This window comes from Aquarana catesbeiana, linkage group LG06 (genome assembly GCF_042186555.1).
Source record: "Aquarana catesbeiana isolate 2022-GZ linkage group LG06, ASM4218655v1, whole genome shotgun sequence".
Classification (NCBI taxonomy): Eukaryota; Metazoa; Chordata; class Amphibia; order Anura; family Ranidae; genus Aquarana; species Aquarana catesbeiana.
Window position 1 is genome coordinate 354136807 of NC_133329.1, and position 72089 is coordinate 354208895.

The 72089-nt window shown below is 42.2% G+C and overlaps 1 protein-coding gene across 2 annotated transcripts; it reads left to right on the forward strand.

Moving 5' to 3' along the window:
• The first annotated feature begins 5633 nt into the window (after positions 1-5633).
• Positions 5634-21277, forward strand: GCG (glucagon). 2 transcript variants are annotated; one of them, XM_073634042.1, is made up of 7 exons: positions 5634-5784; positions 6776-6874; positions 9984-10145; positions 11798-11932; positions 13888-14001; positions 16440-16577; positions 20729-21274. In XM_073634042.1, exons 2-7 carry the CDS (start codon positions 6783-6785, stop codon positions 20748-20750), a joined length of 663 nt encoding a protein of 220 aa, XP_073490143.1. In that variant the 5' UTR covers positions 5634-5784; positions 6776-6782; the 3' UTR covers positions 20751-21274. The 2 variants fall into 2 exon arrangements, with proteins under 2 accessions (XP_073490143.1, XP_073490144.1); XM_073634043.1 differs by lacking the exon at positions 9984-10145 and having other exon boundaries at positions 20729-21277.
• The last annotated feature ends 50812 nt before the right edge of the window (positions 21278-72089 follow it).

Consider the following 72089-nt stretch of genomic DNA (forward strand, 5'->3'; position numbering starts at 1 on the left):
TAACACTAATGCCCTGTAAACACGATAGGATTTTAAGATGGAAAATGTGTAATAGGACCTTGTTGTCGGAAATTCCGACCGTGTGCAGGCTCCATCACACAATTTCCATAGGAATTTCTGACACACAAAGTTTGAGAGCTTGCTATAAAATTTTTCGACAACAAAATCCGTTGTTGGAAATTCCGATCGTGTGTACACAAATCAGACGCACAAAGTGCCACGCATGCTCATAATAAATTAAGAAACGAAAGCTATTGGCTACTGCCCCATTTATAGTCCCGACGTACATGTTTTACGTCACCGCGTTCAGAACGATCGGATTTTCCGACAACTTTGTGTGACAGTGTGTATGCAAGATAAGTTTGAGCCAACATCCGTCGGAAAAAATCCATGGATTTTGTTGTCGGAATGTCCGATCAATGTCCGACCGTGTGTACGGGGCATAAGACTGGATACATACAAAGCAACTTTGCTGCAATGGCAACCACTTTCAAACTATTCAAACTATCGCAAAAAACTATTTTTATCAAAACTGAAAATGATCTATAGAGGTGGTGGCAAGTTGCTGTGGTCTGTTCCGCTGTTTTTGTGTTTGAAAAATGAAAATTGTGTAAAATATTACAATGGGATTGATTTACTAAAACTGGAGGGCAAAATCTGGTACAGCTGTGCATGGTAGTCAATCAGCTTCTAACTTCAACTTATTCACTTATGTGCCGGTTCACACTACAACGACTTAGGATCCGACTTGTCAGACCTCAAGTTGCCCCAAGTTGCTGGATATAAGAAATTCCATTGAAGCAAATGAGAGCCGTCTTAATGTATACTACTGAAGTTGCTCTGACCTCAGAAAAGGTTCCTGTACTACTTCAATGCGACTTCTAGTCAACTTGTACCCATAGATTTCAATGGAAGTTGCCTCCAAGTCAGATCTCCATCTATATTGAAGCAACTTTACAGGAAAAAGAAAATAATTTACACAGGTACTTCCCACATTTACCCAGGCAACCCCCACCCTCCCACAAAGCTGATTATTCTGTGATTGGTCACAGCCAAAGTCGCCTGCCTGGAGGCAACTTTAAGTCGCGTTGTAAGTTGTGTAAAGTCACGCTGAAGTCACCTCCAAATCGCCTTGCAAAGTCGCGCTGTAAGTCGGGTTGCCCCTGTGTGAACTGAGCCTAAGCTTTGACAAAAACCCAGGAAGCTGATTGGTTTCTATGCACAGCTGCACCAGATTTTGCACTCTCCAGTTTTAGCAAATCAATCCCTATGTGTCTGTAGAATAAGAGTCACTATTTGAATAGGGAAGGAGGGAAGCAGCACAAGACATTTTCAGGAGGACAGTACAACTAACCTTGTAGCTCCATGTTAAGCACTTAAATAGAAGAACAAGATCAATTTTATATGCTCCCAGTGCATACAAAGATGCAAATATTTGTCTTAGATGTCCTGGTCTAAAGCACATATATGAATGTTTATATTACAGTGGCAAAATTCCATACAAATAGTTTTTCTGCCAAAAACGCCTAAGATGAGGAAAGCAGTTATTTCAGCAAATGTTACAAATAGGGCATTTTACAACTGTGTTTATTAGAACAAGCCAGAGACATTTCTCCTGATCTTTTCACACAGAAGGCTGTATATAGATAATACTTTGTCAAATTAAACCTATGACGTTGCAGCATGGCAGTTTGCACAAAGCAACAGATTTCATTTTAACAATGCTCCTAATGTAGTCAAATAATTACAATAAAAAAGCAAAGAATTAAGAAAACTAAATATTTAGTTTATTGAACATAACGGCGGCACACTGCTGTTTCATTTCATTAAAACTGTAATATAATATGTATGCAAACCTAGACTGGATTTTTGGCATAGGGCAAAATAGGCCTTTGCCTACACATTGCTATCAATGATTTACATAGGTAGACTAGGTCTGTCCATGGCAACATAATGGCCTTTATAGGAAATGACTAAGGCTGATATAACACTTGATTTTGACAATTCGCCAGCAACAGGATCGCTATTCAGTCAGTGAACAGTGAAAAGCTATCTTTAAATTGAGGAGTAAACACAACCCTATGTGAAGCTTTAATCTGTTAAACTCATGGAAGACTGAGTGTCAGGCACCTAGAGGTGTCCACATAAGCATCCACAGCTTGCAGAGCCCCCTAATAGTCTTACAAATTGTTATCCAATAGCGACTTCAGATACAGAAACCTAATTTTCACCTCCCTGCTCGACACAGGTTCATAACGGTTATTGCTGACATCAATAGTTAATGGGCAAAAAACACGTGAGGCCAAAGCAGATGCTATCTGCATATTCGTGTGCCCTGGGCTTTGGGGCTCCTGAGAGTAATCTGCAAATTAAATGTATATACAGGGACCTCTAGGTAGCTACCACTCCTGGTAGTTTATTAGCTTTAACCCACACATAGGTTTGTTTTTGTTTCCAATATTTTTATTATTTTCAAAGTAAAATAATGGTACACAAAACATAGCATATCGAGTCACGCATACATCCTGTTCTGGATTGGATGCAAGAAAAGGAGGTCCTTCCAGTGATATTGCCTTTAAAATATCTCTATCAAAAGGACATGTAAAAATCTGCAACCAAGATTGATAGAAATTTGGTATATATGAATGAATACATTCAACTCAAAGAGATAAGACATGGGAAAAAGAAAAAAGAAAATATAAGATAGATGCGAGTCCCAACTCTTCATCCATCTAGAGAACCCATCCCACAATGCTATTCATTGTTTCCTGAGATATAACATGACCATGGGTCGCAATTTTTTTCAAATAAAGGCATTTTGTCATGCAAACTGGCTGATCATTTCTCATTTATGATTATCTACGATAGTTTTGCTTGTATTCATGTGAACGGGATAGACTAGGATCGCCATGATCAGGCCATCAAGCAATTGTTACTCTAGAAATATAAAAGATGTCAACTTTTTGGTATGTCCTGGTGCCTCCTCAATTGATCAGCCCAAAAGAGCCTGCCTGGGGGCGTAGGTTTGTTTTGAAGCCCATTTGCAATTTTAAGCCTCAACCACTTGCTTTACTTTTTTTTGTTTTTAGTTGCAAAATCAGCTGAGACTAGAACTTTGACTAATGCCACCCCAATAAGGCAACACAAGAGGCAACATTCTCACCCTGGCTCATGGTAGTGATTTTATAGGTCTGTAAGATTAGTGGCCATCCAATATAATTTCTTCTAGGATTGTATATAATTTGTCCTAAACTCTTTACCAATTACAAACCTAAATTGCATTGAAAATTCAAAACAACATGCTTATCCCAGGCGACTCTGGTAAAATATACAGGCCAGAGCATTAAGATTACCAACATTCCTAATATATATATATATATATATATATATATATATATATATATATATATATATATGTTCAGCCAAACTTGTGAGGTCTAAACATTCAGCTTCAAGATCATGGCAAATAATAATAGATGTGGTCATACCATGGAGGATGCAGTTATCACCTAACTAGATTTTCCATATTACTAATTCTGTATATTAACAGATATTAGCTGGACGCTGATATTGGTATGTGTCCTGTATATTGGCACACAAGTAAATTAGGTTTACAATGACTTCATTGGTCTAATATTTGGTCTATGTACAGGTAACATGATATTTATGTTGTCATAACTCAGAATTCCAGTTTGGATGGACAATGTATGTTAGGATACTTGACCAAAGGTTTGAATGAATCCTAATTATTCTGTTAGACTCTATACAGGGCTCATTGTTATTTTAAAAAAAATATATTTTACAGATAGGCTTTATGTGTTTTTTTTACTGAATAATTTTTATATTCACATTAAAGTCTTGATTTAGTTTATGTTCAAGCTGGGAAGCCAATCTAAAAATAAAGAGATGCAGCACTTGGAAGCATGTGTAAGTTTGAGGGCAGCCCTAAAGAAAATGGAATGCTTTTTTGGCTTGATTTTGGCAAGACTAAAACATTGCTGATGTCACAGATTTACAACACCAGGTCCAATAAATTGTGTGTCGTAGTAATGGATTCTGAATAACCCAAATTCAAGTCATTACTACTACCGTAATAATGTAGCTACAGTAAAAACCCTTACATATTGACATTAAGGGGTTTATTTACTAAAACTGGAGAGTGCAAAATCTAGTGCAACTCTGCACAGAAACCAATCAGCTTCCAGGTTTTTTTTTTCGTAAACGCTTAATTGAACAAGCTTAAGTTAGAAGCTGATTGGCTACCATGCACAGCTGCACCAGATTTTGCTCTCTCCAGTTTTAGTAAATCAACCCCTAAGTTTAGCACTGTGTATCATGAACAATTACCATTGTAAAAGTATTTTTTCATTCTGTTAAATCTTCATGCTGCTCATCTTCTGATGCCTCTTTTCAGCCACTTACTGCCTACATGTACTCCAAAAATGACTGCTTGGTCATTTCTTTGTGTGGTTTTCCTGATGGTGGCAGCAGTGGACCATTCTTGTATAATGCATGTAAAAAAAAATGGCCTTTAAGTCCCCAACTGAGGGCAATATGACAGCGTGACAATCCAGAAGCACATTTGGGAGACAGGGACAGAGTGTTGTCACCCTATAATAAGAAGTGCGCAAAGAGTAACTCCACTTTTGTTGTGAAAAAAATAATCCACTTTGAGTGATCTATGTACATTGCAAGGATTTTAACAAACTTTGTTGCAGATTCCGACCTGATTCTGCTCTAAAGAAAAAGCTGTATGTTTGATTATGTCAATGTGCAGAGTGAATCTAAATGGGCATTTTCATTAGTAATCAGCTGATACATTTGCACTATTCTAATGAGGAAAGTTGCAGGATCTGCATCCCTTTAGAAATAATGAACATTTTGGGAGTATCACACCAAAAATGACATATTCGTTGCAGAGGATGCCTAAAATCTGACTTGTACTTAGTGCAGACTTTTGGAAAAATCAGAGAGAAAATCACACAAGCAGGAATGTACAGAAGGCCTCTAGGCTGCCATATTGCATTGGATTTTACAGAAACTACAGACTGAAAAGGAAAGGAAATGTTTAGTAACATTCAATTACAGTATGGCTTATATAGCAATTTTATATGCTATATATTTTTTTTTTATTTGATATTTTTTTTGCCACGAAAGAGTTACCCTTTGAACAAGAATTTTCAATGCAGGGTAACTGGGTATTTTAATAAAAGCTTCAGATGTACAAATATTGAAGATGAGTCTTGAAATTACATTAACTTCCTAAAGCTTATATGAGATTTTAATAATACTTTACCACCACTGAATGCATGAAATAGTTAGATATAAATTAACACATACATAAAATATTAAGTTATATTATTCTATACATATTCTATGAGAACTTATAACAAAGTCATGATAAACTCCCTTTTGTGCATGAGTTGATTGTGTGAAGAACAATTCACGTTCCCTGCCATCTGACATTGCGTTATACCTGGACTTGCATTACACCTGAAAAGGAAGCACTTGTACATGTGCAATTCTTTCACGATGATTTGCCAGCCGTCTCTAATGTGTAAATTACACAAAGAGAAGTCAGTTGTATCTTAACATTTAAAGCATCAGCAATCACATGATCATCTGTGTCAGAATTAATGGACACAATGCATCCTCACAATGTTCAATGAAGCTGAAAAGAGTATAAAATGCTTTGTGGCAGAAGCAGTTGGAATCATCAGAAAAGACTGAAAAGTATCTTCAGAAGGAGCTTCATTTTGTCCATTTCCAGAAGTCCATTTCACGGTGAGCATTGTCCTATGGAGTGCCATACAGCTAGCAAGTGGCCACTGTCTTGGAAGGTTTTTATGAAAGCTTAATTATTTTTATTTTCTACATTATTTACTGTGTTTTACAGTTTTTCACCCTTCTATTTTAATATTAAGTAATCAAAATAATTATTCCTAACATAATGTTTATATTAATTTATTGAGTTACATTTATGTTTGGTTTATTAAATCTTTGAATATTGAATTGGAATTTCTTTATGTTAAATTTGAATTTAAAATGTTAAATTTAGCTTTCGTAATTTATTTTATTTCATTACAGATTTTTTAAACCAAAATATATTTTCTAGACATGTGCAACTGCATAAACATATTTGCATTTTAAGGAATGATGTATTTCTATAAGTTTATTTTTAAGTTAGCAATTAATATATATTTTAATATAAAACGGTTTTAAGGGTTGAAAAATTTAGTTCTATAAAGTATTTTTTTAAACCTTCAAAAGAAGTTACGGTTACCCAAGCCACCTACTAAATAAGGAATATTATACAATATAAACAATGAAAATACTATATATTGGAAAGCCATATCAGTAATTATTTATTAATAAATGTATGCTTCTCTTTCCCTGTTAGTTGGGATAATTTCTTTCTATAAGATAGATGCAAATAGAGATATGGATATTCAGCTTCTTGGTCCTTGCAGAATATTAGGCATACTCATTTGCATCATAACTTGTTGAAGATTAAAGGTGTCAATCACTTCCTAGTGTTTAGTTTTAATCCTTATATTTCTATAATAGATGCCCTCTAATTTAAATAGCTAAACGTTGTTGCGTGCATAAGATAAAGAAAACAAGTTTTGCTATGTGCATAATCTTTAGCATTCAGTTCATTTAAGCACACAATTTATATGACCAGATTTTTTTTTTGTGGTAATGTTTTACTGCTGTAAGCATAATGGATTATTGGCACATCCGATGGAAACTGTTATTGTTTAATCTGTTGCAGAAAAACCATGAAAAGCATTTATTATATGGTGGGGCTTCTTTTTATGTTACTGCGAGGAAGTTTCCAAAGTCCTATCCAGGAAACAGAGGACAAGTCCAGGTATGTATCCAGCTGACCAAAGTTCTTTTCATTCTTTTTGGTATTTTTATTATTATATTGGATATTTGATAAATTAGTGGCCTCTAAGCTGTTGAATAACCACAGATCCCAGCATATAATGTCCTTTGTTTGCTAGTAAATCACGCTGAAATTATTTCTTAAACCAAGTGGACTGAAGGTTTTCTCTGACTGTTGCAAGGTGCTAATGTTTTATGCAATTTAGTCTATGGACAAAGATGTACTGAAATGTCAAAAACCTAAAGGGTTAATCCTCCTAAAATTCATATTTTGTTTATTTGTGAACTGTGGAGTGCTGAATCGCTTCATGGCTTCTTATATCCACTGTAAATTCTAGCAGTGGGATCTCTCACAAGAGAAGTCTCTGCATTCGTGTTGCATTCTCCAAAGCATCACATTTTACTCACCAATGAGAGTGAGCCCCTTTCCCCAGATGATGGATGTTAGGGGAGTATGGTGGGAAATTCAGATGCATAGATCTCACAGATTTTACGTTGGCCTTACCATTACCATAGAATTGAGTGATCAACAGCAATAGCCCATCTATGGGTTCAATAGTTCCCAGCTTTAGGCAATCAATCAAATTTGTAATGGAAACTGATGAAAACTAACATATTATCAATCAAAAGGCATCAATTTCCATAGCAATGTTGATTGGTCACTGGGAATGACTGAAATTGCAGGTGGCAGATTACTGGGGTTATATGCAAAACTTTTTATAGTTTTTTTATGTAATTAAAAGCTGTTAGAAAAGCCATTTTTGGTTGGGCGATTTTTTAGCTAGTTTTTGAATTACAAGTCTATTTTCCTTTATAATTAAATGTAGAACAATAATAAAAGATATAAATTATGTTACTATTTATTCAAAGAAAGTTTGCTACTCCTATTGTTACTTAATTAATTTCACTCATTTTTCATCCAATATTTTGTGTCTTTATAACAGAAGGTGCAGGCAACATTAACTATTCCATTGTTTAAAAAAAACTTTACAATATGTATAAAGGCTTGTTTTAGGTTTTTAGTTTTTTCCAGAGGCAAAAACCATCTCACATAAAGACATGCTTTACTGTATTTACAGTTTTCTTTTTCCTAAGAAGTAATTGTATCTCTTATAACCCACTTTTAACTTGAGAAAATATGTTCTAACTTAAAAAGTCCATTTAAGGATTGCAAGGGGGGATATGTTGTGGTATGTTATTTTAAGTGCCTGTAACATTGAAGGTTATATAAACCACATGTTCTTTGCTTCCACACAGTGTTTTTGAGAATTACAATATGTGACTTGTATGTGAAGAAGATGGTATCACTTCAATATGCCCAAAATAAATTAATAATTTAACAAAAGAAAAAAAAGCTCCCTATGTCTTCAAAGTGCATCAGTCAAAGTCTTTCCTTGTTGGCTAATTCCTTACTGGAAGGTGTTTGCACATTCCTGCACCCGTGGAAAAAGAATGCTGTTTATTAAGACTCTACTAAGCTCATGTAGCTCAACAGTAGAGATACATGTTATACAGTCCTCAGTGTGGCTGATTCACTATAGAAGTTGAGAATTGTCACTTAAATTGAGTGAAATTTCACTTAAATTATCTAACCATGTGCAAAGCAAATGCCTATTCACTATGAATATTCGGTTGTGTGTAGGTTAAAACAGGAACAAAAGCAATTTGCTTTTCACATCGTTGGCTAATTGTACTGTAGTGGACGTTTGCTCCATATTTTGAGCAATTCTCAACTCCTTTAGAAAATCAGCCTTAGGGTGTCATAACACCCACTGAACCTTATCATAAATCATTGAAATCTAAGCCTTTAATGTAAGAGTCCTAAGTACTTGTATTAGGGTCAGGAGCTAGTAACCTGTTTAATATACCATAGTTTGGTTTGTTTCTGTGTTGTTTAATAAAGAACAAGAATAGTATGTGTATTTGAAATATTTAGTAGACATAAGATTTCATAAAAAGTTCATTTTTTTAACAAGCGGAGACAGATTATTCAGATTAAGTTCACCAGTCTGAAACTGTTCCTTACTTATTTTATCTTAATAGTTAATTTTTTAATTCATATTTATTTATGAATCATTGAATTATCATAAATTCATGAATTATTCTTAAACTTGCTAAAGCCATTACTTATTTTTAGATTTGAATAGAATCGGGAAGGGTTGACACCTTTTTTTTTTCTTTTTGCTGTTTGCATTCTATTTGGCAGACTTCTGACTTCCTGTTTTAGAGGCACAACAGGAAGTAAGTGGATATCTCTCCAAAATGAGGGAAAATCCCACATTTGGACATATGGGTGTCCCTTTCAGAAGATTTGCTCTCTATTCCTCTTCTAGTGACAACTGTCAAATTTTGGATTTCCCATTATTTACTGTCCTGGTGACCATTTTTTATGACAAAGTATACATTTTGTCAGTCAGGACATAGAGATCGGTTTACTAAAGGCAAATAGGAAACATTTCTCTGAAAAGTGAAGAGCTTAAGCTTAGTGATTGCTGTGAAAATTCACTTTGCATGACCAAGGAAAAAAGCAAAAATAGTACTTTTGCTTGCACATGATTGGATGATGGAAGTCAGCACAGTTTTGCCTCATTCACTAAGCTAACAGAAGCTTTCCTTGCAAAGTGAGCAGCCTATTTACTTTAATAAATCAACTCTGTAGACAACAAAAAACACACAAAAATCAACAGCACAAAGGGTTTAACAATTCCGTTAAAACTAAGAAAAAAAAGTTTTGGTTTTAAATATATATATTTTTTTAATTTATCAGGAAGAAGTTATTAATATATATGCAATTTAGTAGTCACGTCTATATTGTCCTCTGTAGGGAAAAAAATAGCAATCAATGAGGATATTAGAAATCAGTTTTTTTCTCATGTATCAGGACACATGATTCTAAAAGAGATCAAGAGGATTAAAAAAAATAAGTCTTCTAAGCAATGATACATGGTTGACCAAAGAGAATTTTATTGTAGGACTCAGTTTTGCAACCACCCTGTGTTTCATCATGTAGGCTAGCTATAGAAGTGTAGAGTTCAGAATAATACCCCCCAGGCTCTTGATTGATATCATCAATTAAAAAATTGTATACGCAGATCAGTCAAAGCTGCAAGGACTGAAGCACTAGATGATTCAGATCAGCACAATGAAGTTAAACGTCATTCACAAGGCACATTTACTAGTGATTACAGCAAGTACCTAGACTCCAGGCGGGCTCAAGACTTTGTCCAGTGGTTAATGAACTCAAAAAGAAGCGGGTAAGAAATATGGAGCCAACAGAGTTTAACGTTCTGTTTTAGATGGTAACATATAGGTCCCCTCCAATTCTGTGTCCCAAGTCAAACCTTTCTGTTATTATGATCCTATGTCAGTGCTTTACATGTGTCCATTGAACCTTACCATTACTGTTTAGCACGAACCTTGGTTGTGTGGTTTGATCAATTTACCTTTTTCCCCTTTTAAACACAAATTTATATTGTGTGAGCAACGTGTCTACCGGCAAATAGTTATTAAAGGATGATAAGCTAATTTTCAGCATTCCAGACCTAAACAAACGTGCATAGAAGTAGGCAAAGTCCTTTGGACCCAAAGCAGCACATGTAATCAGGCTCACAATATTTACTCACCATTCATAATTTTACCTTTTTTGCACAAAGAACTTGCAAAAATGTGAGCATGAAAACCTCTTTTAGTCAATGAACACACCATCTGTGCTGTAGGAAAAGAAACATGCCTGCTTGATACAGGATCAGAGCTTTGTCCATTTGCCCAAAACTACATATCTATAAGCTATGCAGCTGCATTTATACATTTTATTTTTGGATAGAGTAGGCAATGATTAAGACCCCGTTTTTTTTTTTTTGTTGTTTTTTTTGTCTTTGTCCCATCAGAAAGATTGCTCTTCACATCCTATACCAGAGACACAGCAGGAAGTGAGTGGAGGTCTTTCCAAGTGAAGGGATATCCAGAACAATTTTCCCCAGTCAATGATTTTTACTCCTCTTCTGTTGCATGTGACAATTCAAAATCTATGGATTTCCCATCACTTTTTCTATGGGTGACAATGGTTACTGAGACCAAAAATAAGATTCACCCTCTCTCTTGACCACTGTCACTGAGACAGTAAGTGAGAGGAATTTCACTATTAGATAGTAGAGTTGTCCCTTTCCCTCCTATTGCACCTTCCGGACAAGAAAGAAGGAAAATCTCCCCAATTGGACACAGGCAGCAAATAATATACTGACAGGGGTTTTAACTACTCTATTTTATACAAAATAAAAAAAGGTAAATCTCCTCTCCCCATAAACATCATATTAAACATCATATTAATGGATAAATAAAGGTGTAAGAATTAAGCAGAAAGAAGACGTGGTAGAGGCCAAATTCAACACGTTAACAAGTTATACAGTACCTGTTGAAATGTTGCACCCTTGTTTTTGTCTGCAATAGCTATACAGCCTGCCAATAGCAGTGGCCTATGTCTTGTGATCATTAAATATGCTAGACCAGTGTTTTTCAAAACCTTGGTCAGTTGTGTACCACCATCACAACATTTGCAGTGTCAACATACTACCTATGTTGCAAAAAAATTAAAATAAATCTGAATTCACTCTTTATACAAAATGCATTACATTCATTTATGTTTAAATCTGGTCAATTCATTTCCCTTGGAGAGACCCAGTATCCTATCAAAATCCAAAGAAGCGTAAACACTTCACATCTATGGCTAACAAATATTGGCAGCTATTGCTGCTGTCAACATACGCCCTTTCACATGTCTGCCGTGTTGGGTACCACTTGCACGTTGATTACATATCACGAGTGGTACATGACCCACACTTTGGGAAACACTGTTTTAGATGAAAAGCCCATAAATAATTGCATTTAATTGTTAAATTTGTCTTTCTAGAGGAATATCAAAGCGCAATGTTCAATTTGAGAGGCATGCAGAAGGCACATATACCAATGATGTAACCCAGTTCTTGGAAGAAAAAGCAGCCAAAGAATTTATTGACTGGTTGATAAAAGGAAAACCAAAAAAACAGTAAGAACACCACAAAGTTGTCTTTCTAAATTAAACTTTTTCTGCGTATAATGTATTTAATCTATTTCATTATCAGCCTTTTTGGCTACACTACACTTACATCCTTTTATAGAGAATCCTGGTCTTATTAAATGGGAAAGAATCTTGTCAATTTTGCTTCCTTTGCTATGTGTTACATCAGTTTTTGTCTTTAAGCCATATGGCAAATGCAAAACACAAGATACTGAATAAGAAAAGATAAATCATTCACAAACAAAATAATTTAGCACAGATTAGATTAGAATTTACATGTAAATGTTTTAAAGTTTTGCACTTGCTTTTATCTAAGCTGTTTCTTAAAACAGAAAAAGTCCACTTTTGCCAATCATTTCAATGATCACCAGAATTCACCTACTGATATACTTTTCTTCAGCTGTCTATGGTCTATCTCAGATTCTTTTCACTTGAAAAGATAATAAAAAAAAAAATAAACATATAAGTTGAGCAGCACAGTGGTGTAGTGGTTAGCACTTTCCGCCTAGCAGCAAAAGGGTCACTGGTTCAAATCCAAATGATGCCACTACCTGTTTGCATGTTCTGCCTGTGTGGGTTTCCTCTGTGTACTCTGGTTTCATCCCATACTCCAAAGACATGTTGGTGAGTTACTTGGATCCTGTCTAAATTGGCCCTAGTATGTGTATGAATGTGAGTTAGGGACCTTAGATTGTAAGCTCCATGATGTAAAGTGCTGTGTAAATTGATGGTGCTATATAAGTACCTGAAATAAATAAAATATGTGAAACTGTGGTCAAGTGATGTTAAAATGCATAAGCAAAAGTTATATTCACTGAAAAACTACTTTCCAAAGTAAACAGCAGGTCTAAATAGAGGCAGCTGAAGTTGAATGGAAATCTTAACCATTCCAATAAAAGTCACTGCCCATTTCCCTTTCCTATTACTCACTGAAGCCATCCTTCAAATCAAAGTGCTAATAGGGGTTCTCAAAAGGTAGATGACATAGGGTCAAGCTTGAATATAGGTTTGAGTATACCTTTAGCTTCCTATATCTCTTGATCTACTAATCATTTTGACAAAATTTACCGAAGAGTGCTTCTAGTTATGCATTTTCTTTCTCCATATGCTCATGATTGTGACTCATTTACATTATAAGGAAATATATGGCAAATCACAGATGATGCTTGAAATGTTTTGGGAACTTGGCGATTATTCTTAAATGATTTATGAATAAACTCTACAGACTGACCATGAACTTCGACAAAAGATAACAGATCCCAGATCTTCCAAACACACACAATATTCTACCAAAGTGATTCATTTTACAAAATGCCACCTTTTCAAATTTCAAATTCTAAACTGAGTTATGAACTCTGAAAGATGTGACTTTTTTACCAGTTATAAGTTACACAATATTTTTACTGGGGGACTTTTACATATATAAATTTCACCATTCAGCATCCTGCATTACAATTAAAGTTTAATGTATAGCCCAAATGTATTTTATAGTTTTTGATAGAGTAGGAAAGGATTACAACCCTGTCAGTTTATTATTTGCTGTCTCTATCCTACTGGGGAGATTTCTCTTCACTTTCTGTTTTGGAGAACCAACAGAAAATGAGAAAAAATCTCAACAAAGTGAGTGGACTTCTCCCTTTTTCCCAGTGTCTCGGAACATGAGTTCCCTTCAGAACTTGTTTTCCACACCTCTTATTTTGACAAAACTGTAAAATTTGTGATTTTACATCACTTTTATCTCAGTGACAATGGTCACAGTACAATTATCAAGAGGGTGAATCTACCTAGCGGAGACACAGACAGGAATAAAATCATAATATGTGTCATAATACTTCCCTACTTTATTCAAAACTACAAAAAGTAGGTATACACTTTAAGAAATCATGATATTGAGATGAATAATTGAAAGCATCCCAAATTCAAAAGACTTTCTCATTGTCTAGGAGATTATCAAGACACGCAGACGGAACCTTCACTAGTGATATGAGCAGCTATTTGGAGGAAAAAGCAGCCAAAGAATTTGTTGATTGGCTAATTAAAGGAAGACCAAAAAGAAAGTAAGGATTTGCACACGGACACAGATTTTTATGTTTTTTTCCTATTTTGCAATTTGATAATACAGATTACATAGAGAAATAATTAAGTCATAGTCTTTTGGCTCCTAAAATATATACCTATAAGGATTATAACCACATTTTGTTAATTGTTACTTACATAATACATGGAATATCCAAAAAATAGTCCTAGGAAGCCTGTGTTGGTTGGAGGTGATGATAATAATTAACAAGAATAATATGTATCAACCCATATATATTTAAATACAATATAAAACTAAAATACACTTTGATCCCATTGTGTTAAAAAGAATTGTAAAATATATGTAAAGGTTTCCATCAAATGCAGCTGCCAAAATAAAACCTTTAAAGTAGATTTTCTGCTTTTAAAATGTGTAATTTTGAGATTGAGGATAACTTAAATTTGACATTTACTTACATATTAATATAAAGCTATGTGAATAAGGTTGATGGGATGGATACAAAATAGTATTTGAAAAGCTAAAATACTTTTTTTTCCATGAGAAAAGGTTGCCCCCAGGCTTTTTCAGTGCTACCCACATACCAAAATCAGGTCATGTGATCTCTTGAAGGATCCTTTAGCACAAAGGATGTGGCACAAAGACTAAGGCAATTGATCATTTGACTAGGCTGCGAGAAAAGTATTTCAACTGTTCCACTGCCCTTCAATTATTCATTACAACAAATCTATTATCATAATTTTAAGTAGATATTTAAGCCCTTTGAAGTCAGAACTGGAAAATAAAAAACTTAGCAATAAACGATTAAAGTGGCTCTAAAGGCAGAAGTTTTCATTTTTTAACATTAATGTACCCTCTGTATTAAGGTACAAAACAGTTTGTGTTCACCCCCCCCAGCCCCCCCTTCCCAAATACTTTGATCCAGCGATGTGTCCAAGAGCAGCGGCTCTTTCTTCTCTCTCTCTTTCTGCTCACTGGCCATGGAGGCCATTGACTCCTGCTGCTGTCAATCATAGCCTGTAAGGAGACAGTGGGGGTGGGGCTGAGCTGTGCTGTGTGTGTGTGTCAATGGACACACACAGCATGGCTATGGAGCAAGCCCGCAATAGTGCCCCCATAGCAAATGGCTTGCTGTGGGAGCATTAAGAGGGGGAGAAGCAGGGAGCGTGGGCAAGGAACTCCAGAAAAGGAGGATCAGGGCTGCTCTGTGCAAAACTATTGCACAAAGCAGATGAATATACAATGTTTGTTATTTTACAGACAAAATCCCTTTAAATCACTTTAAGGTGTTCAAATATATTGTTAATATATACAGAGAGAGTTTGAAGACTCAAAACATATGAGTTCCCCTTGATTTCCTTGCTCAATAGTAGGTAACTCAGTAACTAGGGTGGTTAGCATGCACACTGACTAATGCCCCGTACACACGATCGGAAATTCCCCCAGCAAAAGTCCAATGTGAGCTTTTGGTCGGAAATTCCAACCGTGTGTATGCTCCATTGGACTTTTGCTGGCGGAATTCCTGCCAGCTAAAGATTGAGAGCAGGTTCTCCATTTTTCGGTCGGAAAAATTTCCGATCGGAAATTCCGATCGTCTGTAGCAATTCCGACAAGCAGAATTCCTACGCATGCTCGGAAACAATTCGACACATGCTCGGAAGCACTGAACTTCGTTTTCTCGGCTCGTCGTAGTGTTGTACATCACCGCATTCTTGATGGTCGAAAGTTCTGAGAACTTTTGTGTGACCGTGTGTATGCAAGCCAAGCTTGAGCGGAATTCCGTTGGAAAAACCATCCAAGTTTTTTCTGACGGAAAATCCGCTTGTGTGTATGGGGCATTAGATCTGTTAAAAATGGCTACCATTTAACTACCATATAATTCTGAAAAAAATTAAATGTATTTTTAAAGAGAGGTAGCATACTGTAAGTACCTGGCCTTGAATTCAGCCTCTTGAACTTGCAGGGCAGCACTGAGTTTAGGAGAGGGAGAGGCAACACTCCATCAGGACTAGTGCTTTTCACAGGGCTGATTATGAACAGGCTTAGAAAATTGGAAATCACTGGACGACATCATCAGTTTGCTGCTGCTCCTTCATTGTCCAACCAGATCCTAGGGTTGGTCCTGGTGCTTACTTTAGTCTATTCCGCAGAAAGGTCTAGGATATGTCTTGGTGGGGTTGCCTGGCTCAGACAATCAGTGGCTCTACAAAATACTTTTGGAATGATTTAGAAGTAGTTCACTGTATATGTGTTGTATGTCCACTGTGTATTTACCTATCAGATATTCAGACGTAATATAGAAAGGCTAATATTCATGTAAAATAAATTTTTAAGGTATTAAAAAATAAAACACACACTAACCAATATTGCCTGAATTGCTTTTTGTTATGTTGCCTTTTCTATAGTAGTTTATTGCTCAGGAATTCAATACATTCATTATATTTTTTTGTCCAAATAAAGTTTCCCAGATCTTTCAGCAGAAGAGATGGACAGACGGCATGCTGATGGCAGTTTTACCAGTGACTTCAACAAAGCCCTCGATATAAAGGCTGCTCAAGAGTTTTTGGACTGGATAATTAACACCCCAGTTAAAGAAAGGTATATCTATTTACAACATTAAATAATAGGATGCAAGGTGCCTACTTATCAATCAGTTTATACTGAATAAAATGGAAATATTAAAAGTAAACTTGTACTAAGGAATATTACACAGAGCTGCCATTGTTGATCTCTCTCTAAGAATAGTTGCCTGGTTGTCTCTGACTTCAGGACTAACTTGGTAGTATGCATAACAAGTAAATCAAGATTATTTACCTTGGCAGTATGCTGGCTTACACTTTTCTTACTCTTTTGAGGTCAGCAGAATCTCTCCTTCCAAATTTCCTTTAATGTGTATCTAAATTGAAGAACAAACGTTAATATAATGTATAATAATTAATATACTGCAGTTTACCAGATGTGTTGGCTGCATTAATTTTTTTTTTGGCTTTTATTCCCTTCTTTTCATCTGATAATCCTATCAGTAACACACTTCCTGTTTTAGGGTGATGACACATACTCACAACACTGTACCTACTAAAGAGCAGCGTTGTCACCCTAAGAAGGAGGTGTGTCCCGGTACAAGGTCATCTAGTGCCCAGGGCGAACATACCAAATTGGGCCCCCCCAAGATGTTTTAGCATTATGGGTCAGCAAAAATCCCCTGAACCCCCAAAAATTGAGTGCTAATCTGCATGCTTAGCTCATATCCTCTCATTCCACATATGCTCCCAACACAATTCCCCCTCCCAAAAAAAGAAATTCTGCCTTTTTGGCACAGATCCTCTACACCTCAAATTTCTCCTCTGAGCACAAATCCCCCCCCCCCCCCCACTCCAATTCCCCTCTACAAGCACAAATTCCCCTTCCCAGTCCCCCATCCTAGCTCAAATCCCCCCCCCCCCAAAAAAAAAGTGTCCTCCTAGCATATATGCCCCCAATCATCCCTACTAGCACAAATCCTCATCCCTGAAAATATTTCCCTCCTAGCACAAATCCCCCCTGCCACAATATTACCTTCTCTTGCACAAATCCCCATCCTAGCACAAATCCTCTTCCCCATCTCTCCTCTCAACACAATTCCCCCCAAATCACTGATTCTAACACACTTCCCCAAGTCCCCCCCCCCGAACAATTCTTACCTTCTGCTGCCCCCTCCCCCCAAATTCCTCCTCCAAACAAAAATCTCCTTGTGGTGCCACAATCCTCACCTAATACCACAGTGCCCAGGGCAACCGTCCCTCCCTCCCACCCCTTGTCCTGGTTAGTACTAAAGAACATCTTTCCCTCTCCTCTCCTCCATAATAGAGGGCAGGCGTCCCAGACAGAGCAGGAACAATGCAGGAAATAATAATGTGCTGACTGTTAGCAGAGGCAGAAAGCAAGGAAATAAGTCATCAACTTACACGAGTTCTGGCAGGATCAACAAGTATTTACTTGCACTTATTAAATTTAACAAAGCACATCCAATGGCTTATTTAACAGACCAAAAGGGAGCAAATAACAGAAGTCCATTGTTAGGGTTAACATACACTTTAGATTGAAAATTAATCATTTGAATCAGTCATTTTTATGAGTCAAACAACATTCCCCCTACTGAGGGGGCAAGGAGGGGTTTTCTTAAACAGGAGGGATTTTCTTGGGAGGTGGAGGATTTGTGCTGGGGCTAGGATTTTTGCTTGGGTAAGAAAGGGGTTGGTTATGTTAGGGGGTAATGTATTAGCGGGGAGATATTTATACTCCTGTACCCTGTACATTACATACTTCTGTCCCCTGCATTCTACAATACATACTCCTAACTCCTGCACTTTGTGCATTATATACTACTGAAACCTACACTGTATCCTTCACATATTGACCCCTTCTCCCTGGGCATTATATACTACTAACTCCTGCACTATGCGTGTTACATATTTTTGTATCATGTGTGTTACATGCCCCTGACCCCTTCATCTGTGCATTACATACCATTGACCACTACAGTTCGTATTATGACCCCTGAATGTTGTACATTACATAATCCTAACCCCCAGACTCTGCATTCTGTACTCCTGATCCCACCCTCTGTACACTGAGTTGTACATCACATACTCCTGAGCTCTGTACTTTATAAGCTGTATCATACATTTAGCTTAGGTTCACAGTGATGCAATGTGGGAAATGAAGAGAATCCTGTTCGTTTCCCACACCGCATTGCAATTGCACAAGGCGCCTATGCAATCTGCTGCAGGTGTCAATGGTAGATTAATGACACCCTGTTCGCAAATGCAGTGCGATTGTCAGAATCGGATCGCATGTGTGTGAACACCCATGCAATGTGATTCAAGTTTGGAGAAAAAAAAAAGGGTCCTGCACCATTTTGGTGTGGATGCGTTGCTATTTGAGCCATACAAAATGTATGGCACAATTAACACCACACAGACATCGCATGTGATGTGCACAGGAATGTGGTACGATTTCTGTGCGAATCACATGTGGTACCCGGCACCACACAATTGTGGTCCAATACTAATACTCCATATTTTGTGGGTACAAAAACTATGAACTTTGTGCAAGTAGACTTATTCTCTGCTTACCCATACCTCTTTAATCCCCTCCCACTATTAGCACAATGTGACCACACCTACCACCTCAACATCAGTGTTTCCTTCAGGGTGCCGAGGGTTGCGCCAGGTCCTTCACAATCCTAGCAGCACCCCTAATTTAACCAAAATTAAAATATTTAACTGGGATTAAAACCCCAAATATAAACAATTCTCAAGATTTTTAATAGAGGAACTGCAATCTGCTCACATAATTTGTAATAAAAACATCTTTGAAAGTTCTGAAGCTTCCCTCCAACTACTTAGCATATTATTATATATATATATATACTGTGATTCTGTACTTGCCAAATATGCTGTAGAAATCTCCCTCCACTGAATCTGGCTGCATCCATTTTAACTGTGGGCAGCTAAAGCTGCTGCCTGTTCACTTCCTGGATTTACACAGACACACAGAGACACACCTTCAGCTCTGCAGCCTTCATTGGCCCTCCAATGACTCATTCCCCCTCCCTTCCTGGCAAACTCTCAGAGTGAGAGAGAGAGCTGTGCATGATGTCATAAGCCTAGGCTTTTTACCAGACAAGAAACAGAAAGTGGGCTGTATAAAGTATTTACTGGCAGAAAAAAAATGTTTTACTATTCAAAGTTAAAACAACAAGGGCAGAAGATTTAACAACTTCCCTACCGGCCCATAGTAATATGACATCCGCAGGAGGGATCTCCCATCCTGGACAGGCATCATATGATGTCCTAGGCTCCCCGCCTGTCTAGGGGGCACACGCGCGCGCTCCCGCCGCATCACTCGGGAGCCTGTGGGCCGGGCACCTGCGATTGCCCGATAACAGAGCAGAACAGGGGATCTGTGTGTGTAAACAAAGACCCACGTCCTGTCAGGGGAGAGAAGACCAATGGTGTGTTCCCAGTACAGAGGAACACCGATCGGTCTCCTCCCCTTGTGAGTCCCCATCCCCTCACAGTTAGAATCACTCCCTAGGTAAGACATTTAACCCCTTGATCGCCCCCTAGTGTTAACCCCTTCTCTGCCAGTGACATTTATACAGTAATCAGTGCATTTTTATAGCACTGATCGCTGTATAAATGTGAATGATCCCAAAATAGTGTCAAAAGTGTCCAATGTGTCCTCAATGTCACAGTCCCGATAAAAATCACAGATCGCTGCCTAGTAAAAAAAAAAAATGCCATAAAACTATCCCCTATTTTGTAGACGCTATAACTTTTGTGCAAACCAATCAATATACGCTTATTGTGATTTTTTTTAACCAAAAATATGTAGAAGAATACATATCGGCCTAAACTGAGGAAAATTTTTATTTTTTTAAAAAATTGGGATATTTATTATAGCAAAAAGTAAAAAATACTTACAAGACTCAAACTTGTCCCTCTTCTTTTGTTTATAGCGCAAAAAATAAAAACCGCAGAGGTGATCAAATACCACCAAAAGAAAGCTCTATTTGTGGGGAAAAAAAGATAAAAATGTCATTTGGGTACAGTGTTGCATGACCGGGCAATTGTCATTCAAAATGCGACAGCACTGAAAACTGAAAATTGGCCTGGGCAGGAAGGGGGTGAAAATGCCGGTATTGAAGTGGTTAATAGATGGAAAGTTGAAAAAATGACTGAATTTCCACTTTAATTTCTTTTCAGGGATTTACTGGAAGAGCAATAGAAATACAGAAGATCTTCAACAAGGATTCACGCGGCTGTCACTTGAAAAATGATGACTTTGTGTTCTGTAAATTCAAGCAGGTGTATCATAAAGCCATACAGTATAGCTTTGCATGCAAAGTAAATGAAATTTCCAGTAGTGTTTTCTTGTTGGGGAATTCCACAAAGAGAAGATTCTGCTTATAAATGTCTCTCTACCGTAACAGGTTTAATGCTTTCCTTCACGTTCGGATTTGCACTGCACTATGAAACAAGCTTTGCCCATCTGCCGTGAATGATGAGGGCTTAAATCCAGAAGTGCCATTCTCACGTCCCGCTTATTTAAAAAAGTTATTTAAAAAAAAAATAGAAAAAATATAACTTGTTTAAATTAAAATAAAATATATACCTTATTTTTCTATGAAAATGAACTGTATATAGAATTTACTCCAATCAGTCGTGTCTTAGAAAAAGGGTAACCCTGTTTGAAATGTTTATTACAAGTGCTAAGCTTTCGGAATATTAACTAGTAGCCTTAAATAAAGTTTTTTAAGCGTCATTTGTGTTGTGTTTTTGTTTGCAAACTTGTTCAATAATACTTTTTTGGGAGGAAAACATTAAAGTTGAACTTCAAACAGCTAAATACACAGACATAATGCAAATTTACCTGCAAATATTTGTGTTTCTTTCTATCTAGTCCCGAGAATTACACAGTGAAAGGAGAAGCAACATAGTAATCAGCTCAGTCCTCTGTCACTCTGCTTTCCCCTCCTATCAGTGTGTCAGTATATGAATTGATTGGTTCTTTATCAGCGGCAAACATAGAATATCTGGCACCTTGGACCAATATTTTTTTTACACCCCCCCCCACCACCACCACAGAAGTATGATCTCTTTCCCAAATACAGACCCCTGAATACAGATATTGCCCCCCCCAGCACAAACCCCTTCATTATAGACAACCCCCCCTACACACCCACCCAGTAGAGACCTCCACAGGGGTGTTTTATGAAATCAGTAGGCCTGTGTGCAAGATTATATGATATGTTAGGGCCCAAAGTGTAGTGTGCATAGTATGCCAACGTGAAAAGTGGGCATTGTTTTCAATGTGCCAGGGGTGTTGCTAGGATTGTAAAAGATTTTGGGCACCTATGGGCACATCAAGTAGAAACGTGCGCAGCAGTGAGCAGCGGGTGTGGCCAAATTGCGTTATCAATGGGAGGGTCTTAATGGGCATAGTTAAATAACACAATTACCCCCAGTATAATCCCCCCAGCTCAGTCTCTCCTGCAGTATAATCCTTGCCCCCCTCCAGGTCAATCTGTTCCCCAGTATAGTTCCCCTTGGTCAGTCTGCCCCCAGTATAATCCTCCCCCCCAAGTCAGACTGTTCCCCAGTATGATCCTTCCCCCTTCGCCCTAGGTCAATCTGTTCCCCGGTATAATCCACCCCCCCAGGTCAGTCTGTACCACAGTATAATCCTTCCTACCTAGGTCAATCTGTTCCCCAGTATAATCCCCCTGGTCAGTCTGCCCCCAGTATAATCCTTCCCCCAAGTCAGTCTGTTCCCTGTATACTCCTTCCCCCTTCATCCCAGGTCAATCTGTTCCCCAGTACAATCCACCTCCCCCCAGGTCAGTCTGTACAACAGTATAATCCTTCCTACCTAGGTCAATCTGTTCCCCAGTATAATCCCCCCTGGTCAGTCTGCCCCCAGTATAATCCTTCCCCCCCAAGTCAGTCTGTTCCCTGTATACTCCTTCCCCCTTCATCCCAGGTCAATCTGTTCCCCAGTACAATTCACCTCCCCCCCAGTTCAGTCTGTACAACAGTATAATCCTTCCTATCTAGGTCAATCTGTTCCCCAGTATAATCCCCCCTGGTCAGTCTGCCCCCAGTATAATCCTTCCCCCAAGTCAGTCTGTTCCCTGTATAATCCTTCCCCCTTCATCCCAGGTCAATCTGTTCCCCAGTACAATCCACCTCCCCCCAGGTCAGTCTGTACAACAGTATAATCCTCTCTACCTAGGTCAATCTGTCCCCCAGTACAATCCCCTCTGGTTAGTCTGCCTCCAGTATAATCCTTCCCCCCAAGTCAGTCTGCTCCCCGTATAATCCTTCCCCCTTCACCCCAGGTCAATCTGTTCCCCAGTATAATTCACCAACCCCCCAGGTCAGTCTGTACCACAGTATAATCCTTCCTACCTAAGTCAATCTGTCCTCCAGTATAATTCCCACCAGTATATCACCCGCCATGGTCTCTCTGTTCTCCAGTATAATCCCCCCAAATTATTTTGTCTCCCAGTACAATCCTCCAAGGTCAATCAGACTGACCCAGGGGGATTGTATTGGGGGGAAATACTGACAGTCCAATCTTATCCCATAGTACATTCCCCCCCACGGTCAATCTATCCCCCAGTATAATCTCTACCCTCAAGCCAGTCTATCCCCCTGACTGACCGAGGGGTATTGTACCGAGGGGTACAGACTAACCCCCAGTACAATCTCCTCAATAAATATTTTCTTAGCCCCCCACAATAATTGCTTACATGTTTAGCAAATCACTGTTTTCACAAAAAATACACTAATTTTTGCAGAGAGCAAAACTGCAATCTTCTTGTGTGAAGAAATATTCTTTTCCAAATGCTACAAGGATGACAGAACACATCCTTGCATGACAGAGGTGCCCCCGAAAGACATTAAAAAATACTTTATGGAATTAAATGATGGGGACCAAAATGAAAGTGCAGGTAGTTTTTCACTCTGGAGTTCCTGTTTCAGAAACTCTCTTTCTGCTGCTTCTGGATCATCACAAAGAGTCTCTTTTCCAGCAGCATCTTCAATTAAGAAAGTTTTGCAAACCACAAAATGACACATGAAAATCAGGAGAACATTGACCAAGTTTTTATAGGAGCAATCTACTGTATGCTTCTGGATCAGCATTGTTAATAACTTAACTGAAAATGCATTTAGGCAGGAAGCTTTTATTATTATTTTATTTATGATTATGACGGGAGGGGGGGGGGGGGGGGAGGTAGGGTGACCTGTTCTCATGTATAGCTAAAATGTTCTTAACATATACAGTTGTTGTTATTCCATTTGTAATACAAAAAAATACAAATTAAAAAAGCAAGTTTAGTTTATTTACTGAATAAGTTGTACTTTTATTTCAAGCATAATACTTTTGCGAGTATAAACACTGCATTTTAAGTTGCCAGTGTAACAAAATGACTCAATTTGTAAAACTACTCCACTCCACATTTTTTTAACATTTTTCCAAAAAATTTCATTTTTTTTCCCAGAAAAAACAGGGAAAAACTTTTTTTATCATGGCTTCAAAATTTCCAGAAATTTTACATCTCTAGACATATGGAATTCGTTTAATTACGAATCAAAATTCAGACAAAATTTTCATTATTCGGAGTTTCAGATATATCACAATAGTAACAAATTTCAACAAATCCAAAATAAATTATAACGAACACAACAAATTCATTTGTATTCATTTGTGTAATTCGTTTCCAACTTCAGATGGTTTTGTAAGCTCAATAATATCTGTCACATTCTGTATGGTTATGATTATCCAAAGCCAAAGTTGCAAGTTGCAATACAAAGTCGTACTGGGGGGTCGCACGACTTTGGGGTCCAAGCAGTGTGAACCGAGCCCTAATGTTTGTAGCATCTGAAATTATATAACAACATTTAATGAATCTGAATCTTCCAAAATAACTTCTGAAAACAGAAATCGATTTGGAACAAAAAAATATATGAAATGAATCTAAATATACGAAACAAATTCCAAAAACCAATCATTCTAACATAACGAATATGACAAAACAAAATGATTGACTTAAAGTGGAGTTCCACCCCTTTGCGGGAGATTGGGCCACGGCGAATTACGTCAGCGGCTCGGCTCCCTCATCCTTCCTCCTTCTCCCGCCGCCGAGCCAGTAGGAGAGCACAGCAGTGCCTCTTGCATGCGCAGTAGGGACTCGACGTGAAGCTGTAATGCTACACTGCTGGGATCCCTTACCCGCAATGACAGCAGCAGTACCTGACAGCTGATGGAAACATCAGCTGCAGTGCCGGCATCGCTGGACTCCAGGACAGGTAAGTGTCCTATTATTAAAAGTTAGCAGCTGCAGTATGTGTAGCTGCTGGCTTTTAATTTTTGCAGGGGTGGGTGGACCTTCTCTCTAACAAATAAATCTGAAACGAAAGAAATGTTTTCGTCGTCCATATCTCTAATCCCATTCATGTCCATTGGGACACAGTAGCTGCACAGACATAGTTGCGGCACCCAGTATGACATCCGTGTGGATGTGGGTTTACAGCCCTGAACGCAATTAGGCACATGCACTTGCACCCACGCAGATGTCAATTCGAGAGCAGCGGCTATGTCCGTGCAGGTAAACACAGCTTCGCAAGTAGTATGCTGACAGGAGGGGTAGGAGGAAGGACCACCAGCAGCACTGCAGGGAAGGGGCACTGGGGATCAGTAGACATGTGCACTGCTGAAAAATTCATTCGTTTTTGTTTCATTAGTTTTTTTTTCCTTTTCGTTTTTTGGGTCATTCGTTATAATCGAAATTTGTAAATTTGTAAATTTGAAAATTTGTACATTTATAAATTCCAAAATTCGTAAATTCATAAATTTGAAAATTTGAAAATTCAAAAATTCGAAAATCCGAAAATTTGTAAATTCGAAAATTCAGAAATTCAAGAATCCGAAAATAAGAAAGAAAATCCAAAAGAACAAAAATCCGAAAATTCAAAATAATAACTATTAAAATATAGGTATTTGAATTGCCTTTCAAATGTGGCTGTTAGCCAACATAACAAATACAAATTTATCCAAAGTTACAAATTTTCCGAAATAACAAATGCCACATCTAAACAAATGGAATGGGGTGAATTAATAATAATAATATTAATAAAAAGTTTTTATTATTATTATTGGTATTTATTATTATTAATTTGTTACGTTCCATTCGTTTAAATGTGGCATTCATTATTTCAGATAATTCGTAACTTCGGATAAATTCGTATTCGTTACGTTCTCTAACAGCCACATTTGAAAGGAAATTCCAATACCTATAATTTAATAGGTAGTGATAGTTAAGTTATTATTAGTTAGTTATAACTTCAGATTTTCGAATTTTTGGGTTTTCTAATTTTCTGATTTTTGTTTTTATTTTTGGATTTTTGTTCTTTTGAATTTTCATTCTTATTTTCGGATATTCGAGTTTTTGCATTTCCGAATTTCCGAAATTTCGGATTTTCGGATTTTAGAATTTAGAATTTCCGAATTTTTGAATATTCAAATTTATGAATATTCAAATTTATGAATATTTGGAAAAATTTGTTAAACGGGTTTTCTTTAATTTAGATATTGCAGAATTAATGAACTTGTCAAAATTTGTTAAAAAACTAAATAAATTGCTCATGTCTAGGGATCAGTAAGGGAGGGCCCAGTATGGCGGTGGGGTTTGAAGCAGCAGGATGGGGAACCTTTTTTGCTAAGTTAAATCCCCACGTGGCTCCACTGCAGCAAAAAGCCAGTAGGAGGGGAGAGAAGGAGATGCTGGCAGCTTCAAAGGAGCCACAGGATATCAGTGAAATGGCTTGGGGGGCACATAAGAGCTGAAGGGGGCATATTAGAGGGCAAATGAAGCGACAGCAGATCCTCCATGGTCGCAGTGTGTGAAGACACAGTGGGCTCCATCTCCCTAAGGGCCCATGTGCACCGCACACATTGCACCCATGGATGATACCCCACTGGACCTAGATCTGCAGTCCAGATGCAGCGACAGTTCAGAAAGAATGAAAGTCCACTGTCTGTCATATGACTGGATATGAGGAGGAGCCTTCCCTTAGCTCTGAACTGCCACTGTCAAGGGAGTAGCGGGTGCCGATCTCTTTGGGGGGTGCCGCAGCTATGCATCATTGTTTTCGTTTTGAGTTGCTTGGCTCCTTGTTGTGCTTTTCACTCTCACATTCTGAGCTCTGCTTTACAGTAGACTGTAAGAGGTTGATACCAAGTTAAATTTAGGTACAGTGGAACCTTGGTTAACGAGTAACGCGGTTAACGAGCGTTTTGAAAGACGAGCAACTATTTTTAAGTCCTGACTCAGTTTGCGGGTGTTGTCTCGCAAAACGAGCAGAATTCAAGCTAATGTGGTGTGCAGTACCACATTTGGCCAGAGGTGCGGGGGCGCCGGTGGCACTCGGAACAGTTTGGAGCCGTTGGGAAATACTCAGAATCACTCGGAAATACGCAGAAACACTCGGCAATACTTTGTTCCCGAGTGTTTCCGAGCCTTTCCAAGGGTTTCCAAGTTCAGCCGAGCTGTCCACGAGTATTTCCGAGGCTCTCCGGCACCCCCACCTCTGGCCACATGCGATATTGCATGCAATAGAAGTCAATGCGGAACGATTTATCTTCGTTTCCATTGACTTCTATGGGGAAATTTGCTTTGATATGCGAGTGTTTTGGATTACAAGCATTCTCCTGGAAAAGTAAAGTACATTTTCAGTGACCCCCCGAAGACAGTTGGGACATCAAAGCCCCGCACTTACCCCATCTAGAAAGCAGGCGGCGGACAGCGTCTCCAGCAGCTTTCTTCCTCCTCCTGTGGTGTGGATCATGGTGGCTTCCGCCGTGCATCTCCCTCCTCCTCCTCCTAGGTGTGAAATAGGATCGCCTGACCTTTCAGCCAATCCCGAAACGAGTATCAGACCCACGCTTCGTGATTGGCAGAGAGGCAATTCAGTGTTAGAAAAGCGAATATTCATTTGCTTTTCTAACACAGCTGGGTGGGCTCCGAGCGCAATGCTCTGCGTCACGAGCCCACCCTATTTTAAAGCCAATTAGAGCCTATGGCTCTAATCAGGTGCTTCAAAAAAACACCCCCACTACTATAATTTATGCGGCCGGCGTCCTGAAAGGGATCAGACGCATGAATAGGGGGTGTTCGCGGCGGCCGCGGATAGATTCATGCTATGCATGAATCTATCTATTAATCATATAGGGGGTGGCCTGGATAGAGGGGGCGGTGCCCGTGTGCCCTTAATGGACGGGCCACCCCTGGTTCCAACATTAACACAGTTTTTGGTCCACAGAATACAAAGCATTCCGTGCATGGCCAAGAGGAGGGGTTTGGCAGTTTTCATATATAAGATTCGTATCTCTCATAGCCGCAGAGGAACAGAAGTATATAATGAGATATACTATCCAGCTGAAGGAAAGTGTAGATTTACAAGACTTGGTATACACATCATTAACGGTAACTTTTTTCAGAATGATATTGACTTAAATCAGTTTGCCTGGAGTTCTGCAATAATGTGACACTAAACAATATCCATATTCACCAAGAATAATTTACATCCACTACTTAATGGCCCTGTAATCCATTTTTCATGAATTTATGTTTTCTGCCACCTTGCCACCTTGTAAAGTAATATGCCAGCTATTGTATCTCTCCTTTTCCCCCTCACTTCCATTTGTTTGGAATGAGCAGTGCACATTAGTTGCGGTCATGTACACTGCTCTATGCAAACTACACATCTCATCAGCCACAGTCCCTGGTCCGTCTCGGGAGCAAGCAAGAGAGGGTTACTACATTCCTACTTACAGTGACCATGGAGAACGAACATAACCATTGCCAGGAAGTCAGATTACTGCACCAATAAAAAAGGAATTTGGAGGCTGAGAGCAACAGAAGGGAATTTTTGGGCTTAAGAATACTGGCTTGAAAAAAAAATGTAAACTGATTTTAGGGTCACTTCAAGCATACCAACTACCGCCTTTTTATTACACACACATTGTTCTGAACCAAGAACCTCTGAGAAAAAAGAAAATATCCCCTAATGTGGACTTTAAAGGCACATAAAAGTATAGTTGAAAAAGTATACAAAGTATTTATAGTACAAAAAATATTTATTAATGATTAAACATGATCACTTAAAAAGTACATATGTAGATATACACCCCTGAAGAAGGAGAAAGATTGTACTCCGAAACGTGTTGGATGCAAAAAGGACTTCATATGTGTTTAACCACTTGACAACTGGGCACTTAAACTCCCCTCGTGACCAGACCAATTTTCAGCTTTCAGTGCTCTCACACTTTGAATGACAATTACTCAGTCATGCAATACTGTACCCAAATGATTTTTTTGTCTTTTTTTTTCATACAAATAGAGATTTCTTTTGGTGGTATCTGATCACCTCTGGGGTTTTTATTTTTTGCGCTATAAATGAAAAAAGACTGAAAATTTTGAAAAAAACCCACATTTTTCTTAGCTTCTGTGACAAAATTGCAAATTATGAATTTTTCTTCATAAATTTTGGCCCCAATTTATACTGCTAAATATCTTTGGTAAAAATAACCCAAATTAGTGGATATTATTTGGTTTGTGTGAAAGTTAGAGAGTCTACAAGTTGTGGTGCAAATCCTAAAAAATTGATCACACCTGATGCACTGGTGCCCAATCTCATTTGTTGTGACCTGAACAAGTCAGGAAAGTACAAATACCCCCCAAATGACCCCTTTTTTGAAAGTAGACATTCCAAGGTATATAGTAAGATGCATGGTGAGGTTTTTGATGTTGTCATTTTTTTCCCACAATTCTTTGCAAAATGAAGATTTTTTTTTCCCCACAAAATTGTCATTGTAATAGGTTATTTCTCTCACATGGCATGTGTATACCACAATGACGCCCCAAAATACATTCTGCTACTCCTCCTGAGTATTACGATACCACATGTGTGGGACTTTTTCACAGCCTGGCCACATAGAGAGGCCCAACATGCAGGGAGCACCGTCAGGTGTTCTAGAAGCATAAATGACACATTTAACTTGTTGACTATCTATTACACTTTTGAAGGCCCTAGAGCACCAGAACAATGGAAACACCCACAAAATGACCCCATTTTGGAAAGCAACCACCCCAACATATAATCTAACGATTAAAAGGCCAGTCCGCAGGTGAGCGAGCGGGCAGGCCAGTCAGCGGTTGAGCGGGCGAACAGGCCAGTCGGCAGGTAAGCGGGCGGGCAGGCCAGTCAGTGGGTCGGTGAGTGAGCGGGCAAGGGAGCAGAGAGATGACATCATCTCTCACCACCCGCCCTGCATCACCGCAGTACCACCCTCACTGTGCAGCCGCAGGCAGCAGAGAGATTACATCATCTCTCTGCTGCCTGCCTTCACTCTGGGACAAAGTAAGTGACAATCTGCACCTTGTAGCAGGCAAGTGAAAGTGACACAGCAACACAGCAAGTGAAAATCCGCACCTTGTAGCAGGCAAGTGACAATCTGCACCTTGTAGCAGGCAAGTGATACAGCAAGTAACAATCAGCACCTTGTAGCTGGCAAGTGACAATCCGCAACGTGTGGCAGGTAACGTGGCAAGTGACAATCCGCAACGTGTGGCAGGTAACGTGGCAAGTGACAATCCACAATGTGTAGCAGGCAACATGGCAAGTGACAATCCACAACTTGTGGCAGGTAACGTGGCAAGTGACAATCCGCAACATGTGGCAGGTGACATAGCAAGTGGCAATCCACAACGTGTGGCAGGTGACATGGCTAGTGACAATCTGCAACTGGTGGAAGGTGACGTGGCAAGTGACAATCCACAACATGTGGCAGGTGACGTGGCAAGTGACAATCCGCAATGTGTGGCAGGCGACATGGCAAGTGACAATCTGCAACGTGTGGCAAGTGGCAATCCGCATCTGGTGGCAGGCAAGGTGGCAAGTGGAAAAACCGCATCTGAAGGCAATTGACAATCCACAACTTGTAATAAGAGAAATAATGCGCTTCAATCATCCTGTCTTCATATCAACCATGGTGCCGTGATTAGTGAAGTGCCAACACCAGCCATTGCCCCGATAGATTGCCCGCAAAAAAAACATATTTTCTGGCAGTGCCCCTTCCATGACTAGACTCTGGATCCGCCCCTGTCTCTAGGTGATCTATGTACATTGCAAGGATTTTGACATGTTGTGTTTCAGATTCCTACCTTTTGAAGTTGACAGCGAGGGACACTCATAGGAGTGTAGACAAATGGGCTGCGCACCCCATAAAGTGCATAAAGAAACTACAACAACCCCCTATCGGGGCTTTAAAGCAGCCAATAAAATTCAGCAAGGGTAGTCAAAAAAGGTTGATTTTATTAATACAAAAATTTGTATAAAAATAGATAAATAGCTTCTGACAATTCAAGTCAGGACATGAACTGAATACAGCATAAAAATTGCAACAAACAATATTCGTGGTTAGAAGCAATACAAGGTACAATGTATTATGAAACAGCCAAGGTTTCTTAAAATATTGAATCCTTATGACATTGCAGAAAAGCAGGGCCTGTGAATGGGAGCAATGTACAGTACAGTATATGGGACAACAAGAATATTATATATTAAAACTGACGCGTTTCGACCCTCACTGGGTCTTCTTCAGAGGATGGGTTGTCCACTGTGGAAATGTAAACATATATCGAACACATCATAAGACTCAATAATAGCAAACCCATGTGCATTTTGAAGTTGTTTGTTTGTCTGTGTCCATGAGTGAATGGCAGTAGTTTTATAATTATCAATCAGCTGCTGCACTTGCAGGGATCTAATGAGGAAAGTGTCAGGGCCTGCATACCTTTAGATGAGATTTCCCTTTGGGAGCATCTTATCAAAAATTATATTTTTGTTGTAGGGGATGCCAAAAATCTGACTGGTAGCTTAGTGCAGACTTCTTGGAAAATCAGTAAGCCAATCACACACGCAGGAAATGTCATACCCGGGGGGGCGTTCTGTATACCACCTGTCTACAGAAAGCCTCCAGATAGCCTTTTATAGAAAATTACAGCAATGTAGATTGAAAAAGAAAGTTATAGTGATTGTAAAGGATTGTTTTTTTTTTTTCAAATAACAAACATGTCATACTTACCTCCACTGTGCAGCTCGTTTTGCACAGAGTGGCCCCAAACATTCCATTCTGGGATCCCCCAGTGGCTCTTGCGGCTCCTCCCCACATCAGATAACACCCTAGGACAGGGGTCTCCAAACCATCTAAACAAAGGGCCGGTGTATTTTCCTTCAGACTTTTTGGGGTCCGGACTGTGGCCAGCAGAAGTGGGAATTTTTTTGGCATAAGTGGGAGTAACCATAGCCACATATGATATTAGGGGGAGAAATAGTGCCCTGTTGTTGGGATCAGTGGGAGAAATAGTGCCCCATTGTTGATATTAGTTGGCAAGATAGTGTCTCATATCACTGGGAGTAATATGCCCCAAGAGCCGGATAAAGGCAAGCAAAGGGGCCACAGTTTGGAGACCACTGCCGTAGGAGAAGCGCTCTCCAGAGGGGGTTACATGCGGGCGTGCTCCTGAGTCCAGCATTTTCCATCCACAGACACGAATGCCGGAATCGGCCCCGCCCCCCCGGCCTCTGCGTCAAGAGCCGGGACTCCGTGGAGAGAGGGACAGCGCGTCCCCACCAAAGAGATGAAGGGGCTCAGGTAAGTAAAACGGCAGCGAAGTTAACCCTATGCCACACTGCAGCTTGCACCTACATTTATATGAACTGGTGATCATCTGCTAGAAGTTGAATGAAGAAAGATTGATTGCACAATTTCAGTTGGTGTATGTATGTGGTAAGATTTGGACTGCATGCCTTCTGGGGTGTTATGGTGATATTTGTTGAATCCTCATTTACCCTAGGTTCACACCTATATGTTTTTTACTGCATTTAGCAGTTTGCAAAAACACATTACACAGTCCATTTATCATGGTTTCCAATGGTACACATTCACATCTATGCGTTTTGCGGCTGTTGCGTTTTTGGAAAGGGGACTTTTTTCTGCCATTTGTGTGTAATAGACTTCAATGGAGCATCAGAAATGCAAAGTGTTGTGTCTGTGATGCGATTTCTGATGGGCTTTGCGGTTTTTATTCTTCTGATAAAACACTGTTTATAGCTGGTTGCTAAGGAGGGGGCTGGGAAACAACCGAAAAGTCATCAGCTGAAAGCTGAATGTAAGAAAAAAAAATTGCGAAAAAAATGGCGTAGGGTCCCCCCCAGGTCCATACCAGGCCCTTCTGGTCTAGTATGGATTTGAAGGGGACCCCCCATTCCAATTTTTTTTTTTTAAATGGCATTGGGTCCCGCCCAAGACCCTTATCCGAGCATGCAGCCTGGCAGGTTAGGAAAAAGAGGTGATCAGCAAGAGACCCCTCCTCCTGAATATTACCAGGCTGCATGCTCTCAACATGGGGGGGGATGGGTGCTTTTGGGGGGCCCCGCCAACCCCCCATAGCACCTTGCCCCATGTTGATGGGGACAAGGGCCTTTTCCCAATAACCATGGGCTGTTGTTGTCTGGGTCTGCGGGCGGGTGGCTTATCAGAATCTGGAAGCCCCCCAGATCCCACCCCCCCCCATGTGAATGGGTATCGGGTACATTGTACCCCCCCTACCCATTCATCCCAAAAAGCAGTGAAATGTTAAAAAAAACAAGAGCCGGTTTTTGACAAGTCCTTTTTAAAAAAAAGAAGCCCGAGCTGTCTTCTTCCTTCCTGCCGGTACCTGCTAAAAACAAAAAAGGCTGCTCTTCTTCTAAGGCTGTCTTCCTCTGTTGTGTTGTTGCCTGCTGTCTGGCATCTCTTATATAGCCATGAGGTGTGGCCATCCAATGACATCACCCAGAGAGCATGCCCCTTGTGATGTCTCGTGTGTCCAATAAGTCACCCGCCGGCAGACCCCGACAACCACAGCCCAGGGTTGTCGGGAAGAGGCCCTTGTCCCCATCTACATGGAGACAGGTTGCTTTGAAGGGGCAGAGCCCCCCAAAGCATCCAACCCCCCCCATGTTCAGGGCATGTGGCCTAGTATGGTTGAGTAGGGGGGTGGCGCTCTCTTGTCCCCTCCCTTTTCGGACCTCCTGGGCGGCATGCTCAGATAAGGGTCTGGTATGGATTTTGGGGGGGACCACATGCCATTTAAAAAAAAAAAATTATACAGTGTGTTTAAAGTGAAAAATAAAAACACGTAAAATGCAAAATGCATGAAAACTGCATGCAAAAATGCATTAAAAAATGCAAAACGCACTAAAAAACGTGGCTGAATAACGCATCAAGCGCAGCCGCATAGATGTGAACCTAGACTGAAGCAGAACAGGTGCTTGTTCTCTTCAATGACATTGCTGGTGAATGATTGCAGTTCAAGAATAATTGCATATTGAGATGAAATGTCTTCCTCATAAATACAATGTTGCAAAAATTGCCAGTTCAAAGGATAACATACAAGATGCATCTATTCAAATAATCTTTTTTGTAATTAAGAAGGGGAACGTATGCCAGATTTTCTATTATAGGTTGTTATATGGATTCATGTGGTTTGTTAAATTGATTAGTATTTTAGTTTTTGATATTTGAGTGCACATGTGTTCTCTCTTTAGTAGTTTTCTGTTTTACAATATGTAGGTGAGTGTGCCCCACTAAAGTTAGTGGTTATTTGGCTTTAAAAATAGGGGATGTGGCAAATGTAATTTTTATTTATTGCTTTGATATTTGTATCATTGCTATCACCTTTTAAATGGCCCTATATCTAAAGCTATAGATTATCTGCAGATTTTCTATGGTTAGATGGAAAAAGTGCAACAGACTTCTCCATGTTCGCTAAACTGTGTGGATGGAGACATCTCCCACTTTTTCCATCTAAGCATAGAAAATCTGCAGATAATCTATAGGTGTATGGCGAGCTTTAGCCTGCAGAAATGCAGACCTTTGTGTTCCGTGGTTCTAGCACCATTCCTTCTCTGATCCTAACGCAGCATTGTGCACACCCGTTGGAGGATAATGTTGCACAGCAGTGGTCATCAACCCTGTCCTCAGGGCCCACTAAGGCTGGATTCACATCTATGCATTTTTTGTGCTTTTTGCATTTTGCAGATTTGCACTACAGATCGTGTTCCATAGGAAACCATGTTAAATACTCTAGTGCAGATCTGCAAAATGCAAAAAGCACTAAAACTGCATAGGTGTGAATCTAGCCTTACAGGCCAGGTTTTAAGTATTACCTTGGGGAGATGCAGACTAGAATACTGCAATCACTGAGCAGCAAATGATATCACCTGTGATGTATTTCAGTTATCTTGCAAACCTGGCCTGTTAGTGGGTCCTGAGGACTGGTTGATGACCACTGTTGCACAGCACAAATGTTTGCAATTCTATTCAGACCCACTGTGAAAGGTTTTGGGAAGCAGGCTCCAACTTTTATAAAACAGGTAAACCGTTTGGGTTTTCTTGAGTTTGCACAATTTTATAATTTCATGAACAGTTAACTGTTCAAAGACTAATTTTACTGGTTGCCTGGAAATGCGCTTTATACTAATATTTTCATATATTTTAGCAGCAGGTTATCAGCACTAAACATTATTTTACAGTACATGTTGTTTTCCTATCTCAGTTTTATCGCTACGTGACATTCACAGCCAACCGCACAGCACATTACACTCAGGGGAGTGATTTTTTAAAAGTTGGCAGTAATGCACACACAACTTTCCAGGTCAAACGCTCGTTCAGTTCATCATCATTTCATTCTGCCCACTAAGGGTTGTGACCAGCTAATTCTAATTGTTTTATATATCACTCAGAACTGAGGAAAGTTTTGTAATTTGTAACTGTTTTTTACTTGCCAAAAAATTACCATACAAAAGGTGAAATTGTAGGAAAATATTTGAAAGAAAACACTTTTCAATCCAGCTTTGTACTAATGAAAAAAAATAATTAGGAGCCAAATCCCATGCTGTAGTATGTGGTGCAGTGATGTATTTTGGTTTTGTGCTGTCCTAGGCAAGACTAAATTTGGGCACCCCCCCCCATCTACATTTATGAATGAATGACTTGTATAGCGCTGCAAATGCGAACTGAATCGCCTCCAAGGTGCTTGGTCCAGCTTCTTAGAAGAGGTTGGTCTTGAGTTTCTTCCCGAAGGCCTGATAGTTTTCTTCCATACGGATGTTGGTTGGTAGAGTGTTCCATAGCCATGGTCCTTGGACTGCGAATCTTCGTTCTCCCTTTGATTTGTAGTGGGATTTGGGAACGTGGAGTAGGTTTTGGTGGGTTGATTGAAGACTGCGATTAGGTACGTAGCGTTTTATTTTCTCGAATAGGTATTGATGCGCGTTTCCATGTAGGCATTTGTGGGTGGGGCAGAGGGTCTTGAATATGATTCGATCCTTTATGGCTCCTCAGGGATGGGGGAAATGGGTTCCCAGGGTTTTTTTCCTGTTATCAGTCTTGCTGCGGTGTTTTGGATGAGTTGTAGGCGTGCAATCTGGTATTTAGGTAGTCATTTATCCCACCCCTTCCTTCTCTGGTGGCTCTGTGAGGTCTCTGGTGGCTCTGTGGGGTCTCTGGTGGCTATAAACCCAAACAATAGCTGCGATTGTATAAAAAAAAATAATGATAGCAGCCAGCACCAATAGGCTGATTACACACTATATACAACATACATAATACAGAGAGGGTGCAGCACTAACTCAATGTTCAAAAGTCACTAATAAATCACACGAAAGTCCACGTATAAAATGATAGCAAGAAAATCCCCCACACTGACTTCTGTGAAAAGGATGTGCACAGTACAAGGGGTGGGTGGGAAGGGTCGCCGGCAGCAGCATGCAGAGGAATCTGGGCAGAGTATATTTAGGTTATGGCTTCACTCAATGCTACAGGCTGCCCAAAAAGTGGGCTGAGGATGCGCCCATACATATTGCTTGCCTCCTCTCTACAGCCGCAACCACATCCTGGCACAGAGGGAGAAGAATTCACTCTCCCGGGCTTCTCATCAGTCTGGCTGGATCGGGCTGTGACACTGAGAGCTCCTCTACAGGTGGGCGGAGCAAGATGATAACACAACAGTGCAGTCCCGATCATTGCTTCCTGCCCCCTGCATACATCACACAGATCTCCCAACATGAAGATCTCACAGGATGGATGTCCTCTGTGTTTTCTTCTATGTGACTCCCCACTGCTCTGCTTTCCAAACCGTACCTGGCTGTGCTGTAAACCTGCCCTGTACTTTGCAGAGCAGGTTTACTAAAAGAGAAGAACAATTCTTAAATACTGTATGTTGGGAATATACTGGGACTTTTCAGTTGTTAATGTTCTCTGCTGATCCATCTAGTACTTGTGTATGGGGAGGGGATCCAGTGCTTAACAAACCCCCCCCCAGCTGTTTCCCATCCTGAACACAGGATATGTCTCACTAACAGCATTGTACTTACTATATTATTTGCCTGATATAAGCTGGGTGCATTGAAAAAAAAATACCTGTCCCTATTAGCCTAATCTCCTGTCAGTCTATTGAGCCCTCCCCTGCTCTGTCAGCCCCACATTCCCAGAAAAGAGCTGGGGTGTTAGCATAGAGCTCTGTACATGTGCAGACTGGGGAAACATTATTTCAGCAAGCTGCAAATGCCATAGACATTGTTAGGAATCAGAGCCCTCCTGTGTGTCAGAGCCCCCCCCCGTGTCCTCCTCATTCTCTTTCCCATGTTGACTTTAGACAGCAGAGCATAAAGTAGAGGAGTCCAGTGTGGAGAATGTGTGATCCTGTTTTCCATAGGCTAGTGAGTTTGGCTTTAACTTGTTAGTGTTGCTAAATCTGCTAGTACATCTAACACTACCCTCCTTCCCATACTGACCATGCTGCTATCGGCTGTGTCTTCTGTGCTCCTTTATCCAGATTGGGGGCAAGCCTGCTCACCGGAACCTATTGACCCTAAAATTATAGAGCGGTCAAAAGCAGCATACAAGGAATCAAGGGCCGGATTAAACAACCATAACCCCTCTATGATCTTCGCATCATCCATCACTGGAGGTCACTAGAGTTTGCGGTTTGTGTAGTCATCTAGTAGGAAAATCCCCACTTCCATGGGTGTGAAGTTGAACAGTGCCAGCGGTATTATGAGTTTTTCTGGCAGAATCTTCAATGCAGAGAGAAGATATGTCTTCATCTACTCCAACTTTGTTTTTTTGCAATACATGTATAGGCCCTAGTATCTTCATATCGCACACTAAAAATATGAAGTTCACTTCCATTGGCTTTCAGCATTCCAGCCCCAGCACACACAGTATTTCAAATTCCCCGTTAAGGGCAAGCTCACCCAGGACACTGTCTGGAAGTCTCCATAGTCTAACTGACATGCTGGGTGAGCCTGCCCCTAACAGGGAATTTGTAACCTCTAGCAACCAGTCAGTATGTGGTAATGATACACTGTAACCTCTGGCAACCAATCGCTACCTGATCTGATTCCGTAAACTGATTTTGAGTCTAGCTGCTATTTATTGTATGTCTCAGAGTGGGTGGAGAGCGAAATTGCATGGGGGGGGGGGGGCAAGAAAATGTTTTCCCAGGGTCCAATCAATATTAAAGACGTCCCTGCACATATGCACTATGTCCTGTGATTAGACACTGATGTGTCACACATTTCACAGAGTCTGCCTTCTGAACTACAGAGGTGCTGAGAAGAGGAGATTCAGGAGGCGGAGTCAGTCAAAGATGGCCAGCAGACAAGCAGCACTCACAATATGAAAGGTTGCAAAAGCTTCTGCAAGTAGGATTATAATAACTATTGTTTGTATTGTTATTACAATGAGGATATTATAAAATGAAAATGTATGTTGTAACACCACAAAAACGCACTCCAGATTAGTTTTGGATGCATGTTTTGTGGCGCGTTTTGATTTGCAATGCATTCCAGATGTTTTTTGTTTTTTTTTTTTCTCTCTCTACTGTACTGGGGTCCGGTGCCTTTTTGATGCGTTATTCTGTGTTCCAGTACAGTCCATTGCAGTTAAAATGCAGCATGTTTTCTAGAAATGGAAAGCCCTGGAACTGACTGCACTCGTGTGAACTATGCAGTTGGAAACCATTTATCCTACTTTCCATGTGTTTTTGATGCAGAAAAAAATGCACTTGACTGCATATGGTGTGAACTGGCCCTTAATGTTAAAACGTGACACAATGGCCATTAATGCAATGCGAAGTATGAATACAGCTGGCATAAATACTCTGAAGCTTTTTTATAGAGGATTACAAGAGACTATGAGGCTGGAAGAGGGAAGAGCCAATCAAAATCTAAAAGTGGTACAGCCTCTGTGATCACTAGGGAAAGAGACTGAGGAATCTGGATGAGGTTGTTGATTTTGGTGCAAAATTACAGATTTTCTGTCAGTAACATTTCATCAAAGTACTTTTGCTCACTGAGCTATTAGGCATCATTCTCACAAGGCGGATCTGCTGCCTCGGAGTCTGCCTCTGTCCGCCAGCTCAGCGGGAGATCTCTCGGTTGATCTCCACTGACCCGGTGGATGACAGGTCCCTCTCTGCTCACTGAGCGGGGAGGGGCTTGTCGAGCGCTGCTAGTTACTATGGAGAGATCCGATGAAAACGGACAGCATGTCCGTTTTTTATCCGATCCGCCAGGGACAGATTCGAACATAGGGCCATCCGTCTGATTTTAGCGGGTCGGATGTCAGCGGACAGGTCACCGCTGACATCCGTCGCTCCATAGACTAGCATGGAGCGCCCGTTCAGGTCTGCTGACAAAACTGACAGGCGGTCCTGAATGGTCTGACAGTGTGAAATTGGCTAAAAGCAAAAGTTATTTTTTTATTTTTGGAGGGTGTATTTACAGTATAGTTTATTTAATTGTGTGTGTGTGTGTGTGTGTGTTTTTGTTTTTGTTTTTTACCTTTTTATCCTTATTTTTTGGCTTAAGAACAGGTCCAGGAAGGTTAAAAAAGACCATTTGTTAGGCTCCTTTCACACGGGCTTTCCAATCAGGTCCTCCTGTCAGTTTTTCAGGCAGACCTGATCGGAGCCTCCATTCACTCCTATGGAGTGGCGGATGTCAGCGGTGACATGTTATCCGATCCTGTCTGTGAAATCCAGACGGATGGGGACCCTATTTTCCATCTGTCTGGTGGATCGGATGAAAACAGACAGGCTGTCCATTTTTAACCGATCTCCCCATAGAGGAGAACGGGACTCTGACAGGTTCATCTCGGCACAGTGAGCGGAGACGGATCTGTCATCCGCCTGCTCAGCGGGAGATCAGCGGATCGATTACCTGCTGGGCAAAGTGGAGCCTGCTGGGCGGATCGCCCGTGTGAGAGGACCCTTACCCTCAGAAGCCATTTATATCACAATTTTTTTTTTTTTTTTTTACCTTTTTTGTTGAACTATTGGCAGAAGGAACACAATGCAAAACATTAAATATTTATATGCATATAAAGTATGAGTGAGGAGTTGAATATACCCAATAACAAATTAAACAGTCCAGAAATCAAAAGTAGTATTGTATCAATACTTATTGTAGTAGTCTGAAGTACGAATGACGGCTACAGCGCAGCTACACTTTGCCAGGAGGCCATCATATGACATCCTCCTGTGTTCGCGCTGCCTGCAGTGCACATCGGCAGTGATCTGCGATCAGTGCATCCTTCAGAAGCAGCTGATCACAGATTGGGGTAAAGAGCCAAGCACGGCGGCTCTTTACCACATGATCAGCTGTGTCCAATCACAACTGATCACAATGTAAACAGAATTTGCCAGTTATCGGCAATCCTCCCTCACACTGACTGGGCATGAGGAGAGCAGAAAACCAGCAAATCTACACAGGGGACATTGCACTGACAATTAAGGCACTGATCATCAGTGCAGCCCCAACAGTGCCTGTCAGTGCCGCCAATCAGTGATGCCCATCAGTGAAAGAGAACAATTATTTATTTACAAAATATATAACAGAAACTAAGAAAATAGAACTTTTTTTTTCTAAATTTTTGGCTTTTTTTTTTTTTTGTTTAGTAAAAAATAAAAAACCCAGTGGTGATTAAATACCACCAAAAGAAAACTGTCTTATAATATTTAGTTTGGGTACAGGGTAGCATGACCGCACAATTGTCATTCAAAGTGTGACAGCGCTGAAAATTGGCCTGGTCAGGAAGAGGGTGAAAGACGAAGTGCCCAGTAGGCAAGCAGTTAAGGTCTATTGTATACTTATAAACATTATCTTTCTCATTGACTTCAGAGCATTTAGCTAAAATGACATAATTTTGACCTCCTGATTTTCAACTAAATTGGGTGGGAAATAAAATTCTATATGGTTACTATTCTATATTAGTTTTGCTGTATCCTGTGATATGTCATACATTTTAAGTCCACACTTTGACTGCATAGGATTACTTGAAGCAGGGTGCTCCATACAACCAAATGGATGGTGTCATTGTAAATTGAACATGTACATAAGATTACCAGCACTCCTTAAGCCTGGGTTCACATTGCTGCGGGTTAGAAATCGTGCGAGTTCAGCTGAACTCAAATATAAAGTGATCACCGCAACTTCTTAATCAAGAACATCAATAATGAAAAATAGATACAAATATTAAATAACAGTGACGTGCTAGATGTCACAAACGATACAATACAGTGCAAAATGAATAAACTACAGTCCAAAAAGTTCTTCCAAGTGTCGGTAAGACAGTCCTTCTAATTACATTTACATGCAAACAATGTTCCCATGACTTCACACAATTGCTTAGTGCTCACAGAACTCTCACCTCACTCCTTAATGTTGAATCAGCCTGTCAGAAACCATGAAATCAGGCCGAGACAGAAGTACAGTTAAATCACACTTGTTTAATAAAAGTAAAAAGAACAAACTTAGTCAAAAACATAGCTAAATTTCAGTAACTGGAATGTATAGTCAGCCAAGCCAGAAGTCAGGGATCAATGTAGTGGAACAGCAAGCAGGATCTGGAGCCAGAAGGGATGTCAGCAATTCAAGTCTTGAACAGGATCGCAGGAGATAGTTTCTGTGATGTGACCAAGGCGAAGGCAGAGCTCCTCTGAACTGGACGGCTTAAAGAGGCAGTCCCGCGAGAAAAAAAAAAAGTCAGCAGCTACAAATACTCCAGCGATGTCGGCACCCGAGACCGAATCATCCCTCAGGTGCTGCCGCCGCCATTCTCTGTAAGGAAATCAGGAAGTGAAGCGCTGTGGCTTCACTTCCCGGTCCCCTACTGCGCATGCGCGAGTCGTGCTGCACTTCCTAACTGGTCCCCGCTGTCTCTGGGACCCGTGTGTGTCCCAGCAGACAGCGCGGTGGGGACGGGAGGGGGCATAGACTCCCATGGGAGTCTATGCCGGAAGTGGGTGCAAATACCTGTCTTAGACAGGTATCTGCACCCCCCTCCCCCCTGAAAGGTGCCAAATGTGACACCAGAGGGAGGGAGGGTTCCAAAAAGCGGAGGTTCAATTTTTGTGTGAACCTCCGCTTTAAGTAGGCAGGCCTGACTAGCAGGATATCATCAACAGCTGAGTAACTGTGGAGAGATAGGAGCTGGCAATTAGCTGACAGCTGAGCGGCCAGCTCAGAGAAGGAAGGGCTGAGCCCAGCCCTGACAGCCTTATAGGTATCAATGGTGGTGACTAGGGATGAGCTTCGTGTTCGAGTCGAACCCATGTTCGACTCGAACATCGGCTGTTCGATCGTTCGCCGAATTGCGAACGTTATGGGCCGTTCGCGCTAAATTCGTGTGGCGCGTCACGGCCCATAATTCACTGCGGCATCGCAGTGCATTGCTGGCTGATGATTGGCCAAGCATGCACTATGACCCGCATGCTTGGCCAATCACAGCGCCGTCAGTAGAGAGAACTGTAATTGGCCAAAGCCAGGGTGGCTTTGGCCAATTATGGCTCAGGGGATTTAGTACACACCCCACACTATATAAGGCCGCCTGCACGGCGGCCCTGTGTAGTGTGTGTTCCGGTGTGCTGAGAGATAGAGAGAGAGACAGTGTCATTTGATTTGAGTTAGATAGATTAGGCAGAACAGTCAGTCAGTTAGCTGCACTTACAGTGTATTGTGTATATATATGCATCCCAGGTGTTGCATATATATATATACACTGTATTCAGTTTAGCTAGATCCGTTCCTGTTATCTTCTATCTAGACTATTTACATTTAATGCAGTGCGTCCTGCTCACAGTGTTCAGCTAGATCCGTTCCTGCTATTTACATTTAGTGCAGTGCGTCCTGCTCACAGTGTTCAGCTAGATCCGTTCCTGTTATCTTCTAGACTATTTACATTTAGTGCAGTGCGTCCTGCTCACAGTGTTCAGCTAGATCCGTTCCTGCAATTTACATTTAGTGCAGTGCGTCCTGCTCACAGTGTTCAGCTAGATCCGTTCCTGCTATTTACATTTAGTGCAGTGCGTCCTGCTCACAGTGTTCAGCTAGATCCGTTCCTGCTATTTACATTTAGTGCAGTGCGTCCTGCTCACAGTGTTCAGCTAGATCCGTTCCTGCTATTTACATTTAGTGCAGTGCGTCCTGCTCACAGTGTTCAGCTAGATCCGTTCCTGTTATCTTCTAGACTATTTACATTTAGTGCAGTGCGTCCTGCTCACAGTGTTCAGCTAGATCCGTTCCTGCAATTTACATTTAGTGCAGTGCGTCCTGCTCACAGTGTTCAGCTAGATCCGTTCCTGCTATTTACATTTAGTGCAGTGCGTCCTGCTCACAGTGTTCAGCTAGATCCGTTCCTGCTATTTACATTTAGTGCAGTGCGTCCTGCTCACAGTGTTCAGCTAGATCCGTTCCTGCTATTTACATTTAGTGCAGTGCGTCCTGCTCACAGTGTTCAGCTAGATCCGTTCCTGCTATTTACATTTAGTGCAGTGCGTCCTGCTCACAGTGTTCAGCTAGATCCGTTCCTGTTAAATTCCTACTGACCGGCAGGCTTGTCTGGTTACAGTATATAAAGCTACCTGAAGAAAATTACAGGTGTTCTATTTGATCCTATTAGTACCACGGTCAGGCAGCTAGACTATTTACATTTAGTACAGTGCGTCCTGCTCACAGTGTTCAGCTAGATCCGTTCCTGTTATCTTCCTACTGACAGGCAGGCTTGTCTGGTTACAGTATATAAAGCTACCTGAAGAAAATTACAGGTGTTCTATTTGATCCTATTAGTACCACGGTCAGGCAGCTAGACTATTTACATTTAGTACAGTGCGTCCTGCTCACAGTGTACAGCTAGATCCGTTCCTGTTATCTTCCTACTGACAGGCAGGCTTGTCTGGTTACAGTATATAAAGCTACCTGAAGAAAATTACAGGTGTTCTATTTGATCCTATTAGTACCACGGTCAGGCAGCTAGACTATTTACATTTAGTACAGTGCGTCCTGCTCACAGTGTTCAGCTAGATCCGTTCCTGTTATCTTCCTACTGACAGGCAGGCTTGTCTGGTTACAGTATATAAAGCTACTTGAAGAAAATTACAGGTGTTCTATCCCAGCTTAGTGCAGCTACAGGCCATTAGTATGTCTGGAAGGCCAAGAAGGAGAGGCAGACAGTCACAAGCCAATAAGAGAGGGCAAGCAGGCTCTGTGTCTAGTGCTGGTCGTGGAGACGGTGCATCCTCATCAGCACGTGGCCATGGGACACGCTTGGCCTTTTTTTCGGCAGCTGGCCATGTTGAGCCGCAACATGCGGAAGACTTGGTCGAGTGGATGACCAAGCCGTCCTCATCCTCCTCATCCTCTCTCACCCATGCCCAGGGTGCTTTGTCTGGCAAAGCAGCGGCCTCTTCCCTCAGCTCAATGTCATCAGTGACTCCTTCCCTAGCTCCACCATGTCCTCATGAGGATTCCCTCGAACTGTTTGACCACAGTGTTGGGTACATGCTCCAGGAGGATGCCCAGCGTTTGGAAGGCTCTGATGACGATACTGAGCTCGATGAAGGCAGTAACATGAGCGCGGACAGAGGGGGTGCCCAAGAAGGACAGCAATCTGGCAGTCATGCTCCCCCTGCTGCAGCATACTGCCAGGTTTGCTCCAGTGATGAGGAGGGAGGGGATGATGAGGTCACTGACTCAACGTGGGTGCCTGATAGGAGAGAGGAGGAGGAGGAGGAGGAGGAGGCGGCAGCACATCACCAACGAGGCAGGATGCCCTCCAGGGGCCAGCCTAAGGGCAGCACATTGACTGCATCACACCCCAAAGCTCCACATGTGCAGGGCGCTGCAGTCTCTGCGCGTTATTCAAAAAGTTCTTTGGTGTGGGCCTTTTTTGAGACGAGTGCATCAGATCGCACCGCTGCTATTTGCAACATATGTCTCAAGCGTATCTCGCGTGGCCAAAATATCTCCCGCTTGGGTACCACATGCTTGACCAGACATATGTTGACCTGCCATGCAGTTCGTTGGCAAGCGTATCTAAAAGACCCACACCAAAGAACAAAGAGGATCTCTCCTTGCTCCTCATCAGCTGAGATTTCCAACCCCACTAGACCTTCAGTCCTCTCTGAGACCTGCAGTGAGAGGAATGAAGGTGTAGAATTAGGTGTGTCACAGCCAAGTACTTGTGGGCAATCTGCTTTTGGTACACCGACGTCAGATTGTACCAGGCAAATTTCCCTGCCCCAGCTGCTGCACCGCCGAAAGAAGTTTGCTCCCAGCCATCCACATGCCCAGCGGTTGAATGCTAGCTTGGCAAAATTGCTAGCACTTCAACTGCTGCCTTTTCAGTTGGTAGACTCTGCCCCCTTCCGTGAGTTTGTGGAATGTGCGGTTCCTCAGTGGCAGGTACCCAAACGCCACTTTTTCTCACGGAAGGCGATTCCGGCTCTCTACCGGCATGTGGAAGGCAATGTCCATGCCTCGCTGGACAGGGCGGTCAGCGGTAAGGTGCATATTACCGCTGACTCATGGTCCAGCAGGCATGGACAGGGACGTTACCTAAGTTTCACGGCGCATTGGGTGACTCTGCTGGCAGCTGGGAAGGATGCAGGACAAGGTGCAGTAGTGTTGGAGGTTGTTCCGCCACCACGCCTCCAAAATGCTGATTGTGACACACCTCTCTCCTCCACCCCCTCCTCTTCTTCTTCCTCCATGGCCTCTTCCTCGGAACCAGCGGTGCTCCGTAGGCGTTCAAGGGGCTACGCAAGTACGCAGGCCAAAAGATGCCATGCGGTGCTTGAGCTGGTGTGCTTGGGGGACAGGAGCCACACTGGGGCAGAGGTTCTGTCAGCTCTGCAGGGGCAGGTTCAGAGGTGGTTGACGCCACGCCAACTTAAGGCAGGAATGGTGGTTTGCGACAATGGCACCAACCTCCTCTCTGCCCTCCGACAGGGACAAATGACCCATGTGCCCTGTTTGGCTCACGTCCTTAACTTGGTGGTGCAGCGGTTCTTGGGCAGGTACCCGGGCTTACAGGATGTCCTGAGGCAGGCCAGGAAAGTCTGTGTGCATTTCCGCCGGTCATATAATGCCAGTGCTCGGCTGACGGACCTCCAAAAGGAGTTTAACCTGCCCAAGAACCGCCTAATCTGTGACATGCCCACCAGGTGGAACTCAACGTTGGCCATGCTGCAGCGGCTGCACACGCAGCAGAGGGCCATCAATGAGTACCTGTGCGACTATGGCACCAGGACAGGGTCAGGGGAGCTTGGTTTTTTTTCCCCACGCCAGTGGGCCATGATCAGGGATGCATGCACTGTCCTGTCACCATTCGAGGAGGCCACGAGGATGGTGAGCAGTGACACTGTCCCCCTTGTCCACCTGTTGGAGCACACGCTGCGTGGAATAATGGACAGGGCACTTGAGGCAGAACAGAGGCAGGAAGAGGAGGACTTCCTTAGCTCTCAAGGCCCCCTTTATCCAGACAGTGTTCCTGCGTGCCCGCCGATCACACAGGAAGAGGACGAGGAGGAAGAGGAGGAGGAGGAAGATTGTGTCAGTATGGAGGTGGAGCCTGGCACTCAGCATCAGCAGCAGTCTTTAAGGGATCAGTCCCAAGAAACACATGGACTTGTACGTGGCTGGGAGGAGGTGGCTGCGGACCATGTCGTTCTTAGTGACCCAGAGGACTCCGGACCGAATGCCTCAGCAAACCTACGCTGCATGGCCTCCCTGATCCTGCAAAGCCTGCGTAAGGATCCTCGTATTCGTGGTATCAAGGAGAAGGACCAATACTGGCTGGCAACCCTCCTTGATCCACGTTACAAGGGTAAGGTTGCGGACCTTATCTTGCCATCGCAGAGGGAGCAGAGGATGAAACATCTTCGGGAGGCCTTGCAGAAAGGTCTGTGCAACGCGTTCCCAGAGACTGGGAGGTTACAAACTCCTGTTTCTGGACAACGTGTTGCTGAGGCTTCGGTCAGTCAAAGAAGGAGCGGTGGAGAAGGTGGCCGTCTGACCGATGCGTTCAGACAATTTTTTGGTCCGCAGCCCCAAGGTATGATCGGTTCCAGCAACCATCGCCAGCGTCTGTTTTACATGGTGCAGGAATACCTAGGGGCAAGATCAGACTTGGACACCTTTCCCACCGAAAATCCTCTGGGTTACTGGGTCTTGAGGATGGATCACTGGCCAGAGCTTGCACAGTATGCAATTGAGCTACTGGCCTGTCCTGCATCCAGCGTTCTTTCGGAACGCACATTCAGTGCTGCTGGAGGCGTGGTAACCGATCACAGGGTGCGTCTGTCCACCGACTCGGTCGATCGGCTGACCTTCATAAAAATGAATGAGTCTTGGATCACCACCAGCTACCAAGCACCTGATGCTGATGTAACCGAATAATTTTTTTTGAAATCTCAGATCCCTTCAAAGACTGCCTATGCTGATGCTGAGTGACTATCCCTGAGTAATTATCCTCTTCCTCCTCAATCATCACGCTGATAGCTTGTAAGAACATTTTTGGTTCTGGGCGCCACCACCAGTGCCTAAGGCACAATTTTTCAGCCCCTGTTTAACAGGGGCGTGTAATTACAATTTTTGATGTAATACTTTGCAGCAGGGCTCGTTCCTGCATTCCAACTAGAGTGTCTGTGAGGGGTTGCAGTGTTGTGGCACCAGCACCAGTGCCTAGGGCCCAATTTTTCTGCCCCTGTCTAACAGGGGCGTGTAATTACAATTTTTGATGCAATACTTTGCAGCAGGGCTCGTTCCTGCGTTCCAACTAGAGTGTCTGTGAGGGGTTGCAGTGTTGTGGCACCAGCACCAGTGCCTAAGGCCCAATTTTTCTGCCCCTGTCTAACAGGGGCGTGTAATTACAATTTTTGAAGCAATAATTTGCAGCAGGGCTCGTTCCTGCGTTCCAACTAGAGTGTCTGTGAGGGGTTGCAGTGTTGTGGCACCAGCACCAGTGCCTAAGGCCTAATTTTTCAGCTCCTGTTCAACAGGGGCATGTAATTACAATTCTTGATCTAATATTTCACAGCAGGGCCCTGTGAGGGCTTACAGTGTTGTGGCCACAGCAACACCTAAGGCCCAAATTTCTGCTGAGTATATAGGGCAGGACCCTACTTTCAAACATCTAACTTACAAACGACTCCTACTTGCAAACGGAAGGAGACAACAGGAAGTGAGATGAAATCTACCCCTAGGAAGGGAAATTCTCTCCTGTAAGAGTTAATATGGGAAAACAATTTCTCCTTTCCACTGATGCTTTCCAATCCTTGTTCCACAAAAAAACCCAAATTTTCAAAAAACATTTTTCATTGGGACAAAAAAGTGAGGTGAAATCTTCTGAAGAGGAGGAAAGACAGCAAAACAAATGTCACAGGGGTGATAACCCTTCCCTATGTTTTCCAAAAAGCTTAGAAAAGATTTTTTGGCTGGAGCTAAACACGTTAAAAATGTTCAAAATTACAAACAGATTCTACTTAACAACAAACCTACAGTCCCTGTCTTGTTTGCACCGCCTGTATACTGCTGTTCAGAGTATATAGGGCCTGGTGGCCCCACACCTTTCCTTATTTTAATTTGGGTGCGGGGTTCCCCTTAATATCCATACAAGACCCAAAGGGCCTGGTAATGGACTGGGGGGTACCCATGCCGTTTGTCTCACTGATTTTCATCCATATTGCCATGACCCGACATGACATTAAACCCGCAAGCAGTTTTAAATGAGATTTTTTCCTTTAAAAATGACATTTGGTGCAGGGACTGTTCTAAACATGGGAAACACGCGTCACTTTACAGGCATACTATAGACACCCCCCAGGTACGATATTTAAAGGAATATTTCACTTTTTTTTTTTACTTTAAGCATCATTAAAATCACTGCTCCCGAAAAAACGGCCGTTTTTAAAAGTTTTTTTTGCATTGATACATGTCCCCTGGGGTAGGACCCGGGTCCCCAAACCCTTTTTAGGACAATACCATGCAAATTAGCCTTTAAAATGAGCACTTTTGATTTCGAACGTTCGAGTCCCATAGACGTCAATGGGGTTCTAACGTTCGTGCGAACTTTCGGTCCGTTCGCGGGTTCTGGTGCGAACCGAACCGGGGGGTGTTCGGCTCATCCCTAGTGGTGACACGGGCTTCCACTTCCAGACTCCCGATTACCAGGTCACTCAAAGTTCCAGGTGTCATGTGAGAATAAAATAAATGCCTCCCATAGTAGAAAAACATTTAAACAACCAAAGATTTATTAAAAAGCCAAATGGAATCTTGTATAGATAAAATTTAAAAGCGCTTGTAAAGTGCAACAACGGCGTTCCAGACACCTCTTGCGTCTCTTCCGGTCCGCTCTTTACTTCCAGCCACGCCCTACGTGTTATGTCACGTCAAGTGACTTAATCAGGGTGGTCTGGAATCTGGAAGTGGAAGCCCGCCACCACCATAGATACCTAATAAGGCTGACTCAACATTACGCAGAGGTGAGAGTCCTGTGAGCACCAAGCAATTGTGTGAAGTCATGGGAACATTGCTTGTTTGCATGAACATTTATTTAGGACTGTCTTGCCGACACTTGGAAGAACTTTTTGGACTTTAGTTTAATCATTTTGCACTGTATTGTTTGTGACATCTAGCACGTCACTGTTATTTAATATCACTTTTTTAGTTTTATTCACTTGGTAGCGCGAGGGACCACATTTTATATATCAGCTGAACTCAACCCGGCAATACAGTCCGACTTCAGGGGCAATTTGACAGACATCTGTGCAGGTTCCTGCACAGATGTCCTATAAAATTCACCTCCCGAAGTCACCAAAAAGTAGTACAGGAAATACTATTGGGAATCAGTGCAGCGCTACATCTGTTCGAATGGTGCCATTGCCAGAAATAGCTGCCGATTTGACATGTCAAATCGCATGGCAAATCGTATCAATGTGAACCTAGGCTTAATCCTAACTGTATCCTTTACTATAATGTCACATAAGAGGTCTTTATTTTTTTTTATTTTTTAGGGTCCCTTCTTCAAGGCAAAGAGTGATGGATTTTAGTTTCTTTTTAATTTTATTTCAGAGAAATGCCCAAACATACCCATCCTGATTATCATATTATCCAGGGGCGGACTGACCATTCAGGCACTCGGGCAATGCTCGAGGGCCCCATGCCACTAAGGGGCCCCATCAGGGTTGCCAGCCTCAATAAAACCAGGGACAGTATGTAAAAATCTGTGTTTTTTTAAAAAATCCCAAGATTATAGCTGACCCGCCTCTCCAGTAGCTTTTCAGTGTGTGGTGTGTGTGTGTGTGTGTGTGTGTGTGAGTATACTGTATGTGTGTATACTGTGTGGCCCCATAATCTATTTCCTGGGGGCCCCATAATCTCCTATTACCCAGGGGCCCCATAATCTTCTCCTATTGCCCGGGGGCCCCATAATCTCCTATGGCTCAGGGACCCCATGAGTTGTCAGTCCACCCCTGATATTATGTACATGACATAGAAAGTAAGACAAGGGTCAGATTTCTGGATACTCTCTTCCTCTTCCCTATTATTATAATAAAATGTTCCAGACTGCAACCCAGCCTGACAGTTCAATCAAGTTAGGTCCTCATGGTTCTATTCCACACACAGTTTGTGCATTTTTCTATCAGCTTTTCCACCCCCAGCCTCAGTGTGCATTGTGTGGCTATGACATCTGGTCATATTAGTTTGATAATAATGCAAACCAGTCAGCTGGGGTAGAAGGGCGTATAAGCCAACTCTGGGTAAGAAGCAAAATCAAATTTAGACAGCATCTACTGTATGTTTATAAAGCTCTGATTGGGAAGTAGGGAATGTGAATTTTGGCAAAATGAATCTAACACAAAAGTGCTTTTGCGGTGAATTTACCGATTTTGACACAAAGGTTCAGTATAGTTGAAAGGAGCTTCCTTTACCTCCAGAAGCCATTTAAAGTCCATTGCACACTTAATAAAACCACCAAAACCACATTAATTTCACTTTGTCAGTTGACTGCAATGCATTTCAACAAAATGGTGAAATTTCACCAAAATCCAACAATTCACAAAATGTCGGGGAAATGAAAACTTACAACTGTTCAATTGCTTGGTGACTCAAATTGCTAATCAGCCAATCACAAGGCAGCAACCCAATGCGTTTAGCGATCTAGACATGGCGAAGACGGCTTGCTGAAGTTCAAACTTCAGAAGATTGCACCAGAACATGGTTGTTGGTGCAAGACAGGGTGGTCTGAGTATTTCAAAAACTGCTGAACCACTGGGATTTTCACGCACAACTATCTCTAGGGTTTACAGAGAAAATATCAAGCGAGCTGCAGTTGTGTGGATGAGAATGCTTTGTTGAGGTCAGAAGAGAATAGGCTGACTGGTTCAAGATGATAGAAAGGCAACAGTAATTCGAATAACCACTTGTTACAACCAAGGTATACCGGATACCATCTTTGAATGCAGAACATATCGAACCTTGTAGCAGATGGGCTACAGCAGCAGAAGACCACCCCGGGTGCCACTCCTGTCAGCTAAGAATAGAAAACTGAGGCTATAATTTGCACAGGCTCAAAATTGCACAATAGAAGTGTAGTAAGGTTTCTGGCCTTGTCCAGGTCAAAGATGGCTGACACCCTTCTGTATGTGGTGGGTTGTGAAGCATAGTGGGTGCAAGGTGGACAAAGTTATTGGGCACCAGACACTTATTGGATGTAAAAGAGTTTTTTTTTTCTCTTTACTGTCCTTCTGTGTTTTGGGGGGAAGGGGGGTTAGGGCCAGGACACCCTTAAGTAGTTGTAGATTAAATTGGCAGACTCTGAGACTTCAATAGGAGGACAGCTGTGCAGGGACAGGCCCCAGCAAGGTGCCACATCTGCACATGCAGGAATGCTGTCTCCTATGGCAACAGTCTTTAACAGTTCCTTCGGCTTCACTACTACTGCCTCTTGTAGTTCTTCAACACACTGAGTCCCAGGTCTTTCACTAGACCCTCTGATTCACTGACTCTGAATCCCTTGAGCTCCTCCAATCCTTGCGGTGGTATCTCCCTCAAGCATCACCCGCACTTCCCTGCTGGGTCCCTAGCTTGAGACTCCAGATACTTCTCAAGCTTCACACCTGCTGACCGGCTCGGTCCATGACTTGACTCACAAGGCTGCTCTGCAAGCGTCTCCTCCACGGGTTGGGTCCCTGACTTGATCACCGCCTGAGGTTTCCCGATTCTCCACCATGCCCGTTCGGTGAGAATGTTGCTCCGGTACTTGCTTCAGTTACTCACTGTGGTCCCTGGTAAAGGTGGTTGGTCCCTTTTGTGGTGACAGCTTCCTTTCTACCTCTGACCAATGACAGGTTTTCCGGCTGGCAGAACCGTCACTTCTGGTTGGACTGCAAGCCGCAATCCCAACCCTGCGCTGCTCTCTTACGTCTAGATAGGCCCTCACACAGCATAGCAGCCAGATGCCCCTGGGATAGGCCCAATCTCCAGCCTAGCAGCCCAGGGCGTACGACACACGTCCACCCAGACAGCCATCCAGGTGGCACCGAACACAGATCTCCTGACCTCATACGAATATATAGGTTCTCCCAGCAGGCCAAGGGATTCACGAAAACCCCTGCCCATTGGCTGAGATACCCCACATACCCATAACTTGACCTTGGGTTGCCCTTCTCATGTCTAGTACCACCAAGTACCCGGCCACCTAGTGGTAAAAGCGAAAAGTGCAATAAGGCCAAACTTAGGGAGAAATCAATAGATCTCTAACAATCAACCAGGATAACTACCCCTGGCAAGTAAACTACAGGGTGCTACATCAGATTGGAAAAACGTTGCCTGGTTTGATGAGTCTTCATTTCAGCTGCGACATTCAGATGGTAGGGTCAGAATTTGGCATAACCAACATGAAAGCATGGATCCATCCTGCCTTGTATCGACCGTTTAGGCTGGTGGTGGTGGGGTAATGGTGTGGGGGATATCTTTTTGGCACACTTTGGGTACCAACTGAGCATCATTTAAATGCCACGGCCTACCTGAGTATTTTGCTTACAAACATTACGAGTTCACTGTACTCCAATGGCCTCCACAGTCCAATAGAATACCTTTTGGGATGTGGTGGAACGGAAGATTCGTATCATGGATGTGCAGCCAACAAATCTGCAGCAACTGCATGATGCTATCATGTCAATATGGACCAAAAATATGAGGAATGTTTCCTACACCTTGTTGATTCTATGCCATGTAGAAACAAGGCAGTTCTGAAGGCAAAGGGGGGGGTCCAACCCTGTACTAGCAAAAAGGAAAAAAAAGTGTCCGGTGAGTGTATATCATACTAAGTAGTATTATACTCAGTGGCAGCCCATCCATAGGGGGTGCATGGGTGCCACCCAACCCCCTATTCCCCCCACCGAGCAGTCACAAAAAAAAAAAAATTAAAAAGGCCCCTAAGCCTGGTTTCACACTTGTGCGGTGCGAATTGAAGCTCAGGTTTCACTGGGGAGATAACAATCTCCTGTTCAACGGATTCATTGCGTTTTTGCTCAGGATTAGAGAGCAGGGAGAGGGGGAGGGAGGGGGGGGGAGAGGGGGAGGTGTAGTGAGGAGAAAGAGAAAATCCTTGTTCAGAACGCAATGCATCTGCGAATCAGATGCGTTCCCATAGGAGATAATAGGCTTGTAGTTCGCACCGCAATGCCCAAAAAACGCACACGTTTTTTGTGCAATGCGCAGTGCGAATGCAACGCACATATGTGAACCAGATACATTCATATGAATGTATTTTAAAATGTCCTGCGAATTAGATGCGGTGTAAGCCGCATCTAATTCGCATAGGTGTGAACCCGGGCTTAAAGAAATTTTTTTTTTTTTTGTGCCCGGTGTTCAGGCGCTGGACACAGTGCACTATGGAAAGCGCCACATCAATGCAGTCACGAGATTGTAGATGAGGAGCTTCATTTGCAGGTTTTTGACCTGCTTTACGACGCATTCAAAAGCGCCAACCAGCTTGCGCCCATAGTATTACTACGGGCGGGAGTTATGTTCTTCTAGTTAACTGGTCACTTCCGGTTTCCATATGCTAGTGGTGAACCAGAAGTGACACAGGCAGCTCCGTGGAACGCACGGCCCGAGCGGAGCTGCCTGTAAGGTAATTGAGGCTGCGTTTGATGGGGCACAGTGAGGCTGCATAAGATGGGCACAGTGGTGGCAATTGATGGGCACAGTGGCTGCGTTTGATGGAACAGTGAGGCTGCAATTGATGGGGTTTTTTTTTTTTTTTCATTTTGTTTGTGCGACCAGCCCCCCCCCCCCAACAAAAATTTTGAGCACCAGCCGCCACTGATTATACTGAGTGATTTTTTTTTTACTACATTTGCAGGGATCTGGTTGTTGGATCAGTTGTTTGTAATATGTGATGCACTGAAGATGGTAAGAACAATCTATGTTTAGGCATAAGTGCGTTGACAAGAATTGCTCCATCTGGTGAGATGGAATGTGAGCATTCGCACCAAGCTGTTACAACCTGCAATGACATCTGATGATCCTGTTAAGAGAAAAATGGGAAAGGCTGCTCTCCAGCAAAGATAACATGGGGTTAACCTGACTGACGACAAATCACCCACTGCCAAACATCCATGATGGGCAGGTGGAGGCTCAGCAATTCTCCAGACTAAGAGCCTGTGTGTGGATTGTGTGTGGATTGTCTGGAACTAGGACAACTAACGCCACATTCATCGAGATTGAAGCAGATGACTCGTATGACACAGCTGAACTTATTGCTGAAGTCTGAGCGAAATCAGTGTGTCTTTGTGCAAAATCCAATATTCCTCTGTGGACTGAGAAGAACTACAAAGACTGGATTGATGCCCAACAACTGTATGGGCTGCTAATATTCATCAAATCCTTCATGGTCATAGCCTAAAATGATATTGTCTGACAACTGTTTCATGAGGGTGTTTTAGAGAATTGAAGCCAATTTCTAAATACATCATAGTGTTGCTTATGTTTTTTTTAAGTCACAAAGTCTTATTCATGCCACTGTGACACATACTTTGGAATCGTGCTGTGAAACTGCCATTACCATCACTTTTATGTCCATCCAAAATTGAATATTTTGTATATGCTTCAAAATAAAATATTTGGGCAACTGTTATGAAACAATTGTTATAAAATAATACCTAAATAAAGAATAATATAGTAATATAACTAAACCAAAATGATAATAACAAAACGTTAGTCACCCAGTCAGGAGTCATGCATTAGGCAATGAAAGGAAAAACTGTGTGTGATGCATTAAGAATGTCTTCTGCTGACATGACAAACTCTGTTAGGCCCCATTCACACTAGCGCGTTTTTTGATGCATTTTGCATTTTGCAGAAATGCACGGGAATTTTTTAACATGGGTTCCTATGGAACATGTTCACATCAATGCTTTTTTGTATCTCCGCGTTTTTGGAAAGGGTCGGGGACTTTTTCTCATGCAAAATGCAGCGTTTTGCATGTAATGGTTTTCAATGGACAAGCATCAAAAACGCAAGTGCACCTTTTTTGCAGCGTTTTTGATGCGTTTTTGGTGCGTTTTTGCCGTTTTTTGTTTTTTTTTTTTTTTTATTTTTTTTTTTTTTTGTAATTTTTTTGTAAGACTGTAAAAAAAAATGAAAAAAAAAAAAAAAAAAAAAAAAAAAACGCAAATCGCGGCAAAAACGCGGCAAAAACGCCGCTAAAACGCGGCAAAAACGCGGCTCAAAAACGCGGCAAGCATGAAAAAAAAACCTCCAAAAACGCTCAAAAGCAACATGCATAGGTGTGAATCGAGCCTAACTCTACACTAGTTTGCTTGGCAGCTACTGATGTAGTGGCCCACCCTTTCCAGATACTTTTCTGAAAACATTGGAGCCTTTCTCGCTTAGGTGACAGGAGACATATGTTATCGCATCACAGCAAAATTTGGCAGCTAGCGCAAACCATTACTGGGGCCCCCCCTTTGCATGCTCACACGCCACTTTGGGATAATCCCTGCCTTTCGGAACTGACTATCCCTGACCACAAAATATGAATCGCCAGGGGAATCATATTGTCTCAGCTTATTGATGACGGTGCCATTAAGCCATTCCAAGCCCTTAAAGAAAAATTCAATCTCCCTAACCGCATGCACTTTCTATGCATACAGGTTAGACATGCCCTTCAATCCCAATTTCATGCTTCCGTCCCCAGGTTGGAGTCAACGAACTTGGCGGGGGTGGTCCTTGGTGAGGATCCTAAGAAATAAATTAATTTCTGCTTTTGTACAACTACCTTCTTCTACCCAGGGCCACCGCTCACGCGTACCAGCTGAAAACTAGGTGGGAGGCTGATCTGGGAGAGATAGAGGATGAGCAGTGGGGGGAAATAGTCTCTAAAAAAGTTTCGCCTAAATTGTCTGACCGCCTCACCCACCTCCTATCCTTCATGTGTCTTAGATCACTCCCTCCCATCTGTCCAGATACAAACTGGACACTGACCCGACATGCCCCAGGTGTGGCGACACTAACAGTACCTTCTACCACCTTATCTGGTCCTGTCCACTCATCCAGCAATATTGGGCACAGGTTATTAAATTTGATCGCATGGGCTCTCCCCTAACACTGTGCCCACGTTAGTGTCTTCTTGGTCTCCTACCTGTGTCTGAGAACAAAAAGTACCTGACTATATTCCTGCAGGAAACCCTATTCACTGCTAGAATGCAAATTGCTCAACTATGGCTTAGATCTGCCTCCCCTACAATTCTGCAGTGATCTGCCTCCCTACAAGAGGCTCCTGTATGCCCACCGAGGATGCCCTGGTAAATTTAATAAAATTTGGGACCGATGGGTGGATGACTCCTCTACTTGCATTGACTAATGCCAATTTTTTCTTTTTTTTTTTTTTTTTCAAAACCTGGTGACAAGGTCATCTGGTGGACATTCTCATTTCCTATACTGGCATGGACCAGATAAACTCTGAGTACGAGTGTATGCATTTTCATTGGTACCTACCCCAGCTAATAGTGCGATTTGTCAGACATCTGTATGTATCCTGTTGTACCATTGTGGTGCCTGTTGCACCTTATACCTTGTATCTTGTATGTAATATCATGTATGGACTTTTATACTCAAACTTTATTTTGATTAAAAAAAAAAAGGAATGTCTTCTGCTGAATACACCAAAACATAATAATTGCTCAATTTAGTTAATACACGTTTGCAAAAAATCTGAATGTCAGAAATAACAAAAGAAAAATATATGTGTGTGTGTGTGTGTGTGTGTGTGTATATGTGAATAAACAATTGTATCAATCAAAATATAAATTCAATTTCAAATTGTCAGTGTGACAAGTGCATGTGCAATAAATAACTTCAAGTCCATAAAAAAATCCAAAACTCATATAAGTGCAGAAAAGTGCATGTGCAAACAAAAATCTTCAATGTCCGCATGACGTACAATACAAAGTTGCAAAATAAGCTTCAGTTCTTAATGTGTAGTCACAATCTTCTCCACCTTCATCCGTAATCCACCACAAGTGTGCCCCAGCCTCTCACCTCGGGTAAAGATCCCAACGGGTCTAATGGCGCTTCAGGTAGATAAAAAAAATCATGAGGATACTATCCGATTTCCAATCATCTCCTTTTTGGAGGGTTAGATACGGTTGTGGTAAGTAGTAATGGCAGTGGATAGGAACAAGTAATGTTCTCCCTCTAAGTAAATATATTCTCCTTAGACTTCTCCACTATTCTCCATTTACAACTCATAGAAGATAAAGGAAATCTCCATAGTGTAGTATTTCAATAAAATCTAAATTATTTGATAGTAGTAATTTACATATAATATTTAGCATCGATCTAATCAAGAACTTAGTCTTGGCCGCGACCGGAAGTAGAACGTCACCCGGCTCCTTCCCAGCACGTTGCATCACAGATCACGTGACTTTCTCAAGGGTTTTCAAAATTTTAACTGTGGATAATTTTGGAAATTATTAATGAACAGAGAAGGGATTACCCTTTTTCCATAGCAAATCCAGTCTCTTTATTTTTCCACTTCAAAGAGCAATGAGCAAAGTCTTCTAACCTACAGCAACTAATCATTCAAGATTTTTTTTTTTTTTTTTTTTTAAACTACTCTAACTACAGCATACATATCAGGAGGAACACCAGAGCATACTCCCATCCTCTGGTGGAGCCTCTAGACTGGTGGGCCCAGGAGCACAGCTCCTCTTTTTCCCTTTTTGTTATAGCGGTACTAAACTTGGCAAACAAACTTGATGGCAGGCACAGATTTTCAGTTGAGGAAACTTTATAGATCTTGCGAAGAACTATTTTACTTGTCTGCCAGCAATTTTTGTTATCTGCATAAAAATTTTTGTAGCACCCTCCTAGACTAGGATGATAGGGAAATTTAGTGTTTGGTTTGTTCTGTAGCCAGAGGAGCCTGTTCATGGTTTGGGTCTGTTTGTGGTTTCCCAGAAGGTGAGATTTTTTTTTTATTTACCCCTGTCTTTGTTGAGAACCTTTCAGAGTTCAGGGAGAGAAATTAAAATCTCTCACCTGAATAGTTACTACCCTCTGACCAATCACTGGGGAGGTGTACCCAGCAGGTGGTCAGAAAAGGGGTAAAGAGGCTGGAATCTGTTGAGCCATGTGCTGTTTGCCCTGAACCTTTCCCTAGACTGGCTGCTGGACTACTCTCCCTTGGACAGAGTGCACGGACTTCTTAATCGGAATCTGTGAGGAGTCAAATCCAATTTGCTGAAGTTTATCCATGGTCCCCAGCTGTGGATGTTTGAACTGTTCCAGCCCGCCTATTTGTGTTATCAGTTTACTTTGTGCCCCCCTCCCCAGCTGAAGAAACTCAGACTGCTCCAGTTTGCTGCTAATTTACCTTGTGGCCCCCAGCTGCAAGAATCTAGACTGCTCCAGTCTGTTGCTACTAGTGATTCCTACCTATCTTGTGGTCCTCAGCTGCAGAACCTAGACTGCTTCAGTCTATCTCTACTTAATGTGATAAACAATTCTCCCGTTCTGTAGTGCTGTTATCTAGAGATAGAAAAGTGTCCTCTGCAGATTTGTGCTCAAGTGTTAAGGAGTATCCCTTACCCCATTGTCCTCCACACTTACAAGTTATTTTGCAATAGACTTCAAAAAGACACCCCCTAGACTAATTACTGAGCCGGAGTGAATAAACTATTGCTGTGTGCCTGGCTGCCTCTGCACTGTTAGTGAAAGAACCTTTTCTAATCTGCCAGCACTACATTTTCATTAAAAGATTTTGACTGTACATGTACAGTCCTTAGTCCGTCCTGTCATCTGTAAGATGCTGAGAATGGAGCCCAGTGTTGGTATAATGTAACTCTAGCGCACATGAGCAGGAGTTCCATAGAAGTGGCTGCACATTGGCCGATGCAAGAAAACACTGGTTTTGATGCAGTGGTGGCAGAGAGCGCAGACCTTGCATTGCTGAAGGAGAACATACCCCATCCATAGGTAAGTGTGCCCTAATGCCCCATCCTGTAAAGTTCCACTTTGTCAGCCCTGGCTGCCATATCTATCTTGAGCAAAGCCTGTGAGTGCAATTGAATCACAAACAAAAAGGTGCTTTGTGCAATAATCGATGACAAAAATATCCAAGTCTTGTAAGACCTCCTACACTGCACAGTACTCTTTCTCTATTGCTCTTTGCCTGGATAATAATTCAACATGACTGCATGCTGGCTGAATTTTGTATGCCATTGTATTTGACAATTTTCACAATACCTAATTAGTTATACTGGTAATGTATTCCCTTTTACACAATAGAAATGGGTGCATTTTCGCATGTAGCACCCTCTAGTGTGCTAGAGTAGGTAATGTTAGGTTTTTGTTAGTGTAGATCAAATGTTTTGGCTTGGCTGGCAGCCTGTGTTTTGAACCTGGGTGGGGTGAGTGATCCAGGGAGGCTGGTATGACTCAACAGGCAGCATCTCTGGTACCGCCCCCTACTTCTGGAACTTGTGAGAAACTTACAGAAGAATGGGAGGGAGGTAAGGAGGAGCTGTCCGGAGTATCTGAGGGCCCTGACCAATACACAACAGATGTGTTTGCAAGGGGTAGGCCCCCTCAAGTACTCCGGGTCATCCCAGCAAGGCAGGAGAGTTCAGGTATTAGTTGGAGATGGAGTGCTAGGAGGCTGTCAGTGGGCTCTTGAGTGTAACCCCCTAGTCTGGGGGGGGGGGGGGGGTGAAGTGGCCTCGGGCCTGGGAGCTCAGGTGCAGGAGGGATCCTCTGACAACCCAAGGAGAAATCCAAGAGCAGGTGTGAGGACAGCTGGAGCCAGTGAGCATGTCGGGGAGATCTTCAGGGAGAAGACAGCCAGGAGGGCTGGTGAGTGAAACAGTCGGGGAGGAATGAGAGGCAGCCTGAGAGGACTGGGGAGCAGTGGCAGCTGGTGGTTATTTATTTATTTTTTTTTGGGGGGGGGGGGCGGCAAACATATTAGTCATATGGGGGTGGCTGGAGAGAGGGAGCGGTGCCAGGGCGCCCCTAATGGATGGGCCGCCACTGCTGGGGAGAGCAGTCTGAGATGGTTTCAGAGTCAGTCTGGGAAGACTGTGGAAGTTTATCCAGGAGGGCTACTGAAAGGGGCAGCCAGGTGGGCTGGCAGTGCCTGAAAAGGTCATGCTGGGATCAGTAGCCACAGGAGGACAACTGGGCACTGAGACTCTGCTACACAACCAAGGGGCCCGCGGTCCATGCCTGTAATGGGCCTTTGCTTCATCTGACCGAGCCCTTTTTGTCAGATCGCTGAACAGTGCCAGCTGGTCCTGGGAGCTATGTGCTGGGAGCAAATGATGTGCTGGAGGAAGCTGAGGACTGTGTAAATTGTATAGAAGAAGTTGTCCCTGAAGAGTTTTGCTAAAGCAAATGGGCATCCCATAATACTCCTATCCCCATCCAAGTTTATTCCCCTCAAAAAAAACCCACTGAACTGTTTCCTGACTGCAGTGTGCTGTGAAGATGCGGTGTGCCTGGCTGTGCAGGGTGGGGGATCCCTTTCTACTTGTGGCTCCTTAGGGGGGTGCGCTGCACACATTTATTATGACAGTGTTAATCTTCACGCCTAACTTCAAATGTTGTTTTAAGTTTCAGATTTAGTTTGAGTTGGGGAAATTATCCCTCACTTCCTGTCCCTGTGACACCCATAAAAGAAATGGGGGGGGGGGGGGGTCATCTCTGGAATATGAAGACATGAACAGCAGTCAGAATTTCTAACTCTTCCCCCGCCTTAATAACAATGTGTTTTTCATTGGTATGTGTGTCCCTGCTGGAGATTTTCTTTTCTTTTTTCCCCCTGTACTGGCAGGAAGTGAAAGGAAATCTCCTCCCCAATAGAGACACAGAGGGTCAATAAAAACCTGAAAGTGACTCTAAACTTACCCCACAGTCTCCAGAACTAAATAAAAAGTTTTGCCTAGATTTGGGCTGTAAAAATAAAAATCCATTGAAACCATGAAATGTGCGTGCCATTAATCAACATATAGAAGCAACTAAATGTGGATGCAGGGTGTTAAAACTAAAACAGACATGCTTCAAAGCACACGGCATCTGTTTTACATCTTTTGTCACACCACACCCCCCCTTCACTCAAGTCTGTTAGTATGCTACAAGAATACAACATGCAGGAAAAAAAAAGAAGTTTGTATTCACAAATATGTGCTGTTTCAGGCCCATCAGTTGACTTTTATTTGAACCTGGAAATGTGGTAAAATACCTCCTAATGCTTGAAAATTGCCTACCACATCAGAATAATTTTTATATTTAGCATCCGCTTGAACCTAAGGGCTTGTTTACATGTGCACTTGCCCTCTGAAGAGCAATCTGTGGTGGATCAGTTTTCAGAGGGTGTTTGACAGGTGGTGAGGAGGTGTTGCTGTGCTGCCCCACTCACGTGAGCAGCAGGAGCTGCTGCCAATCACCGCTGTGAAGGAGAATCGTGGCTTTTCCTCTGTGTCCCTTCCACGCTGGCTGTGTGTGGTGCTCTGAGTGGCAGAACGTGGGTACAGAGTGGAGGCAAGCACAGAAATCAATTAAAAAACACCTCCCTCCCTCAGCTATGACTAAGCACCTCATAGTGTTGTGAAACATGTCAGCTTTTCATTGATCCCGTGCCTCTGATGTCTCTGTACCAAAATAATTTTTAAACCGTCTTCGATAAAGGTGTTAACAGAGTGTGGCCGTCCAGCCTTTTCTTCAGTTCATACCTCCCTAGATTATCTAGCCATTACCATCTTGAGTAAGGCCAGATGAATCGTGTAGCATTTATGCTTGGAATCCATCTGCCCTTAGCTCAGGCATGCATACAGGAGGTTGTGCTTAGCTGAGAAAGGCCCCCCCCCTCCTCTCCTCCCAGATGAAAGGGACTCCTAAGATGTAGGACATCCTTTTGGCCTAGGCCAGGAAGGAAGTGACTGAAACTTTAAACCTTTTTGTCTACAAGTAAATATATTATACCTTCCTATCTGTTTACAAATGCTAGCAGCAAAATAATTAAACATTATTGTTGATTGAAAGAATTTAGTTCCAATTAAATCTCTGGACTGTATCAAGTTAATCTTTGGATCATCTAACGCCTACCCAAAATGGAACTGGGTCTGATCAGTGCCAAAACTATTCACTTTGTGAATATCCAATGTTTGCATTGGAAGAAGCCCTTGTGTTAATCAACACATTATTTTATTTAAAAGGAATTGGAATTTTTAAATGAATCTTTGGTCTTTAGTCCAGGGCATTTTTTTTTTCCATGGTTTTTCCTGTCTTGCATATGGCAGAACGAGCCGCGGGTAATGCTGAGCGTGTGACGTCACCATGCCGCATGTGTGGTGATGTCACACACATTCGAACATGCGTGACGTCATCACGCACGCTACCGCTTTTAAGCACATGCTGCCCACAGTCCCAAAGGGTTTGCCACTAAAGCAGCCGGTCCATATCCAGCGAAACCGGTCTGGCATAATCCTCTCCAGCAGCCTTGCCCCTCCCCAGTGATTGGATATGGACTGATAGGAATAACATATATATGATAAAATATACTTATGTCATGGCTCTCCATTTGAGCCAATCCTTGATACATGGAAAATTAAAGTGGTATTAACCACTGCAGCTCTGGAAGATTTACCGCCCCCTTCATGACCAGACCATCTTTTTGCGATACAGGACTGCGTTATTTAACTGACAATTGCGCAGTTGTGCGATGCTGTACCCAAATAAAATGTTTGTCCTTTTTTCCCCACAAATAGAGCTTTCTTTAGGTGTTATTTGATCATATCTGCGTTTTTTTTTTTTTTTTTGCACTATATATAAATATAGTATATAAGTATAGTATATAAAAAAGCTCGACCATTTTGGGGAAAAAAAAATAAACAATATTTTTTACTTTCTGCTATAAAACATATCCATTAAAAAAAATTTAATTTCTTCATAAGTTTTAGGCCAGTATGTATTGTGCTACATATTTTTGGTAAAACAAATCCCAATAAGTGTATATTAATTGGTTTGCGCAAAGGTTATAGCGTCTACAAACTATTGGATATTTTGTATTTTTTTTTCACTAGTAATGGCAGCGAACAATGACATATAGCTGGACTGCGATATTGTGGCGGACAAATTGGACACTTTTGACACCTTTTTTGGGGACCAGTGACACTAATATAGTTATCAGTGCTAAAAATATGCACCGTCACTGTACTAATGATACTGGCAGGGTAGGGGTTTACATCAGGGGTGATCAAAGAGTTAAATGTATGCCTAGGTTGTGCTTACTGTGGGGGAGATGCTTTGAATAGGGCAAGGCAAAGGTAAGTGTTCCTGCTTAGCAGAAACACGGGATTAATGCCTTCCCTCCTGCTAGAACGACAATCTGCATGTTTTATATAGACAGATTGTCATTCTGCCTGTGTCCTGTGTAATCAGCAGGTGCCGATGGACATCAAGTTTGCGGTACCTGATGCCGGGCTCCAGCTATGTAGAATCACAGCCGGAGCAGATTGCAGGCGGTGCATGCCCCTGACCTGGAAGTCACTCTGCCGCAGTATGTGGGTGATTATTAACTGGTTAGAGGTTTAGCCTTAAAAAATAATAAAAAAAAATAACAAACGTGTTAAACTTTCCTGCACTGTGCTGTATTTTGCACAGATCTTCCTTCCTTCCTTCCTTCCTTCCTTCCTTCCTTCCTTCCTCTCCTTCCTCTCCTTCCTCTCCTTCCTCTCCTTCCTCTCCTTCCTCTCCTTCCTCTCCTTCCTCTCCTTCCTCTCCTTCCTCTCCTTCCTCTCCTTCCTCTCCTTCCTTCCCCTCCCCTCCTTTCCTTCCTTCCTTCCTTCCTTCCTTCCTTCCTTCCTTCCTTCCTTCCTTCCTTCCTCCCCCTCCTTGCTTCCTTCCTTCCTTCCTTCCTTCCCCTTCCTTCCTTCCTTCCTTCCTTCCTTCCTTCCTTCCTTCCTTCCTTCCTTCCTTCCTTCCTTCCTTCCTTCCTTCCTTCCTTCCTCCTTCCTTCCTTCCCCCTCCTTCCTCCCCCTCCTTCCATCCTTCCCCCTCCTTCCTTCCCCCTCCTTCCTTCCTTCCTTCCTTCCTTCCCCCTCCTTTCGTTCCTTCCTTCCTTCCCCCTCCTTTCGTTCCTTCCTTCCTTCCCCCTCCTGTCGTTCCTTCCTTCCTTCCCCCTCCTGTCGTTCCTTCCTTCCTTCCCCCTCCTGTCGTTCCTTCCTTCCTTCCCCCTCCTGTCGTTCCTTCCTTCCTTCCCCCTCCTGTCGTTCCTTCCTTCCTTCCCCCTCCTTTCGTTCCTTCCTTCCTTCCCCCTCCTTTTTCGTTCCTTCCTTCCCCCTCCTTTTTCGTTCCTTCCTTCCTTCCTTCCTTCCTTCCTTCCTTCCTTCCTTCCTTCCTTCCTTCCTTCCTTCCTTCCTTCCTTCCTTCCTTCCTTCGTTCCTTCCTTCCCCCTCCTTTTTCGTTCCTTCCTTCCCCCTCCTTTTTCCTTCCTTCCTTCCCCCTCCTTTTTCCTTCCTTCCTTCCCCCTCCTTTTTCCTTCCTTCCTTCCCCCTCCTTTTTCCTTCCTTCCTTCCCCCTCCTTTTTCCTTCCTTCCTTCCTTCCTTCCTTCCTTCCTTCCTTCCTTCCTTCCTTCCTTCCTTCCTTCCTTCCTTTCCTTCCTTCCTTCCTTCCCCCTCCTTTTTCGTTCCTTCCTTCCCCCTCCTTTTTCGTTCCTTCCTTCCCCCTCCTTTTTCGTTCCTTCCTTCCCCCTCCTTTTTCGTTCCTTCCTTCCCCCTCCTTTTTCGTTCCTTCCTTCCTTCCTTCCTTCCTTCCTTCCTTCCTTCCTTCCTTCCTTCCTTCCTTCCTTCCTTCCTTCCTTTCCTTCCTTCCTTCCCCTTCCTTTCCTTCCTTCCTTCCCCCTCCTTTTTCGTTCCTTCCTTCCCCCTCCTTTTTCGTTCCTTCCTTCCCCCTCCTTTTTCGTTCCTTCCTTCCCCCTCCTTTTTCGTTCCTTCCTTCCCCCTCCTTTTTCGTTCCTTCCTTCCCCCTCCTTTTTCGTTCCTTCCTTCCCCCTCCTTTTTCGTTCCTTCCTTCCCCCTCCTTTTTCGTTCCTTCCTTCCCCCTCCTTTTTCGTTCCTTCCTTCCCCCTCCTTTTTCGTTCCTTCCTTCCTTCCTTCCCCCTCCTTTTTCGTTCCTTCCTTCCTTCCTTCCCCCTCCTTCCTTCCTTCCTTCCTTCCTTCTTTCCTCCCCTTCCTTCCTCCCCCTCTTTCCTCCCCTTCCTTCCTTCCTTCCTTCCTTCCTTCCCCCTCCTTTCGTTCCTTCCTTCCTTCCTTCCCCCTCCTTTTTCGTTCCTTCCTTCCCCCTCCTTTTTCGTTCCTTCCTTCCTTCCTTCCCTCCTTCCTTCCTTCCTTCCTTCCTTCCTTCCTTCCCCCTCCTTCCTTCCTTCCTTCCTTCTTTCCTCCCCTTCCTTCCTCCCCCTCTTTCCTCCCCTTCCTTCCTTCCTTCCTTCCTTCCCCCTCCTTTCGTTCCTTCCTTCCTTCCTTCCCCCTCCTTTCGTTCCTTCCTTCCCCCTCCTTTGTTCGTTCCTTACTTCCTTCCCCCTCCTTCCCCAAGACAGCGGAGACTCTCCTGCACATCGCTGTATCAAGATTGGGCTCAGGTGAGTATTTAAAAGGGCTGTGGAGGGAGTAGCACACAGAAGGCTTTTTACCTTCAGCCTTTACAACCACTTTAAGAAATCTTCTAAATGTGACCATGCAGTAATGTGGAACAGGGTAATGGAGTTGTGACCACTTATGTTCTGGAACTTTCTGAAGTACAAACCCCTATGTTCTACAGTGTTGTGACTCTACCCCTTTACTGATGTGTGAGGGAGGTGTTTACAGTATCAGAGTCTTCACCTGGTTATCCACAATGGGACTGGATCCCTATATTTGAAGGAACTACACATACCCTGTATAACAACCTCCTCTGGTCCTTCGTTCCCTGCGAAATCCTTGAGGGCATTATTAGTGTACCATATGGGGCCTTCCAGTGAATATCATTTCTAAACTCTGGGACCTTGCTCACCCTTGCAGGATTGCACCCTCAGCGGATGTATATACTTATTTTGCTTATTGACTGGCTCAGTTAACAGGAGTGTTTCCATCTGGAGAATCGCCACAGGATCACCCAAATTTCTACCATTACAACTTTATTAATGGAGTATAATACAAGATGATATATTATAGGTAGGGGTGAATATTTCTTGAGAGAGGCGGACGCATGTTTTTAATGTGTGTTCATGTATGGTCTTTTTTTTTTTGTTTTTGTTTGTTTTTTTTGTTGTTTTTTTTTGTGGTTTTAACTTTGATATACAATAAAATAAAGTAACATTTTTGTATTTAGTCCAGTGAGCTGATAATTTAATTCTTTCTTCTTCTTATTTCATTTTTTTTTGTTTTGTTTTGTTTTGTTTACAGATACATGAGGGAGTTGAGTCTAAATCAGGTTTTTAATTTTTTTTTATGTTTTCTTTTTTTAATAGATTTTTTTCTCTAACTTCCCCCTTCTCTTACTATTTATATATACACTTAAAATGTAGCATTGGTATGATTGACTTCATAAGAGGGGATTTGACCTTGAGGGACATAATTAGTTTTTGTGAATATTCCATGTCCCGTTCCTCGGAGTAGTAAATAAATAGTAATTGTAAAACCTACTAAAAGAGCATGCTGGGAGTTTCCCATGCCCTCAGTGGGTCAGTTATGATAAAACATAGAAGTAGTAATACAGGATTATTTTAACAAGAAGTTATGATTCTTGTTGGGAACAAGGCATGTGTTTTACAATTGGTTAACAAATACAGTGGGGGGGAAATGATGATTTGATCCCCTGATGATTTTGTAAGTTTGCCTACTTACAAAGAAATGAAGGGTCTCTAATTTTCATCATAGGTGTATTTTGAATGATGGAGACCCGTGTTTTCATCTTTATGTACTGTATTATATTGTATTTTTGTATTTCTGATAAAACCAATAAAAAAATTGTCTATTGAAGAGAAAAAAAAACTAAAAAAAACCCTTGTTGGCAAGCACAGAGGTAAGACGTTTCTCGTTGCCAAGTTTGCACACCTCTCAGGAGGGATTTCTGTCCACTCTTCTTTACAGATATTCTCTAATTCCTTAAGGTTTCTTGGCTGTTGCTTGGCAACTCGACGTTTCAGCTCCCTCCATAAATTTTCTATAGGATTAAGGTCTGGAGACTGGCTATTCCACCTTATGACCTTAATGTGCTTCTTCTTGAGCCACTCCTTTGTTGCCTTGGTGGTATGTTTTGGGTCATTGTCATGCTGGAAGACTCAACGACCCATCTTTGGTGTTCTGGCTGAGGGAAGAATGTTCTTATCCAAGATTTGCCCCCAACATGGCCCCGTTCATTGGCCCCCTCAATGCGGCAAAGTCGGCCTGTACTTTTGTTTGTTGTTTTTTTTTTTAGCTGAGAAACCGCCCCAAAGCATAATGTTTCTTCCTCCGTGCTTGACTATAGGTAGGTTTCTTCCTCCAAACACGGCATGTTGAGTTATTGTCAAAACTCAATTTAGGTCTCATCTGATCACAGCAGTCTGGCAAACTTCAGACAGGCCTGTACATGTGCCTTCTTCTTGAGGAGATGGCCTTGTGGACACTGCAGGATTTCAATCCATGGCAGCATATTGTGTTACCAATGGTTTGTTTGGTGATTGTGGTCCCAGCTGCTTTTGGGATCATTCACAAGCTCCTCCTCGTGTAGTTCTGGGGCTGATCCCTCACTTTTCTCATGATCATCCTTGCCCCATGAGGCGAAATCTTGCATGGAACTCCAGACTGAGGGTGCTTGAAGGTTCTTTTGTATTTCTTCCATTCGCGAATAATCGCTCCAACAGTTATATACTTCTCACTAAGCTTTTTGCTAATGGTCTTGTAGTCCATTCCAGCTTTGTGTAGGTCTACAATCTTGTCCCTGACGAAGTCCTTTGGCAGCTCTTTGGTCTTGCCCTTGATGGTGGGTTTGAATGGAAGAAAGATTCTGTGGACAGGTGTATTTTATACACATAACAAGTTGTCGTTAGGAGCACCTTCTTAAATTGACAGGACTAATCTGTGTACCACATGAGCACATACTGTAGCCAGTCTGGGAGCCAGAATTATTGTTAGGGGATAAAATACTTCTTTAACTCACTGAACTGCAACTCAATTTATAACATTTGTATTATGTTTTTTTTTTTCTGAATTTTTGGTTGATATTCTGTCTCTAACATTTAAAATACATCTATGATCACAATTGTAGACCCTTCATTTCTTTTGTAAGTGGGAAAACTTTCAAAATCTGCAGGGGATCAAATAATAATTTTCCCCACTGTAGATCTGTTTGGCAGATTTGAATGTGATGCTCAGGATTATGACCTCAGATTAGGCAAACCATAACAGTTTACTCAACTATAATGCCTGACTCTTGCTTCCTCCCTCAGAAGGGTTAAGGTACTTGCAGATCTAGTCAAACGTGCAAAAGGATGCTGTCTATTAGGCTACATCTATGGTCAGAGGGAGATCCTGCGGGACCCGTAGATTATTGCTGGTGGTTGTAGATGCTGTGTGCACTCACAATGTGTGCAAAGGACTGCAGCTGTTAAATTAGTACTCTGTATAACTCAATGGCTGTTGCCACTGCTGTTCACATGTAACTGCTCATCTGAGCAGAAGTATAAAAAAATGTACCAACCTAGGTTCACGCTATGAATAGCATATGAATCACACAGGAATGCACACCACATTCCTGTGCAATTCACACATGTGATTCAGTGTGGTGCAATTTGAGCCCATTCATTTTAAATGAGCTCAAATCGCATTGCTTCACACCAATGTAGTGCATGCACTACTTTTGGAAACGCACTGTAGCCAGATCACATATAGTTTTGTATCATGCGATCCAGTGCAGGCTAATGAAAGGCATTTGTGCCTTTCATTAGCCTCACCAAACACGAAATTAGCAGAAGGGGCCCATAGGGTGGCGCTCAAGAGCTAAAATTCCTCATAGTACGTCACTACATTCGTGTTTGTTGCAATTTGTGTACCATTAGTATGCAAGACAAGTTCCTGGCACGCACCCTTTTGACAAAAATCAGACGCTTGGTTGGCCAACAATCGTACCATGTGTACGAGGCTTTACTCTACTCTCGAAATTGTGTCAATGATCTTAGGTTTGCAGTTTGCACGTGGCCAAAGCACAAAGCTATCTGTGACTATACTGCATGTGACTGTAGTCTTAAGCCTCGTACACACGATGCGATTGTTGGCAGGGGATTGTCTGTTGACAGACTGTTGTATTAAAATCTTACCTTTTAGTACGCTCCTTTTGACAATTGTTCAACTTTCGGCCAACAAATGTTGGGTGGCAGGCTGGTAAACTTTCGTCGGACAACAGTCTTTTGTCAGATTTGCGTATGGTCAGTACACAAGTCCATCACACAAGTCGAAAGTACAAACGCGCATGTTTCGAATCAGTGCTCACCAAACACGAAATTAGCAGAAGGGGCCCATAGGGTGGCGCTCAAGAGCTAAAATTCCTCATAGTACGTCACTACATTCGTGTTTGTTGCAATTTGTGTACCGTTAGTATGCAAGACAAGTTCCTGGCACGCACCCTTTTGACAAAAATCAGACGCTTGGTTGGCCAACAATCGTACCATGTGTACGAGGCTTTACTCTACTCTCGAAATTGTGTCAATGATCTTAGGCCATTTAATAGTTAAAAAACATCTTTTAGTTTTCTATCAGAGTCACAGGGGAAATGGTCTTTTTCTCTCAGCTGATGGATTGTTAAGATTTTGTCAGATCTGCGATCTATAAATACTTTGCTGCACTATGTTTGGCACACATTTTATTAACCGCAGCCAGTTCCCTCTAAATATGGTAAACTTCTACCAGAGTTAATACATTTATTCACAAAGTAATACTGAAAACAAATGCATTTTATATAACTTGAGGACAACAAAGTGTACCATTCCTTTTTATCTTCCACTACCTGTAACCTTAAAGAATGTCACATCAACATTTCATATTCCTGATTAGTGTCTGTTGTATCATGTACTTCTGTTAAAAAGTATCCTGTTCTTTGTATTGCTTCCTTTTGTGCGAAATTCCTGGTGATCTTGCTAGTCTCCCTGCTTTTCTGTTTCAAACTGACTGTTCTGTCTCTGGGACAGCTAGCTAAACCTTCTTATCCCAATAACTGTAGATACCATATTTCTTAGTTTATCTCAGTTTTATTAGAACAAGCCAAGTGAAACTACAAAATAACAGAAATAGACCTCAATAAGTATAATATTGCATACAATACAGCATACATTGCATAAACGATATACAGTACAAGATGAGATAATAACTTAATTTTTAAGTTCTCTAAGGGGTGATGGCGATTGCGAAAGACATGACTTGCTTCCTGCAATGTGTTGAAAAGAATGGTGGATGGTTCACTTCCTGCCAAGGTTCTACCCAGAATTCCCTGCTTGCTGACAACTTCCTTATTTACACATACAATAAACAATTAAACAGAACTGCAGCAATACCAAAAAGGAACGTTAGATGGAGCCTGCACACCACATATGATTGTCTTAAGTAAATTACACGTTTTGCATGTAAATTTAACAACACTGACACAGAACACTGACCATGCTAGGCATGACAGCAGGTCCAGACTGGCCATAGGGCACCCCAGGCATTTGCCCGCCGGGCTGCATGTTCTAACGAGAGCTGGCTAATGTCTCTGTCTGCCGCAAGCCATGTGGGCCTCTAGGGAGTGACACCGAGCGAGTAGGACTTTGAGTCCTCCCTTCAACCTCACCACGGAACATGATGCCGGCGGAGGAAGACTAAAAACAAAATCTATTACGTGATGTGCGTAGCCAGATTCTGTTTTCAACTTCCATATCGGGTCTGGTGCAGACCTCCAGGGAGGGACTGCGACACAGGCAGGAACCTACTCTGCTTGAGTAATCCTCTCGCTGCAGTGTGTCACCACTCTAGATGCTCTATAGAGATGCCAGAGCTCAGTAGAGGATTCTGGCATTCAGGGAGGGACAGTAGGGACATGTACGTGATTGTGCCTGCTCCGGGTTAGGAATGTGCAGCACGCCCCTTCCATTACCGCTGTGTCCGGTAATCTGTAACTGAGTATTATGTGATCGCTACTATGGTCATAGAGACCATATGATAACAAGGGAAACAACCTGCTATGAATGGCTTTCCATTCATGAACAGCTTGCTTACTGTTGTCATCTGTGATTGGCCAAGAGAAATAACATCATGCCTGGCTACCTGTACTATGTGATTAGCTGTAGCCGATCACAAGCAAAAGTACCGTGGTTCATGATCGGTCAACCCATTCATGACGGATAAAACTATTGCTCATACATTGATCTTCACTGTATAAGCAAAAACAGAGTACAAAAACATTCCCTGATCACCCCCACCCCCAGAATAGTAAAGTGTCACTATAGTACAGTATCGGCTACTCTGACAGGATGTAAAAGAAAAGGAAAAAGTTTCAAAAATGTAATAATTAACCTTATTTTTTATTTTTTTTACATACGGTCACCAGTCAGTA

Excerpts from the sequence above, each read along its gene's own strand:
- GCG (XM_073634042.1), top strand. The coding sequence starts at position 6,783 with ATGAAAAGCATTTATTATATGGTGGGGCTTCTTTTTATGTTACTGCGA. Across the intron at positions 14,002-16,439 it reads AAAGGAAGACCAAAAAGAAA|TTTCCCAGATCTTTCAGCAG; the intron begins GTAAGGATTTGC and ends GTCCAAATAAAG. Across the intron at positions 16,578-20,728 it reads AACACCCCAGTTAAAGAAAG|GGATTTACTGGAAGAGCAAT; the intron begins GTATATCTATTT and ends ATTTCTTTTCAG.